Raw genomic sequence first — 60,948 nt, forward strand, 5'->3', positions numbered from 1 at the left:
TTATTAACTGTAAAATTATAAAAAATTTAGTCAGACTATTTTGCCAGTAGAAAGAGGTGATCAAGAGCCTCTACATTTACATTTACAGCATATATCAGACGCCCTTATCCAGGGCGACTTACAATCAGTAGTTACAGGGACAGTCTCCCCCCTGGAGCAACTCAGGGTTAAGTGTCTTGCTCAGGGACACAATGGTAGTTAGTGGGATTTCAACCTGGGTCTTCTGGTTCATAGGTGAGTGTGTTACCCACTAGGCTACTACCACCCCACGCAATGTAACCACCTGTCATATTGTAACAGCCAATCAAGATTATCATCTAACCCACTAGCACCTAACTCCATTTAAAGCTTCATACTTGATGAAAAAGGTGTAAATGAAAGGTAAGTATTATGTATGATAAACAACATTCATCTAGTTATTTAGTTAATTTAACTAATATTTTAACTAATAATGTACAGCTAATTGAAAACGAACAGTTAAGGTTGGCTAAAAAGTGATAAACGACTATAATAGACTAATTATGTTTTTTTTATGTATTATGTACAGGTATTTCCAAGCCACTACCTCCAAACAGTAACAAATTTACTTCACGCAGTTCACAGTCATTCTTTAAATGTGCTCCAGCTATCGCTGAATCACACTACAGTGACAAAATTTGTTCCCAGGATGTTTGTGTGTGCGGCTGACCCGCGGCTCAACAGCACTCCGACAGAACACTTCTTGTGACCAAGCAGTCACTGAGGGAGAAACTCCTCTCTGTTGTATGACTTTTTTTTATTTTCTGAGGATTTATCATGTTTGAGTTGTGTGGTGAAACCTCTGGAGGGGTATCGCTTACTGCAGTCTGGCAGGCCGGTCCAGATTACTTCACTGTATGACGCGCTTTGGGGTTGGCTCCTAACATTGTCATCGGAAGAGTATGGGTCGTGGGGAGAACCGATGACATGAGCCCCCTAGCTCACCAAAACCATGGCGGGGTCTCCGCCTGTAAAGGGGAAAGAGATGGAGTAGATGGCAGGGGAGGCAGTGAGAAACAATTTGAATGGTTCCTTGATTTTTACGTAAGTGGAGAGAATAAAACATAAACAGAAGTATTGACTCCAACTTCCTGAGGTTCATACATTACAAATGCCCCTTTGTGAGACACTCAGGGTTAAGTGTCTTGCTCAGGGACACAATTGTAATAAGTAGTAACAAATAACACGTTTCCAACCAGGCAAACAGGAAATTTAACAGTGTCCATAGCAAAGAGCAGTGAAAACTAGACGTGATTGTCGTTATGATGCATAGCTAGCACAGCACACGGTGACACAACTAAATGTGTCCTCTGCTTTTAACCATCACACCTTGGTGAGCAGTGGGCAGCCATGACAGGCGCCTGGGGAGCAGTTTGTGGGGACGGTGCTTCGCTCAGTGGCACCTCAGTGGTACCTTGGCGGATCGGGATTCGAACCAGCAACCATCTGATTACGGGGCCATTCCTTACCTGCTAGGCCCGTACTGTCCCTAGTGGTTAGGATGTAACACTGCATTGATTAAACACCTACAATTTTGTATAAAAAAAAACATGGTATAAAGATGGGTCAGGCCTGTACAGTTTGTGTTGGGTTTGGGTGCTAGTAGCCTAGCGGGTAACACACTATGGACCAAAAGACCCAGGTTCAAATCCCACTTACTACCATTGTGTCCCTGAGCAAGACACTTAACCCTAATTTGCTCCATAAATGTAGATGAATGTCAATGCGTTAATGAATCCACAGGATCTAGAGCACCTAGAGCTAAACGCTCATAGCTTGTGAGCTGACTCCATCAGGACTTATTCAGAACTGAGGCCGTTTGAAAAAAATGCTCCCAGTTCCTGCAGGTCGCTCAGCAGCAGGCTCAGCTTCCAAGAAAAGCACGGAACCTAGTGGAGATAGCTGCTAATCTGAGCATGGCAGCAAAAAACCCCGAACGACCAAACAGACCACTGGAGCACGGCGGCCAAGCACATCGGACACCTTCGGGTGACACCTGACCGCAGGAGGGCAAGAATCTGCGGGTCCACGCAGCTCGCACAGCACCAGCGCGAAGCGGCTGTGAACCGATCTCCAAAATAGCTCAGGCCGCGCCGTGGCACACTACGCTGCACGTCTCTCCCCGGGAGGGCGCAGCGGGGTGCAATGCGGGCGCAGAGCTCCATACATCGGCCTGTAAACACAGCAGCCGCTGCGCAAGAGTTACACAATGCACCAGCGCGCGGGCCATCATTCAACATCAACACGGGCATTAAAATACCCACTGCCTTCAACTGCGAGATTATTAAGGGTTACCCTGCCAAACGGAAAGCGGAGCAGGGAGGAAATGGAAAGCCGCACTGTATTGTGTAAGTTTTGCTGGTGCACATCTAGAACCTTCCACTCACTCCTTCATGGCTTGTATAACACTTGATATGTAATGCATGGGGAGAGCGGCCGTGAAATATGCAGAAAAACGGCATGATGTCCGTTTTTCGAGATCTGAAGAACAGAAACACAGCCGCCTATATAAAAGCAACATCTTTATGGATGTAGGAAGACATTATGTGTCTGCAATATTATTTACAGGGGACTATGTACAATATCAAACATTTCATGCATAGTTTTTTTTTTTATAAATTTGTAACCCTTTTGTAAGCCCTTTGGGATAGACTGAAATAAGGCCTTACAAGAAATAATAAATCAAATATTTTAACATGCTGATCTGAATTCCTTCACATTTTACAAAAAAAGGAAATATAACCCAGAAGTTCTCTTTTTCATGAAATTGTCTTCCGTGATGGTTGACTGATGTGCAGACGCGTGCCCCAGAGTGTCTCTTGGAACTTTATCTCGACTTTATCCACTCAGTTCAGCTTGCCCCAGTAAACCGAATCCTCTGCTCTCACCTCTTCCCTCACATTGACAGTAGGCCTTCACAGGCTCAGGGCAAGGGCAGAAGGAGGCCTGGTTTCTCCACCCAGTGGGGGAAAAAAAGACATGGCCTGGGTAAATGGCAGCAGGACAACGCGCGGTGCCAGGGCAGCGCCCAGAATATACACCTGTCAGGCCGCACACCTGTGAGCCAGCCGCCGCACGAGTTTTTTTTCCCAAACTGCAGACAAAGCGTAAAATGAGTCAGTGATGAAGGGCTTGTTGTTCACAGTGATTATTCTGAATAATCTCTATATTCATGGGGGAATTTCTTCATTAGCTTTATTTGTTTTTACAGTGTAAGAATTGTCAGAAAACAAAAAACATAAATGAGTAGATGTTTCTGGTAAAATATACACATATAATGCAAGGACTGAGAAACATATGTCACATTTTTTTGCATGTTCTACAATGTCTGTTTGTATTTTCTTTTTTTTTATGCACAAATGACAGTCTAAATAGAACAATATTTAATATTGTATGTTTTTTCTAAATACTCACTAATGCTGATCCAGCCTGTGTCCTTTCCAACATGCCATTACCATTCATGGACTCTACCGGCTAAAATAACTCCAACTACCAACTATCGCTGCTTAACCGCTACAGGCTAGATCAGCGTTAGTCCGTCCCACTTACTTTGATGGGATAGTTCCTGATGTGCTGAATGGGGCCGAATGAAATAAATTTGACACATTTCATTAATAAATAATTTTTTTATTTTCAGTGTTCAAAGTTTGTGTCAAATTGAATTAAATATGTTTTAATTTTCCTTTTTTTAAAGTAATTCCCAACACATTTTATTATTTAATTACTGATTAATTTATCCGTTTTATTTTGGAACTCTGTGACGCCCGGCTCCGCCCCTTTTGTAGCATGCTCCACGCATACACACGCACCCGAGCATCGACACTACTGGACCGATCACTCAATAATCAACAGCCACACCCACTTCACACACCGCGCCTGTGCACACCCCGGTCACTCCAGTGCCCCCACCAGTGGGTGTGCCATCTTCACTGTGTCAACCCGAGAACCAGGCTTGTGTTGCTGCTCATGTGAGTACTTGTGCTAAACTGCCTTGTTTTGTCCCTCTGCCTTTCAGCCCACACCTTGAAAAGCTGCCGTTCCTCATCCTGTTGTGTTTTTTTCTGTGTGTGTGTGTGTGTGTGTGGACTCCACAACATGCTACATGTGGCAGTTTATCTGGAATTGTGATATTGCAAATGTAAATGTAAAGATCTGTTTATAATGATATTCCAAGAATTTTATTCAGAGCCACTGTGTTCATGGGGGAAACAAAAAAGAAAGGCAAGCGCTTGAAAGAAACACTGCAGTGATTTATATCGACAGAAACCAATTATGGCGCAACCGCTTCATAAACAAAGTACAAAACAAGTGCGGGGCCTTCCCACAGTCTCCGCGAGTGGAGACGCTGGAGTCCCAAGCACGGAGTCACTCCTGTCCTCTCGCTGGCCCTGCACACCGCACAGCCTTGACCTGCTACTGTGGTTTTCCTCTCAGGAGTGAGCGTGCACATGGTTCACATTTCCACTGCTTATTGTGTGTTTTACAAGAGCATCAGTCAGTGGGTTCATCATCTAGGCGCGCTTCCTTCAAAAACAAACACCCCGGGAGAACAGAGGCTCGCGCTGACTTTGAGTCTAAGCAGTAGTGTCGGAGTCCGTGCACCAGAGAGAGGGAATTCTCATGAAAAAAATAAAATAAAAAATGACGGATGATAAAGTAATAGTACAAGGAGGGAGGAAACAAACGAGCTGTGGGGGAATCGGGAGATGAGGGCTGTTAATTGCGCCTTTTGTCTGACGCTGCACGGTTTAGGGGTGTGGGCTTGGAGCCGCCTGCCAGATTCTGGTTCCCCCTCGTTATTTATGCTTTGTCCCCGTGATGGCTGCATGCAAACAATGAATAGGCAACCCCCCCCCCCCCCCTGCTCTTCATTAAAATAAAACCGCCATCATGCAGGCTCATGCCAGGCCCTCCCGGCTCACCGCCAACCCGTGTTATTCACATCATGACAGCCCGACAGGATCCGCGCCAAAGGGTGGAATTTTAATTCTTACTTGGGAATCAACTAGTTGGGAATCAAATTGGCCAGCTAAGGACCTGTTCCTGAAGGGGTGGGAGGGGACAATTGGGGAGAGGGGTCAAAGGGGCACACAGGGTGGTGGTGAAGTTGGTACAAAATTAATCCATTTTATCCAAACAGACAGAAGAAATTTCCCCAGCAAGTGGTGGAGATTATGCATTTATCCCGACAGCGCCTTCTTGTCCTGCAGGATTGACCTTTGACACTTGGCCTGGCAGTGCTGCGCCCCCCCCTCCCTTTGTGTGACACTTGACGTGGGTCTTTTAAGTCTAACTAATGACCTGGCATGCCTCTGTGAGGAAAGTTTAATTGGAGACACGGCACCTCTGGTAATCCGTTCAGGAAAATAATTTTCAAAAATTCACAATCGGAACGTGGAGGGAGAGATGAGATGTCGTGAACAAGAGGTCAGATCGAAATCCCAAGATAAGTCCATTCCATTGTTTTCAGGAACTGGGCTCCCACCAGTGAGAAAAGGAAAAAGGGACCTGGAGGGTGCAGGAACTGACAAGCCCTGGAACGACTAAATCAGGGAAGGGATGACGGGAGTGGCATACAGATGACTCCCAGATTCAAACGGATTCTAAAAAAGCATGAGAAACTCAAATGAACCATTATTATTGTTTGCGTTATTGCTAAACTGGTCAAAAACTATATATAACCATATATTTGCAATATCAAGTCATATAATTTGATCTCTAAACAATAAGGCATTTCAGCTTCAAGCTTCAAATAATGTCAGTCACTGTCCGTCATTGCTCTACAAAAGAACCATATTAAATCTAGTAACTAAAACCCGGTTAGTGATTTAATTATTTAGACATTTACAGTGTAAGGTCATAGTATATTTTACTTAATATATTTATTTAATGTGATTTTGTTCATCAAACAGCTACTTTCTTGTAAAATCACAATGGTTACTGGGCCAGTGCAGCAGAAAATAAAAGGTGTGGTGATGATAAACATTACATAAAACCAGTGACTCAAAGAACAGATGTGGATGGATCCTGTATGAGTATTTCTGGGTTTCATATAGAATGTATTGATCATTACAATTAGAATCCTGACTAGTCCAAATCCTGATAGATTCAATTTGAAGATCTGGTGGAATCTCTAACATAGGGAGAGTGTGCAAACTCCGCAAACGCAAAACCAAAGGAAATTAGAAATTAGAAATGAGATGGTTGCCTCTGCATTGGTCACTGCAGCACAGGGTTTTCATGCAGTGCAGCGGTGGCCTCTCTTGATCGTCCCCTCATCTGAATTCACATTAAAAGGAAAAAGATGACAGCACGGTGGCAGCCAGCGACAGGGTTTTACTTCAACGCCCCAACTCTGACCTGGATCCTGCAGCTCACAAAGTGGCCTTCTTTCAATGGCCTGGTGATGGGGACATGGAAGAGAAAACAGATTAGACATACAGTGAAGTACGAGGCACACAAAAGGCCAATGATTTATTACGCCTTTCAGCGCAGCCGGTCGGAGCCAGAGCGTGGCCCTCCAGCATGCCGGAGGCTGGGACAAGAGTGTCGGCGATGAGAGATGGTTTTGGACGACTGTGGCTGAATGCCCATGGCAGTGGTGCGTTCACTGCCGGTGGGGTGTGGTTCATTGAGTGAAGAAGTGTGTAAGTGGAAGCTTCTGTGTCTGCAAATTCTAACAAGATTTATTTATTGTATTATTTCATATTCTCCATGAAAATGACATTTAACAACAAGCATTTGTTGTTAAATGTAAACAAATACTCTATAAAGAACAACGTGCACAAAGTTTAGGATATTTTATTGAGTTGAAAAAAGAAAAGGCAAAAATGAGACATCCAAAATGATTGGCCCCCTGGCCATTAGTATACCATTTCTGAGCCACAACTAACACAATCTCTTGGGGTAGTTCTTTACTAGGATTTCCATTGATTTCCAGTAACGTCTCGGGGCTCAAGGTGGAAGAAGGCACAGAAGCAGAACATCTGGGATCAGAAGCCAGGAGCAGAAACATAAACCGGGCCATGCAGCAGCCAAGTCTCACTGCCCACCTCTTCCTTTTTCAGGGTTCTAATCACAGATTAGTTGCAGCGGTCCGTGATTAGAGCCCTGTTGTCAGGCTGTTTGGTGCAGGCTGTGAGCTCAGCCGCACCCAGCCATGACACTTGCATTGAAAATTGTTCTAGCTGGTCCAAATTGTATGGTTTTCGATGTTGGACATTCACTTTGAGCTCCTGCCACAGGTTCTCAATAGGATTGAGGTCTGGGCTCTGTGCAGGCCACTCCAGGATCTTGGTTTCTTTGAGGAACGGTTGGACTGATTTCGATGCATTGAGTCCTTGTCTTGTTGGAAGACCCATTGATGACCTAAGACTAGACTATGATCAGATTTTTGCATATTCTCCCTCAAAATGTCAACATAACTCTCTTTTTTTATAATGCCGTGCACCCGAACAAAACAGCTCCACTCTTGGCACTCTTCCTCTGGGACAATGGCCCGGTAGTCCACCATGATGAAGAGCCCTTACAACTGTGTTCCTTGAAACATTGACTCCAGAAGAGGTCAGGTCAGCAACAATCCTCTTGACAAATGTCTGTGGTGTCTTGCTAGCGTCTGACACAATTTCCTCTACAGAATTCTCAATATCTTGCACTCTCTCTGTACTATGCAACCTGCAGCACTTCTAGACACTGTGAATCGTTTGGAGATGGCAGTGTAGCCTCCCCTCTTATCACGAGCCTCTACTATCTTCTTACTGAGCTCAAGACTGATTTCCTTTGTCTTTGGCATGGTTCAAGTTCTCATGTGTTCAAGTTCCCTGTTTTTTGTTTATGCTGCTGTAATGTTGTTAGGAAGGTTATTGACTGTGGTTATTAAAAAAAAAAAAATTATTTAATATTACAAAATATTATATAACCAATAGCTACTAAATAGAACTGGTAAATGTTTGATTATCAAGTTTCATCAATGCTGCAAACACTGGAAGATTGCAATGCTGCAAGCAATAGTAGAAGTTTAGGAAAATCCGCCAAGGTGCCACTGAGGTGCCACTGAGCAAAGCACTGCTCCCCCGGGCGCCTGTCATGGCTGCCCACTGTTCACTCAGGGTGATGGGTTGCAGAGGACAAAATTCACTGTGTGCACCGTGTGCTGTGCTGCTGTGTATCACATGTGACAATCACTTCACTATTATTAGAAAGTCAGCTGACAGCATAGGAAATACTGTAAGTGTGTTTTGAAAGCAAACATTCACAGAGGGCAAAACACACAATTTTTTACTATATTTGATCCAAAGCAAGCCTAAAAATTTATTTTATATTACAAAATATTTATATTACCAAAAGCTACTAAATAGAACTGGTAAATGTTTGATTATCAAGTTTCATCAATGCTGCAAACCCTGGAAGATTGCAATGCTGCAAGCAATAGTAGAAGTTTAGGAAAATGTTCCATAATTCCTGCTGGGGTTAATCATTTCGCCTTAACTGTATATTAGTTAATATTTCCTTCTGTGTATCTAGTTGAAATATTTTTTCCATATGTTGGATTTTTTTTTGTGGTCTGTGTGACGATCACTTAAAAATCACCTTAGTCAAACATAAATTTTGTATAAAGGGAATGGAATACCTACATGTGATCCCTTAATTCCTGATTACAAAGGTACATTTCTTATTTGTTGCCTCCCACTCAGCTCCTCAGTAGTAACACTGATGATTGATATGATTGAGAAAGATCTCCTGAGAAAGAAAGAGCACAGTAAATGACAATAAGTACAGAGGACTTGCTCCAACGAAATAAGCATGCAGACAGGTTGTCAGTACTAAAAATTGTCAAACTAGTGAATACAGCTTATATTAGCCCAGGAGAATATCCCCAATTGTGTTAACAGGAATGGTATAAACAGACAGACAAATCATTTTCAAATTTTGTCATTTAATACAGGTATCCAGGTGTATCAACACAAATGCTAATGGCAACCGTAACTGGTTATTTAAAAAACCAGGGTTGTGGATGCCAGAGAAAATTGGTGCTCATCCACGGCACACGCATACCATTCACACACTCGTGGGCACACTGTTTGCATGTGTTTGGGCAGAAGAAGGAAACAGGAGAACCCATGTGGAAACCCTCACCAACATGGGGAGAGCACAAGCACAAGACCGAGACTCAGGTGCAAACCCGTGACCTTGGAGGACACTATGGTTAGAGAAATTTTCTATCACACCATCCATCACTCATTCACTCAGTGGGGCAGTGGTGGCCTAGCAGTTAAGGAAGCGGCCCCATAATCAGAAGGTTGCTGGTTTGAATCCCGATCCGCCAAGGTGCAACTGAGCAAAGCACTGTCCCCACACACTGCTCCCCGGGCGCCTGTCATGGCTGCCCACTGCTCACTCAGGGTGATGGGTTAAATGCATAGGACAAATTTCACTGTGTGCACCGTGTTCTGTGCTGCTGTGTATCACAAGTGAAAATCACTTCACTTTCACTTTTCTTGATCCTTCAAGGATTAAATGTCTTTAAAGCATGAGTTAACACATTCTTTTTGGATTATGTTGTTTTACAAGTTCACTCACTCGCTACCCTTAGTTGCTTAGTCCTGGGACTCAGGATCGAGGGTGCCAGCTGCCATCCCGGGACACCACAGGGCACACACACACACACCATTCACTCACACACTCATAAGAGCGGTCAACGTGCAAGAACTCATCACACTCAAGGTCCAAGCCGGGACTGGAACCCACAACCGTTGGAGGTGTGAGGCCATGTCACCAACTGCCACCATACAAGTTGTTTAAGTGAAAAAGGCCTTCAGTCCTGTTCAGTGGAAGGGTGGGTGTTTCTGTGTGTGGAGTTCGATTCTACTGATTTAATTCTGCTGTCAGCCACCTATCTGGAGGCCACACCAATCGGGAACGCTTCTCTCTTTCTCTCCTCCAAGACACGCCCCTTGCAGGCCAGGAAGAGGAGGATAACCTGGCCTGGGTGCTCCAGCCAGCATGCTTGCTTTTGAAGAAGCGTGGCGTCCTAAACAGAAAAATAAACAGGCTGTGGAAAGTAAAGTGTGGCGAGCGGGTCTACTAAACAGACCGCGGATTTGTTTGGGTTTGGCCCGGACACCGTAACGCTAATTTGTTTTGTCTGACACTGGGTCTGTGGAGCTAGTTAGACTATTTGCTGGCGATGACTAAACCACTCCCTGGGTTTACTTTATGGTTCCACACACCACAAATATGCTAACTTGTACACAACACTCACGGATGAATCAGAGGATTGCCTGCTCCAAAAAGGAGCAGAATATTATAACATAAATCAGGCATTCAGCAAAAAAAAAATGTGCATGATGCTGTTTCTGAGTAAATGCTAACTGGTGGTTCTACAGTTAAAACGTGGCGAGGAGCCTGGAGGCGCCATCATGCTTCCATGCCATGATGATCCTCGTCCCCAAACACCATTGAAAATCTGTAGAGGTCACGGCCCTAAAGGTACAAGTATTGCTCTACCTGGACGTTGGGTAGCCTCTTCAGCCAATCAGAATCAGTTGTTACCTGGGAGAACAGAAAACAAGGCCCGGATTTTGGTTTGAGGTCTGGAGTGGAAGAATTCTGCCGTACAGGAGCTTGGAAAGATTCTCAAACGCACTGCTCAGAATCGTCCGAACGGGTTGTACATTATTTGAACAGATAAGTGAACGGAAGTTGTAGCTCTTTTTCTGTAGCCGCCTAATACAGTCACACGAGCAAGCGCAGTGTTTAATGTTGGCGATGGTGATTTTATTTCTGCAAGGACTGGCTTTTTCAAATGTGATATTAAATCTTCCATCGCCCCGTCTATTAAAAAAAGGCCGGATGATTTCTGCAGACATTTTCTGACCAACATGGTCAGGGAACTATGACAAGGGCCTGGCTAAAAATGTAGGTTTATGTTGTACACTACCTACAGTGAGCTAAGAGGCTGCCAAAGCCAAGAAAGAAAGAAAGAAAGAAAGAAAGAAAGACACATTGGGACCTAAATTTAGGTAATCAGTTTTTAGGGCACTCTCTGTTATTTATGTCTTTTGTACACAAACTTATTTCGCCTGGAAAACCTCAGTAGTGGAGCAGCAGTGGAGACATGCTGGGCCATGCTGAGTAGATTCCCTAATAAAGGCCTTAATAAAACATGACAAGATTAGACTTGCCAGTGGTCTGAAAACACTTACACAGAGAGATGTGGAAAACTGGGCTCCCAGATGTCATCTTTGCGAACCTGGTTTCCAACAGCAAGGTTTCCACGGAGCCAGAGCCCACAGCGGCAGTCGGGGAGAGTGAGGGAAAACAAAAACAGGCCGGGAAAAAAGTGATTTAGTCTGTGGCGTTTCTGTCAAGCAGCAGATAAAATCTGTGCGTTGTCTGATGGGGAGGTAAGCTAAGCCCCCATGAGGTAAACCTTGTTGAACAGTAACCCACGACAATCAATGATTAAAACTTGATACCAAGGGCTGATGACAATCTGATTTGTGAATAATGTAAATGGTCACGGCATCAATTTAAAAAGCGGCCCAATAAGGAAACATGCAAACGTGAATCCATGTGCAAACTACTTGCAGTGTTAAGGTTTGCCATGAATGTGGCAAATGAATTTGTCATGAACTGACTCCGGAGGGGGCTAATTATAAATTCTAATTTCGATATCAGAATGACAAAAACATTAATTTCTTAACATTCCAAAATATGTTTATTGATATTAAACTCAAAATTACAAAATAAAATTCAAGTAATGTTAGAATAACCTCTTTCTACTTTGCCGGGACCAAGAAAAAACTCGCCATCGGCATCTTTGGTTTGGATCCAATGCATCGGTGCACATAGTTTGGTTCGACATATGTCGACGACAATCAATGCCAGGACTGCTCTAGACAGAAGTTGGGGCAGTGGTTGCCCTAGCAGGTAAGGAAGCTGCCCCATAACTAGAAGGTTCCTGAAACTTCTGATTACGAACTATTGAGCTGCCACTGAGCAAAAGCACCATCAGCACACACTGCTCCCCGGGTGCCTGTCATGGCTGCCCACTGATCGCCACTGAGCAATAGCACCTTCCCCACACACTGCTCCCCGGGTGCCTGTCATGGCTGCCCACTGATCGCCAAGGGTGATGGTTAAAAACAAAGGACACATTTCATTGTGTCACGGCGTGCTGTGTTGCAGTGTATCACAATGACAATCACTTCACTTTAACTTAAGTACATCACTGGACAGTGTCACCTAAAACGTCATGGCAGAACCTATCTGTCCCATGTATTTTATTTTGGGGACCAGTGGTCTAGGTTTATTTCCTCCTGTCACTGGCTGGTTGATGTCTAATGCAAGTTTGAGCATCGATCCAGCTGCCCTCTGCCACATGTCATCAAGGTTTTCATAGGACTTCCTGTTTTATGTTTTATTTTAGATCTGTTTATTATCTGTTAATTCATGGTGGTGACACTAGGATTTGGTGGCATGTCAAAAAATATCATATGTCTTTGTGCCATGTAGTAACAGGAGTGATGACTTGCAGTTAGTGTCCAACAAATCTATTTAACCATAGGCAATGTAACCATCATATGGCAATTTCAGCAAGCCCAAGTCTAGAGTGTTTGAGGCCAAGCACATAATTTGATTTCACAAATATTTATGGCATATTTACAAGGTCTGTTTTATTTTGAAGTGAATAGATATTTTTCCAGGAAATGGTGTAAATCTTGCTCTCGCACAAACTTGGAGTCAAAGAACTGGGATGGTGTTCTTTATTACTAATGGCAAGCTAATAGAGGATGGTTCTGATTAACCACTGGAGAAGAAAGGAACCATTTTTTATTCTTTGCAAACAAAGTATGGAAAGGAAATAAGAAATGTGCTGCACAAACAGCCCTTGTCTCATCGATTCATAGTTAAGAAAAATAGCCGTAAAATATTCTGTTTATAATATTTGCTCATCATGTTATTGCAGTGCACTTTGGTCACTAATAACAGGCCAGTGGTACCCCAGTGATCTGATCTGACATGACGCTGTGTAAATAAAATAATGATGTTCCAATAGTTCCTGGGTTTACAGGGTTTATGTCTGTCAGTTAATGTCTGTTTATGTCAGGGTTTATGCTGGGGTGGTTGTAGCCTAGTGGGTAACACACTCGCCTATGAACCAGAAGACCTGGGTTCAAATCCCACTTACTACCATTGTGTCCCTGAGCAAGACACTTAACCCTTGGGTTGCTCCAGGGGGGGGGGACTGTCCCTGTAACTACTGATTGTAAGTCGCTCTGGATAAGGGCGTCTGATAAATGCTGTAAATGTCTTCAAACGTTTCTGTAGAGGGAAGACGATCTATTGAACAGGACAATGAAATGTTGTTGATCATTTTGGAGTAGACCAGAAAATTACAGGTTCAAACCACACTTACTACCATTGTGGCCCCAGAGCAAGACACTTAACCCCAAGTGTCTCCAGGAAGACTGTCCCTGTAACTACTGATTGTAAGGCGCTCTGGATAAGGGCTTCTGGAAAAACGCTGTACAACCCTTCAGCCGAGAGTTCAGGTCTGACTGATCACTGAAGACAAGGGATGGTGATCAGAATGTGAGTAGGACTGTTCCTTCCTTTCCTTCCTCGGTTGCATTTGCATCAACACACAGTGGAGTAGATGCTGGTCTACCTTGTGTGAAAGGTCCTGCCCTTATATCCATGCTTAAAAGTGTGGTGGAATTGGGAATGCAAAAGATACATAGGAAACAGAGCAAATCCCAGGACACGAGACTTGGTAGGAAATGAAGGACCCTAAACACTGAGCCCAGCACCTCACTCAGACAGGACGCTTTTATTTGGGCATTTGATTTGTCACTCATCTGCACAGGCCTCCAGTGGAGTATGTCTGGGTAGAAAGATCCGGAGTTTGTGTTGGCCCACCCCACCGGACACTGCATTCCTGTTCTCATACGGTCGTATGCTTCCTCGCGGTGTTGAAGCCGCCTCTCCTCTCACTCTCTCGTTTTTCTTTCTCCATTCACACTGACCTCCTCAGCTCCGTCTGCATCTTTATATTTGAGGCGCTGAGGCTGCATCTGAAACAAAAGCAAAATTATGGGTCTGGTTTGGCTCCTTGGGAGTGGAGTGACCCCGGCATGTGGTTCCCCTGTGCCAAACCAGGAAGAGGTGAGGTGGGGAGAGGAATCCATGTGAATGCGCTGGGTATTTGAAGAAAGGACGACCGCAGCTAATTTCAATGTGTCATTAGTAGCAGGGGGGAGATCTAAACTTGGGGCTGGTGGACGAGGCAACACAAGCCACATATTCCTGAAGACATCACTTGCTTTCCCTGCGTTTGTCGAGAGGCACTGAGGGCTGCAGCGAGGGGCCTTCCAGCCTCGTGGGTAAAAACTGTACTTATCACTTCATAAATTTTCACTTCCCCTCCCAAACCATGAAGCACGGAGCAGTTGTGTCTGGACCATGCCTCTGCTTTTGAAAGGTTCAGCACAAAGCAAACAAAGCGCTCCCAATTATGCACGTGTGATTTCTCCAAGATCTCAAGAATTTCTGCGCGAGGACGTGTCACCACAGAAGGGCAATGGAACAATATTTGTTCTTTTGGAATTTGGTGGAATATTGAGACACTAACTTCACTGCAAATTGGGAGGTTTGGGGTGGGCTACTTAGCTTAGGCTGCACCAGGCCTGGTTTCAGTTGAAATCTTGGTGGAAGAGGGCAAGTGGATTATGTGTTTGATTCTCTTCCAGTTCCACTACCCCCTTATATTTATCAGAGTTGTTCCAGTTGGTCACTACTGATGAAGTGGTTTTATAAAAATGATCACCTTTACTCTGTTATTAAATGCCAATACCCCTTTGGACAAAAGACACACTTTTGAAAGCACTAATTAAAAAAATAAAGGCCATCACAGCACTGTATTAACATTATTGGCTTCAGGTGATTTAGAACTCACTTAATGTCATGCCTAAAAAGGATGCCCAAAAATGTATTAATTTTTATTTATTAATATTTCTACAATCATCTTATCAAACTGCAATAATTCCACCATCCACTCTTCTACATTGCATATAATTATAAACAATATACCCTTCGTTCAATGGCAGAATGGCAGAATGGTTTTTTTTCATTTGTAAAAATTGCACACGACAACAAGAGACAAAAACACAGAGAGGAAAAAGTGGGAGCGCTCTGACTCAGTGAGAGTTCCCTCCTGTGGCTTGGTGTCAGACTATGTGGTCTCCCGGACCTATTTATACCCAGCGGGTGACCGCCAAACAATTAAATGCTCTATGTATCACAATGGAGGCAGCAAGCGGAGTTCCTGTGCATAGGGTGGCCCTAATCGCGTTCACCCCACTTACTGTCCCCTGTCCAGGAGCGGCGTGCCACCCGTCAATGAGTGAAATGATTGGCAATGGGATCCTACTTTTTAGCCTACTTGCATGGGGTGTCTTGTATTGTGCACAAACCGACCGTTTGAGATCATGTCTGAGAATTGTAAAAGATGAACTCAGTGCGCTGTAGTGATGGGTACTTCAGGTGTCTTTTTAACACGTACATGAGTGTATCCACAGTTTCCACTGTACAATGGCCACTGAAGCCAGGCTGATGAAGAGGAAACTTGCTATAGCTTTCTAAACGTTTAAACGAGTTCTGGTCGTTTCGTACTAGACTTGCAAAAGATGAAACGACAGATGAAGACCATATAATATATGGGGTTTTTGGCCCTACAGTGACCTACCCAGTGTGTTTATCAGACTCATATATAAATCAGTACAAATGGAGAACTTATTACACACTCATACACACATTACACATAACACATTTTCCTTAATAATGCCGACTGATCGCTTTAAGGAGATTTGCACAAATGCAGACGTCCTCAGCACCAGGCCACATCCAGTGGAGTGAGCTGCCCAAATATCCCAGTCACCACAGTCGCTTCACACGTGCCAACCAAAAGCATCGCTTTTGCAAAAAAAATGTTTTAAATCCACAGCGTTCTTAAACCTCCCCCCCTGCAATTACAGTACCACACACAGTCCATTTAGATAAACAACTCTCACCCAGAGTCCGTAAAACCATTCTCCTGGCATCGGGTTCCCTAATTAGAGGGTTTAATGAAGCTAATTGAATAACCGTCAGTGTTTGTCTATATGAAGGCAGGAGAAGTTTGGGGCCTCAGCAGAATTAAAAAATTCATAGTCAACAAGAAAAAGCATAGAAACCACTTTGGGACGGTGTTTTATTTTTATATATGTATATAACTTTACTGTAATATCCCATTAGAGCTGGCTGACTGGCACCAGTGTGACATTGTGTGACATTGTCGTGTGGGGACCTGCAGCTCTGGATTACGTAGTGGTCAGTCTGAGGGTGACCGGCGCGGACTGATGGCCTCCCGCCATCCCTTGCCCAGAGCTCTGGCGAGCGAACACTGGCCAGGACGTGCCTGGGGCAAGGTGATGTGTGTGGTCTCCGCTCCTCCAAGGACAGTCGGGGCCCCGGGCCAAATCCGCAGAAGAGTGCGAGGAGTAATGACACATTCTCAAGTTCAGAAATCATAATTTGGGAAATATGGATGTACCATGTAAAATACATCACCAGTTTTGTGCTGATTTTTTGAAAGATGAGACTCACCACTGCAGTCCCTCATGTGAAATCCTCCGACGGGCAGTTAAACTACATGAACGTCCTTCAATAATTCAGTAAACTTTAATCAGACATGGCGTGCATAATCGTTAGTGCAATCTTTTTGGCTCATAGCACATGCTTTTAAGACAAATGGGTAACAAATTAATGGATCTCTACTGAATGGATCAACACTACATCAATTTTGCCATGCGCCTGCATTCTTAAAATAGTTTTTTTTTGCATTTTGCCATTGTTGGCGTGGTGTTTTTCTTAAATAAGGTGTGGGTTGGTGTTATCTCGGGGTGCTGCTATTTTAGGGCACCAAAATGATATGATCATGGTGCTCTGCAAAGCAGCAGGTGCATTCAGCGGAGGAAAAGATTCTGCTATCTCGGCCTGGCCTGCTTATACTTTCCTTCAGTACAGCTTGCGTTTAGTGATGAGGCCCCAAGGTCGTGAGTTGAAATCCTGGCTTTGTCTTTTTTCTGTGTGTGAAGTTGCATGCCCTCCCCGTGTTGGTGCGGGTTTTCCCTGGGTTCTCCGGTTCCCTCCAGCTTTCAAGAGGCATGCACCCTAGGTGAACTGGCAACTATATATTGTCCAAAGGTCTGAGTGTGTGAGTGAATGGTGTGTTTGTGAGCCCTGCAGTGGGCTGACACCCCGCCCTGTACCCAGTGTCCCCGGATGGGCTAAGAGCAAGAGAGTGAGTGTGTGAGTGAGGGTTTATACACCGTTTATAAATTGTAAATTAAAACCATAACAGCTGTGGTGGATTGCATGCGTTCTTCTGATGCCGGTTAATTGTATGTGTGGGGGTTATTGCATGTTGATACCCTGACACCAACAGATCAGCAATATAGCTGATTTTACGGCGAGAGCGTTGCGAATAGGTTGGTGGTGTTGTTGGATTTGTTTTGCAAGTGGGTGGGCTGACGGCTGTAGTCGTACTGTCAAGAATGTATTTTCACCACTGGCTATACACATGTAAGGAGCACCAGCACTTTAACTTAATTAAAATTTTAATAATTTAATTAAATTTAATTGGTTAATCAGAGAATTGCCTGACATGCAACGTTGGGATAATGTTGGAACAATACGTCCCATGATAATTTTTTTTTTTTTTATTAAATTTAAACTTTTCACCCATCTGGGTGAATAGCAAAAACAATGACAAACTAACATGAACACCTAATGCAAACGTAGTTACTGAGTAGACTGAAAAAAAAAGAAAATCACAACTTGACACAAAGTCCGTCTGCACTTAATTGTGGCGACGGCAAAATATCGAAAGCCATTTGATTTTTTTCTTCTCGTCCCAAGAACCAGGAAGGGTACAGTAGTTTGGGCAGACGGCATTTTCCATGGTAATCAACCACAAAATAAAAGCCCGATGGCAGGCGAATCATCGGCCTGGAATTTTGAGGAATACCATAACGTCTGATTTTTATTTAAGAGGAAAAAGAAAGAAAAAACTTGTCCCTGTGAATAAACAAATGCAGAAAACAAACATGCACTTTAATTGAAACGACAGATGGGTCCAACAGAGTCATGAGTTTAGTGACTGGGGCCCTCCTGGAACCCAGAGAGTCTGGGGAAACCACCGTCCTCCCGCGCTATTGCTCACATTGGAGATTGGCCCTGGGGTTGGAACCCACAAGACTTAAACAAAAATCCCCATTGTAGCTTCGGCGGGCCAGCCAGACATCTCAGCTTATGGGACAAGCACCGTTTTTTTTTTTTTTTTTTTTTGCTTGTTGTTTTCCATTTTTGTCATCACTTTTGTTTATTTCCAGCTGCCTCTGGAGTAGACGCTTGTGGGGTATATAAATGTTGTTGGACGCAGGCCTGCAACAAGCCTGGGAAGTCACAACCTGTCCACCAGACTGCACTTCTGAGTCGGCATGTTAAATCACACAGACTCTCATTTGTTACACATTAAACACAAACAATAGAAAGCCCATATGGTCCATGTGATTCGGTAGGAGCACGACAGGGACACGATGACATCTTGCAAATGGAAATTAGGATGGGGATTGAAAGGGGACAGGGATTCCCGTCCCTGAGGATGCCTGGGGCTGATGGTCTGCTGGGTACCGGAAAAGTCCATCACGCCCCCACCCCTCCCAACGTGACCCTGACTGCCAGGCTAATCCCCACTGATGGTATGAGCCATGAAAAGGACAGTAAATAACACCCAGATGTGAGCTAACCCTTTCTCGGTGAAAGCAAAACCGTCTGTGAATCAGGCAGCAGAAATGTCATACATAATTTGCAATAAACAGAGTGGAAGTTATGCTATATCGATGATTATCTAAAACCACAAATTAACTAACCAGTAATTTTATACATAAAAATAACCAATAAAAAATATGTAATATCATTCACAGTATGTATTAAAAAGTAATAAAATGTTTGGTGTATATGTAAACTAAAAAAAAAATTAATGTTAATATTAATGTTGATGTGCTCTGAGTATCTCACTGTCACTTGTTTTCAACCCGGAAGTTCTTTCGAATTCTGAATGGTTTCCGCATTCCGAATTTTGGTTGATTTCCTCAACCTTTCACAAAGGTTAGAAAATCAGTTTGCTTTATAATGTGAGCAAACAGCTCCGCACACTGTGGCGTGTTCTTCATCCGTTGGAAGGTCAGGACCTGGAGGTGAGGGCCGAGGCACGCTTGAGGTGGAGGACTTTGTTCTTTTGTTCACGGCCCGGCCCAAAGGAATGCGGACACTCCGAAAGAGCTCTGAATCAAAAGGGTCAATGGTCAGAGTGCCCTACCTACTCAAACCCACCCCCCCGACCAGACACACACGCACGTGACACACTCCTCCGCCCGGTGATGAAAAAAAGAATGCAACGGTGATGGAGCGGCAAAACTCACGCTGCTGTTCCACAACACTTCGACATTAACTGCCGGCTGGTACCAAAACACAAACACATTGATGGGTTTTTCACCCCCCTGCTCCCAAACAAAGGTTGCCAGACCCGGCTTTTCACGCGCAAACGTGGCACATTAATAATCATGGCAATGGCGTTTTCAGGCAGCAATTTTTCATGCCTGTTTGCAAAGTTCAAAGGGCCCCGGCTTCATTAACATCAGAAGGACTGCCTCTCCATCTCCCTCTCACCTTTTCCTCTTTTTTACCCCTCCTCTCGGAGGTGGTTTGGAAGGCCGAATAGAGACGTGCCGATGCAGTGCCGATGCATGGCATGACATCTGCTGAGCTCCCCTGGCTGCCCTCGCCGGGGTGCCGCTCCTGCCGCTCCGGCAGAGTCTGACAGCTCTGTGGATCATCTCGTGACAGTGGCATAAAACAGATGCTCGGCCTTTCGGTGCTTTTCACAGTACTCGCGAAGGACCGTTGTCAGCTGAACAGCATAAACGTCCACAGCACGGCCTTAAAACAGGGATCAACACTCAAAGTCAAGTGCAAAGAGAAACCTTCATAAATGTCAGCAGCTCCTCAGCCGAAGTGTGATCTGCATCGCATCACAGTTTACAAAGATAATTGCCGTTTCTTAAAGTCAAGGACGTTCTTCAAGGATTCCCCGTCATCCTCGAATCCTGATGAAGGATTGTTCCAGGCTTTAAGATCCTTCATCCAGAGCAACATCTGTGCATCCTCTGCAAAGTCGGGGGCCCTGGAGAGCCTTACATTGAACCAAACCATAGCTGTCTGCAGGTCTGGATGTTTGAGGGATATTTTGCGGAGGTTTGACACCTCCTGATTACATATTTGACAAAGCAGTCATGGCCTAGCGTGGCCTAATGACAAAAACAACTCACTTTTAATGTGATTTTTGAAATTTGATATTCTATTTCAGTAAAAAGAAAAGAAAACAAAATCAATATTTATAGAAAAAGTTAGTGATAGTTATTAGTTAGTGATAGTGATAGTAACCAAGCACAGGCTTGGTTATTGAGACTTGGTTTGACACAACCATGTAACAGACTTTTTTTTGCAGTAAACAAAACAAAATCAATCAGTTGCAGTCTATCACTACGGATTTCTGTCTTTCTATGATGCTGTTAATTTATCCTGCCTCAAGAATGCATGTGCATATTTTTAGCAGTTTTCAGACGGTCCCTTACTCTGATGGCGGGTACATTCATCCTTAATCTTTTCCCACATATAATATATAACTGCGGATTAATGGTTGTACAGTAACAATATAATCAGTTCTGCTTTGGGCATTAGGGCTTTGCCTGCTTTGCCTACCCAATTGCAACGGCCATGAATCCTAAAGTAGCTTACATTTTTTTTTGCACTGCATCAGTTAGTGACTTATAAATGACTTGTCATCACATATGAAAAATCTTAAACTAAAAGGGTTTTGTGTATTGGGCTTCTTTCCTTTTTTTTTTTTTGGAACCATTTTCCCTTATTGGTGGTTGCCAGTGTCTCACGCAAGGTCTGACTGTTCCCATGTGTGTCTTGTTGTGTCTCTGAATGGACCCACCCTAACAAGGAAGGATCCTTGACTTTGGGAAACGCCCAGTGACTTGACTCCTCGTAAGGGTTGATTGCGAGTGTCAAGTTCTCGGCAGGTACAATGTCAGTTCAGTCCAACATCACAAATGGAAACATGGTGGGTCATCTGAAAACCGACTCCCCGAATCCATGAATTCTAAGCGATGTTGAGGCAAAGGTTTCTCGTCCCTCTTCGCCTCCACCGAGAATCGAGGAGGACTGACACGTGAGACATTATTCTCGGCCCTCAAGGGGACGATGGTAGGGTGTGTGTTCGAATGTAAAGACTAAACAAGGCACTGACAGGCACAGAGACAAAAGGGTCGTTCTTTGGAATGAGAAAGCTAAATCGTGAAGGTCAGAGGGTCTGGTGATGTCAGTCCTGTTGAGGCAGAGTATTTTGGGGACCCCGGCCAACTTTGGGTCTCTGCAATTGCAGCCGGCCTAAGGACAAGCAGTGGGGTGACAAACGCAAGCATGCACAACAGAGCCTGGAAAAGTTCAGATCTGTTTCGCAAATGCGGTTCCCATGTACGACATCATTTCAAGAAACGACTCCCAAAAAACTGGGTTTTGGAACGAGGGCGGCTCCCGGTTCAGCTATCGGCGCACCGTACACAAAATCAATAGTGACTTCCACTGCAGACGGCTTCTTAAAATCTGCCTGTCATTAATACATTTTCCCCTCCAAAATAATAGCGCTTCTGTTCTTAAGAAGTCTGGCATTGGAGGGGAAAAGAAAAGTCGCTTTGGAGAGTCTAATAATTTTCAACAGACAAGTGTTTTATCTTTTGAAGTGGCATTTTCCGTTCATTCAGCATGTGTGCACTTACTTTAATAAACAATACGCTTTTCATGCTTATGAAGAACACATTTGCTTTAAATGTCACCCTGGGCCATAAAACGTGGCGTAAATATGCGTCTGTTACAAATAAAGCTATGCTAAACTCATCAATTGCATCCCGGATAAAAAAAAAAAACCTGATGTCACTACCTATTTTAGGTTCGTCATCTTCGGTTTGGGCCACGCGATGCCCGTCTGCCCAGCTTTTTGGCGCTTTGCTGTTCTCCACAGGAGCAGCAGCAGCAACAACAGAAAACCTCCGCTTTGAATTTTCATGAGCGTCAGGCTGCTTTTCCGTCCCCGGCACTCTGTTCCCGGCCCGCTCAATCCGCTGTGTGTACTCTGGCATGGGCCGGAGGGGCTCTGGTGGAAGGTGGTTAGCTCTGGAGCAGTAAGTTATGGAGAGTCACATGGCGCCATTGAGCGTGTTGCTTATGGTCAAGGTGGAGCCCCCCTGACCAATCGCTTCTGTCTCTGGCCCTGAAACCTCAAAGAACTTTCATTGATTTCAAGGCGAGCTGTAGTTGACCAATCTGAGAAGCGAAAGGTGTGTTAAGGCTGGATTCTCTGAGTTCTGGTGAACAGACCGCGTGATGAAAAGCACTGTAGTCCTGTATATGTCTGCCACCTATTGGACTGCAGTGAAACACCACTGCAGAAGGTCAATGAGAAGCATGAGATAGTTAGAAAACCTGGACATTTTTTGAACCGTTTGGTGAATGTTACTCCTTTGCTCAGATGGTTTGTTTGATGAAGTGCTGAAATATAGAGGGTATCATTTTATAAATTGCATTTTAATGTCCAGTCATATGTGTGTAATAATTGTTCTAATAAAGAATTTTTTTCCACTTAAAAAACAGAAAAGTGCAACCCTTTTTATGTGTTCATATTATTCATTGGGGCATGTCACGACCACCACGCCATGGGGGTGTGTAGGGTGATAGCAGCCTAGTGGGCAATACACTCTCCTACGAACCAGAAGACTATAAAGTTACAGGTGCAAGTTCCAAACCGCCATTGTGCCACTGAGATGCCCTTGATCAAGTGCAACTTCCTCCACACACACTGCTCTCCGGGCGCCTGTCTTGGCTGCCCACTGTTTCCTCAGAGGACTGGTCAAATGCAGAGGTCACCATTTCACTGTGTGCACTGGGTGCTGTGCTGTGTCACATCAGAATTCTAAAAATGATCATTTTCATGGGTTACCTTATTATTCATTTTCCACACTGGGATTTTGGGTAAATATGTTGGAAATCCCAGTAGCATGAAGGCGTCTAGTTGGAACCTGGAAGCCGCATTTTCGCATATGCTATAAATGAGAAATGGTGGTTTGTGAAACAAATAAGTAGTACCCTGATTTTATGAAAAGAACTCACTTATGCCGTATAACATGCGTTGTGGTGGAGAGCAGGAGAGGCCGCCAGGAAAAAAGTGGGAGCCGGAGTCGGTGGAGCACGTGCAGCGGGGGCGGCCTCGGCCATCCACACTCGCCGGGCCCCTGGTAGTCCAGCATCCAGCGGATACCTTCCATACCCCACCGTCCCGCAGGAGCTCGGAGCCTAACATTCCCTCACGGCAGCGAACACAAAAACATATAGCCATTTTTGTAAAAAAAATATTTATATATATTAAATACTTATGGGTCCTGCAATTACTCACTCATGGTTCCTGGAGCGAACGGCGCTGGCACGGGGGGGGGGCACAGCTGAGGCCCCTGGCAGTCGTGCGGTTTCCAGCAGTACCGGCGCGCGCTGCACACTGCTCCCGCTGGCCCTGTGATGTTTCTGCTGGCTGATGTCATCTGCTTTTGTGGGTTATTGTTCGCTAAAAGCCAGTGTCAATTTACCGTTTTTTAAGAGTGCCGGGCACACCAGCGGCTTCTAATGAGGACGGGCGGGGGGTGGGGGCAGCCTTTCCTCTACACAGGATATAATGTTACTGGGTGACAGTGAACCACAGGTCCCAGACACACACACACACACACACACACATACGTGCCGTCCACGTAACCAGATTTTCGTGAGGCTGCTTTCATGTCTTACCACAAATCTGGTCCCTTGGCCCCCTTCCCGAGCCGATCGCTGCGCCATTGTCTTTGAAGCGTTGGTCAGCGGCAGTTTGGCCTGACCACAGTGATGATTAGAGATCCATGGTGGGGCCATTAGAGGCATCTGGTCAAGTGAGTTTGAGTTTGCCTCATGTCCTCTGACGGAAAAGGCAGTTTCGGTTCAGTGACATGTGCTGGATGGGTTTTAGTTGTGATGGTTCTGCTTTCTGCACAGTTTTGCCCCCTTCCAGATGCTTCCACGACCCTGTGTGAAAGTCAACAGCGTGGGCTGGGAGGGCTTCATCAACAGCTCTATATTAGACGCAACACATGCGGAGCGCTTGTTACCGTCACGTCCACACACGTCACAAGTGATGATGATCTGAATGTTTGTCTTAATAAGGCTATAGTAGAGACGCCTGCATGCACAAGGGGCACTGCGAGTGTAGAGAACGGAGGAAAAAAGGCGAAGAGAAAGGACTTGCAAGGAAAGAGGGGATGGTGCCCCCTCCAGGGCCAGGGTCAGAGGGCATCTTTTTGGGTTTCAGTTAGTAGATAGATACCAACCAGTCCTTTCTTGTTGACATTTCTGTAAATCCAAAGAGACCTTTACGCTGCAGCATTAGCAAAATCTCACGTGTTACATTCACAGGTTTTACTGTTAATTCTTAAGAATTTGAGAGGCAAGCGTGAAAAAAGGGTTTAAAATAATCAAACAGAACTTTAATATTAGCTTACAAGAGTGTATGGATTACTGGTACATTCAACAGTTCATTCATTCAGTGGTCTTGTATCCCACGTATGTCATACGTGGGCTTCCGTTAATTCAACACACCATCGGGTCGCTCCAGAGACTAATGCAGCAAGGGCATGCACGTAAGCACTAGCATGTCATACAGAGTTGAGAAGATGTGTTTTGAATAAATACAATCAAACTAAAGCGAACAAAGCAGCATGTGATCTGTCACCAAGGCTCACCAAACACCTGCGTCCAATTCATCAAATGGAACGTTCTCAGAACACCTTCAGCATGCAAACTGGAACGTTACTGGCATCCATGGCACTGCCTGTGTGTTTGCATGCGCACGAATATGTGTGTGTAATTCATGGGCCGTTCTATGGCAGATCTGGCAACCCAGAGAGGCTGGGCGTGTTCCGCTCAGAACCAGAACTCAGAGACGAAGATGTGCACGTTGACAATGTTCCGGTGCGAGACGACCCCGTTTGTGACGTAGTTCATGGCGAGCTTCAACACGATGTCCTGTGGTCCGATAAGGCGCTTCACCTGCCGCACGACCCCTGTAGAAGGGAAAACGCAAAGCAGCTGTTACACACGGCTGGTGTCAGAGGTCATCAACAGCTCACACCTCAACACTGCGCACGGGGTGGGGGTCTGGTCGGGGACTGCACTATGACACCCTCGGTTAGACGTGATGAGAGGACCTCTCAGGCCCCCTTCATGTCAGTCTGGCTTTTGTTTCTGCATCCTTCGCTGCGTCCCGCTCCCGCCGCTCCGCCCTCTCCCTGCGGATGCAAGAGAGTGCAACGCGGCAGAGACCCTACCAAGAATTACCCCATGCATGAGGAATTCACTGGGAGATCTTTTTAAGCGAATGTACGTACGATTACACAGGGGGAGCTGGAGGAGAAAAAGAGAAGAACCGATGTTTATACAAGCTGTCAGTGCCTCTTTTCTGTGCAGCGAGTTGGTGACATTTCAACTAGCACTAGATAGACAGATAGATGGATGGAAAAGTACTAATATACCAAAAAATACAAATATAAGAAACTAGAGGCATGTTTTCTAGTTTGCACATTTGAATTGTGGTTCTGAGATATCTAAAATCATGCTTGTCATGTCTTTGTCATGTCATGTGGACAAAATCTATAATGAGGAAATGGAGGAGGAGATTTTGAATTTGAAGGGTACGGGTTTAAATCATCCAGAATGAGTGTGTGAGAGCTGCCAGTCATCACTGTGGGCTCCTCTGATTTCATAATTTGTTAAAAAGAAAACATCATTAAGATTATTTTCCTCGAGTTCCCCACATACCACAACTATTAGTTGGACCAATAATATAAAATATTGCAAACATTTTACAGCTACAGTAAAAGCGTGAAAAACGGTTTAAGAACAATGTAGTGAATAAACATGAGGATTAACACCCAGCATCATCACTCTCCTCCACGATTAATAAAGGGTTGTACTAAGACAGCAGGCTACTGTCTAAATTTAATTTATAAATAACCAGCTATCGATGGGACACGGTGATTATTCCAGCAGTGCAACGCAGGAAAACCAATCAGAAATCCAAATGGCAACGCGGCTGCGGCATGGAGGAGACCCTCCGAGCTTGTGGGCCACTCATTCTCTGGGAGGGATCCACTCCACTCCCTCATCCCCGTCATCCCGGCTGTTTCTGGCACAGGAGGGTAAATGAGTCCCATCTGTTAGAGTCACGCGATCCGGTGCCGTCAACATTCCTCCGGGCCTCCATCTCCGATTGCACCATGGAGAGAACGGCAGCGAGGCTCCCCATCTAGATCAATGCGGTGGGCCCGAAGATTCCAGCGATAAGCGTCTGTCGTCGGAGAGAGGGGCCCTGCTACCCGGCCTTTGCCACACTTGTTTTTGTGTTTTGGACGCCTGTTGCATAGTGACAATGTGCAGCAGGGAGCGAGATGGGGGTTTTTATTGTTTCCAAACCATGAGCGCCATTAGGGGAAAAGCCTCTGCTTGAACTTGCGTTGAGCTGCAATAATGTCGAGAGCACTGGAGAACATGAGAAAAAGTGATTTGTCCGTAAATTTGAACAAAACAGCACTTGGGCTCCTTCCGACAAGAAACTGTAGTTGTTTTGTTTCAGCTCCTGTGCTGAACACCCCAAGAACTAACTGGTTAGAAAAAAGCCAAACGTATTATATTCCATAGATTTTAATAAAAAAAAACTACAGCAGGCAAAATTTGACGGTAATATTTTTACATTTAGGTTATCTGTAATGTAATGTATTGTTTGATGTTACAATAATCAAATTAGATTTTGTATGAAATTTCAGGAACATTTTAACCAATGTTCACAATATTCAAAAATATTTTTTTTAAATAATATATCAAAAACAGTTCTGAATTCAATGCAAAAGCATGCAAAGCTCAAGAAGAAGAGCTCTTGGCCTGACTTATTCATGCACATTTTTCCAAGAGCCAATTGGACAAATCTACAAAACAAAACAAACTCTTTTTTTTCCTTCATTTTTCTAGTGGTTTCATGTGTAAATAAGATGTGTGGACTGTTCTTCATTTAAATTCTGCACTCTTGCTGCAAAAATAGAATAGGTTTTGTTGGGCACAGCATTTTGGACCTTATTTAAATGTCATGTGTGTGTCTGTCCACCACAACTGACCTTACAAATGGTCAGTGATAAGGACAAATGCGACAGAAATGTTAGAACAAGCCTCTCAGGCAGTAGATGTTTTTTTTTATATCATCCCTTAAATAGCAGATCAAAATAAAAATGGACAATGGACCACCATAACAAGGATCAAATAGGTGCGTGGATAAGATTGCTGTTGTCTCTGAGCGGTTTGGGATCGTCGCTGTTGTCCCCCACTACGTATTTCCAGAAGCCTGCTGTTCTCCGGAAAATAGCCTTAAGTACACGGCAGCCTCAAAACAAAGTCAAGCGGATGCCAGGAGGCATTTGTCATCGTCAATCGGCAACACGGGCCGCGCTATTGAAGGGCTACACGTAAACAGTACAATTTCAGGCTTTTATGGTTTTTACAACCCCAGGGAGGAAGTGTATAACAAAATCCAAAATGAGCGGGTTTAACACCAGGGACAAACGAAGAGCTGGAGCTGGCCTTACCGCAGCGTAGTTTAATGACACGCTGACTGTTGTGTCATGAAGGGTTGGGGCAGTAAAGCCGCTGGACCGGCCCCAAGCGGCGCGCTCCACGGCCCAGAGCACTGTGGGAAAGGCCAGTGCACCCGTCTCTAAGGGACATGACGGTGGAGCCCAGATGGCCGCCTTTTTTCTTGTGGTTTTGCCAACGCCTGTTCACCGCCTTCTGGTCGTCCTATCTAAACAGCCCCCGTAAAACCACTCCAAAGCCCGACACGAGCTCTGCTCTGCCGTTTGGAAAAGGCCAGGAGTGCGGTTTGGTATCTTAAGGTCAATTAGCGATGAATCATCACTGCTGATTTCCATAATGGCATAGTGTAGTTTTTGGAAATGTATGTGTCCTCTGAGTGTTTTCAAGAAGAAGGACTACAGAATGCAGCTTTATGTGGTTTTCCACACAGTGTTCGAGTGGCCAGCATGATAGTATTACATGGTGTGGGATGTGCATAAAGGTTCTTACATACAAAATAGAACAATTCTACAATGAAATATAAAGAAAATGCACAGAGTGGGGGGTTATTAAATAAAACTGGACCTTGAGCAGGAGACTTGTCTCCAAAAATTAATGCTCATATGGTTTTCGATTCACTCATTTTCTTCTTCATTTGTGACCTTCAGCCTTCATAAGGAGCTTCAAGCATGAGCATGAATCACACACGAGGCTGTGATGAATTACTTTGTAGTAAACGAATGGGCTCAGTTGATGAATAGGCCCGAGCCAGGCCCATCTCCCTAGGCTTGTTTTTCAGCGCTATCTGGGCGGACCACCCTGCCAACACAGGCGCTGTTTTGATTACCTCCGGTAATCCTTCTTTTGACAGGCCGGGATTCCTCTTGGGCTTGGCTCCACTGTGTGTCTAATGATGCCATTTCATGCTCTGACATCTTGTCACACGAGGAGTAGTCACTTTAGAAACGCGATTTCTTCTGCCTGCACGTTATCGCCCAACATGTTTAAGATGTCCAAGATTAATAAGGACTTTTTTGTTTTGACTGCACTTGACCTAAAATATTATATAGTGCATTATGCATACAATTCTTTAGGAAAAGCAATTTTCCAAACATTCTTTAAAATAAAAGCTAAATCTAATTTTACTGTGAATCATTAAAAAAAAATTACTTTATGTGATTAATCATAACTAAGCTTGCAATCATGAGCATTTAAAATGATCAGATATTTTGAATTGAAATACAATTCATTTAAGGGCATGATGAGACAGTCCAGGTAATGATGAGCCCAGGTGGGTGTGGCTTGTGATCAGTAGACTGGTGATGGGGTAATGGTGCTCGAGGCATGAAACCTGGAATTACTGCTTTTGCTGAAATTGTGCCATAGTTGAGTGTCTTATCAGGAGCAAAATGTAAAGTACTTAATTAACTAACAAATGACTTAATACCACCATGATAAACTCTCTTATCTTATCTACAGGTAGACAGTATGTTCCCATTCATGCATTCAAATCCACGTTTGAAGGACATGGACATTACAACAAGCCATTATATTGTTGTGAAAGAGCTTGTAGCTGTGTTTGGACGCTCTACCTCAAAACGTGGAAAAATTTGCACCATCCTCGTCTCCAGTAAGTCAGTCAACACATTACTGTGTAGCTCCCATTCAATGGTCTTGATACCGCCTCGGCAAATTCCTCATATTCATCGCGGTCGGCAGCCCTGGGAGTTAGTAGCTCATTTTTGCGGCTGCTATGTGACCCGCAGCCCCAGCCAAAGCAGGAGTCTGTCTGCTCACCGGAGCGTGGTCTTCACTGAGAAAGTGAATGGACGAGGAGTGGCTGCAGATAAGATCATGGGAGAAGGTAAGCGCTCAGCTATTTGGCACCTTGGCTGGAAACGTCTCCACCTGCCCCCTACACACAAGCCACATCATAAAGCAATAGCCTGAAACCAAGCAGCTGGGATCATTTTTACAAACCTTAAACTAAATTTAAACCAATGTTACAAGATAAAAGACGCAGGTGAAACCAACCGTAACAACAAAGAGTGTTCACTGTACATGAATTATGTGAATTACCACGATTATGGGATCCAGCAGGGAGCGCTGAGGTTCCAAGTCGGCTTGTTTTATTCCTCTGTGTTGGCAACAGCCATGGCTTGACCATAACATTTTTGTAAATATCTGAAGAACAGCCTACATTTCTTCACATTTGGTACAATGGAACTGAACTGGTTAGACTTTCAAGGTCCAGGGAACATTGGCCTTACTTACATGCCAACTTTTAGATGAAAAAACTGGGTAAAATGGTCAAAGATCACAGATCCAAGTCATTGATACCAACATTGGTGCAAGGTCAGTGCAACATTTTATTTTTTATGCATGTACCTGCATGATATAAGGAGGTCTTAATGTTGTGATGCATTTTGAGACACATTAAAAAGTGAAAGTGAAGTGATTGTAATTGTGATACACAGCAGCACAGCACGCGGTGCACAGAGTGAAATGTGTCCTCTGCATTTAACCCATCACCCTTAATTAGCAGTGGGCAGCCATGACAGGCGCCCGGGGAGCAGTGTGTGGGGATGGTGCTTTGCTCAGTGGCACCTCAGTGGCACCTTGGCGGATCGGGATTCGTACCGGCAACCTTCTGATTACAGGGCCACTTCCTTAACTGCTAGGCCCCTATTACAAAATGTGTTGATTTTGTAATTGACACAAAGAAATTTTGATATTCCTAATAATGTGAAAAAAATGGAAAGATACAGAGGCGGCTTTATTATTACATTATGTTATGGGTGCATCGTGGCATATGTCCAAGCAGCTGTAAATACCTCCAAACTGTTGTTGCTAGCAATTTTGCGACAATCTGAGCCAGCGTATGCAAGCACAGTTGAGAATGGAGAGCTGTCACGGGTGGGCTGGACATGGTGTTGAAGGAGGACGCATTCGCACGATTTCAAAGGACAGGGGTTTAATACAAAATACACGAGACAAGGGAACATAAACACGCACAATGACCCGACGGCGAACGGACATGAACAGGATAGTTTTATACAATTATATAAATATACACCAGGTGAACACGATCAAGGAACATTACACGAGACTAACATGAAACTCCGGTCCGAACTCCAGATCCGGAGTAACCCCTGCCGGTCCGGATCATGACAAGAGCCTTATTTGTATCTCTCATCACTGACCAGACACAATTTGGGTGCAAAACATTCTCCTACACAAGCAGATGTGCACACTTCCCGGAGTAAATATCACTCGCGGTATCTTGAATTATTGTGCATTTCAGCCAAGAAGCGGCCACCATGGTGCCCTACTCCATGGCACATTTTCACAAGCAAACTTTCTGCTGCTGCCTTAAGAACACAAAACAAAGCAGAGGCATATTTTTTGGTTACCTCCCCGAAGACCAAGGCTGTAAATAGATTGAATGCATATTATCTGGGTTGTATTCAAGCCTGTTCTTTAATCATGGAGCACTTTGAAAACAAAGTTGTGGCAACCGCATAAAGGGACATTAATCATTTAAACGAAGTGTTAAAATACGTGTTGGTACATGGAAATTGTAAATTAAGTGCGCAGACAATAGATACAGGAAAATCCAATGCACCGCATAGTCATTTGTTGTGATTCAAATCTGTCATGAACAAAACGGAGAAGCCAGACTCTGAAGCATGGAGAATAGGGTGTCCCAAGACACAAGCTCATAATGTGATTTATGTGCATCCGTTCTTCAGTAACTGACATACCTCCACCACAGCAAGAACCCGCGGACCTCCACTGAGTTTAATGAACGGGGTCTTCATCATGAAACCGAAGGCCCAATTAGAGCCAGCTGAGCATCGCGAGGGTGATCTTTGGCCAGGAAGCAACGACGAGAGACCCACATGTACCAAAATGCACAAGAGCTGCATCCAATAAGGCGATGGGCTCATGTGAGAACACATTCTTCACAACAAGGGCAGGGCGCCCTTTTCATGTGGTCCATACTTTAACGGTTCTAATGCCATGCCAGACATAAAGAGGACTGGTCGGGAAATGTAACAATACAACAAACCACATGAAACAAAAGCTGTCCGGAATATGTCTGAATGCATGCACATTAATGGCCTCACGTGCCAAACACGAGTGACATCACCTCAGTACTCCACCGTGGCGCAATTCATCTACCAGAAATGAGTAATTAAATATGTTCTTTAGGATTTGGAAAATCCCAATTAGAAGACACATATGAGCTCACATATTTAAAATGTGTGATTTAGAAGCATTTAAACTTAAAATAAGTGAACTTCTTTTTAATATTCACACATAATAGGTCACCGTGGTTGGCCTAGTGGCTAAGGAATTGCAATTGGAAGGTTTGACATTTGAATCTCAAACAGTCAAGATACCACTGAGGTATCCTAGAACCAGGTACCATCCCCACACACTCTTCCACTAAGTACAAAATTTCATATTGAAGAATTAAGTAACATGGCTTCACTAAAAAAGGAATTACACCTGATCAGCCCATGAGTCTAAACATCATTTTATGGATTATAGGCACATTCACAGAAATACCATCTGCATATGCGGCCTGTTAGTGGCTATTCTATAGATATCTATAGCAGATGTCACATTTCTGATGTCCACTAACATACCCTTTGGCCAAGAGTTTTTTGGAGCAGAGGAAACCAAGTGGGAACGGAACAGATGTGGCTTGCGCTTCTGACACAGTTTAAGTCACACTGTCATGGCTGCCATTCCACCACCGGGCACCACCCGGAAGCAGATGAGGCATTGTGTATAAACATTGCGAATAAACATTCGTTGTTCTCATTCTTTATCTTGACTGACCCTGCTACGCATCGACCGCTTTGCCCTGATTCCAACCCTCGCGACCCGATCAATCTACTGCCTGCCTTTCACCACAAGTATGCCACGGTAACCATTGACTGTACTCCTGTACTGTGTGCTACTCCTCCCACTGCAGAGCGAACCCCTGAACTGTACCAGTCCAACGAGCGTGCCCACTCTCACTCCCTGTCCCTCGCTGAAATTAGATTTCGCTTGGATTTCTTTTTTCAGTCAAAAATTTCTTAGAATTCAGAAGAAATGTTTGATGCGACATAACCAAACACTCCAAACCCTGTGCTACGTCTCACAAAGCTCTGGGAAAATATGACCCATGATGTTCAAAGACACCAATTGGTGCAGGCAACTGCCTCACAATGGAAATTACATGACCAAATCAATGCACTTCTTGTGAGGAGAACCAGCACTTCTCCTTTTTTGCCTTTCGGCCTTCCTGCTGCAACCACTTCAATATAACTCCCATGTGCTCTAAGTGGTCTGCAATGGTACAAGAAAATATAATATCTTCCAGATTCAGTGGAAGGGAGTTGCCATGTTGGGCAGTGAGCGTGCACTCCATCAACTGCTGAAGTGTTGTTGGGGCATTTCAGAGGCCAGACAGCATATGGTTCCGTTTGTGAAGACCAAAAGCAGTACAAAAGAGTTTTCATTCAATGTTTAATTCCTGAAAAAAAGAGACCCAAGTATAGTAACTGGCAAGATCTGTGGTTGTAATCTAATGGGCCGCAGAGAACATGTCCAATGACACTCCATACTTCCCATTAGGTTGTCAGAGCTGATGCACAGGGCACACTTCCCTTTGCTGTGTGACTAGAGAGATATGGTGGCAACTAGTTTATATGGGCACACAATATTCAATCAACTTTGAAGATTAATTTTTACTGACTGTAGTGGACCAGCCACCAACAGCTACGCTGTGATTACAGGATGCCGTGAATATAAGAAATATACTGCTCTTTTTAGTGCTGCTGAAATGCCTGTTCAGATCGGTTAATAGGTAAGAACCATGGTGAAACGCATACACGTGCTGTGATTTGGCACACATGATAAAGTCTATTTTGGAGGATGATGCGGAAACACAGTACAGGCCAAAAGTATGGACAAACCTTCTCATTCATTGTGTTTTCTTGATTTTCATGACCATTTACATGGTGGATTCTCACTGAAGGCATCAAAACTATGAATGAACACATGTGGAGTTATGTACTTAACAAAAAGTGGAGACCTGGACTCCACAGTCACCGGACCTGAACACAATCAAGATGGTTTGGAATGAGCTGGACTGCAGAGTGAAGGAAAGGAACCAACAAATGATAAACACCTCTGGTAACTCCTTCAATGGAAAACCATTTCAGGTGAAGCTCTTGAAGCTCATCAAGAAAATGCCAAGAGTGTTCAAAGCAGTAATCAGAGCAAAGGGTGGCTATTTTGAAGAAACTAGAATATAAAACATGTGTCAGTTATTTTTTTGTTAAGTACATAACTCTACATGTGTTCATTCATAGTTGTGATGCCTTTGGTGAGAACCTACCAAAGTAAATGGTCATGAAAAAAAAATAAAAATATTGAATGAGAAAGTGTGGCTTGTACTGTATCTGTGGCCCATTTCTTAGCATTACATTGTTATGAGTTGAAACAAAGGATGTAAATATATGCTGATGCTCAAAAACTTGGATAATATCTCACATTAATTTGATGCATCATCAGCACATAACCACATAAGAGTTCAATACTTGCAATAGAACTTAAATAGGGCCTCACACAGGCCCTCATTCAGTGTTTTGTAAGGAAGATTTAAAACATATAACCACGTTCCTGTGTTTAAATTTAATTTGGACTGTATCAGGATTCTGGATTTGTAACGGGTCTTTTGGTTTTATATGCTGGCTGAGTGGAAGCCAGAGTGCCACTCACCCACGATCATGTCGTGTTCGTAGCGTTTGACGATGTCGAAGGAGCTCTGAATGTTCCCTTCCAGGATGTCAAAGACTATGTTGGAGGAGCCCAGCTGAGACGAGGAGTGCGCTGGCGACATGGTTCTCAGGAAAATGATTTCTGTTGGAGATTAGCAGATATTAAAAACAGTTATGCTCCCACAGCACACAATTCCACTTATTTAAATCACTCAGATTTATGGTTTAAGACAGACCAATTCTAAGAGAAATATAATGAAATGGAGGAGAGCAGACACCCTGTTCTTTGTAAATTGTGGGGATTTTCAGAGTTTGTGCCACTGAGCTCTTTGAGTTCTAGGAAGATTCTGACTGTACAGCCGGAAGGCTAAAATATGCAAATGTATAACATAAGTGTTTCTGCTACACTTAAATGCTCTTAATGATCCTACATGTACCTTACAATTGTAAAGAAGAACAAATGCATTGTATGTACAGTAGTTGTACCCATCCTTAACCCTATTATCATTACCCTGTAACGAAGAGTGCTCTAGAAAAAGTGTCCGGTAACGCATTTGGTGCTTCTAGTAAGCGATGCCAAAGAGACAAATAATAGAAAACTGTGGTCTACCTTCTGGTTTGGTGAATTCTCTGTAGGTAGGCATGGAGATGAAGGTGTGGGAGATGGAATGCACTGGGTCCAGCACACAGCTGATGTCATTTGGCTGGCAGGATTTCACACAGCGGATGGTGTCAGAGCGGTCGACCCTCGCCCTGCTGATAGAGAGGAAACACGACCTCCTGACCTTCAGCTGGGTCTATAAAAAGCCCTCGCAGGCCAACCACTTCCCTCCTTCGCAATGACAGGGCATCTTAAAAGAGTGTACCACATAATCAGGAGCTCAGCAGGACAGCGAAACGTGGACTACACAAATATTATTCGCACAAATCCAGAGGGCACGCTGGATATAGTACTCTAAATCAAACAATCGAACAACAAATGGCCAAAAACCACACAGACAGACCTTGGTGGTCAGCTTTCTTTTTGCCATTCATGGTTTTGATCTGCTCCTACTGCAGAATAAAACAATACATTCAAGTCTGACAGGGATCCTCCACAGCCTACATGCGATGAAATTTAGGTTTGAAGCATTCCTGCAATTTCACACAAAATAATTTATGGGCCGGGGAGTGCTAAATTCTGGGGGAAAAAATGACCAGACAACTCCCTTGTCTCTTAGGCAGTTCACTCTTCTTATTTACAGCAAGGTCTACTTCAAAGTGCCCTGAAAAAAAGAAATCTCTATCGATGTGGGCACTAGAACTACACTACATGCTAAGCATGGGGCTTGTTCATTAGTGCAAGGTCAAAGAAAGTCCTCAGGACTTTCTGACATCTTGATGAACGGAAGTTTAAAACATCCAGAATGAGAAAGTAATAGCTGTCAATCATCAGGCTCTTCCCAGTCTAAACTCTCTTTATAGAAGCCCAATTAATACCAAGTGTCCTTCTTGTTTTATCTATTTATGCAAATCCTGAGCGCTATGTTACACTAGCTGCCCGCTGCACATTTAGCATGTAGCACGTAGCTTACCATCCGTTTATTGCATTGCATTGCAAGGCTCAGGACCCATTCGCAGTCCAACAGAGATCGACACGAGATGTGTATTATATAAAGCACATTAGAGCAGAATGGACCATGGAGAACCCTTCTCCCCTGGGCTCGTGCACTCCAGTGAAACCCCTGATCCCATATTGGGTTGCAGGCCTCCTTTCATGAAGACTGGGGAGAAGCCCCTGACAAAAAGTCAAGCCACTGCTGGGTACTGGCTTGTAATTAGCAATTAGCGGGTGGGTCTACGTTTTGCTTTGGGCCAGGCCAAAGCCGCAAAATGTTCTCCTAGTTTATAATACCTCGACTCGAGCGTAGCACACAGCACAGAGCGCAAACCCCCAGGGACTCGGGCGAAGCGCTACGACAGGCGATCGGGTGAATTTACGAGAAAATAACGACCCTGGGTGAACTGCCACACGGCACAGAGCACTAACATCAAAGCGGAGAAGCAAGTGGAAGGCTTATTATGCCCTGCGTGTCTCTACTATAGTAGGGGTTCGCAGCATCGTTCTCACGTGGCCAGACACAAAATCCTAATATTTCAGAAAGAAAAACAGCTCTTTGGAGGGAAGTCCCTTTGGTCAAACTTCGCTCTTTCTTCCCTTTTTTTTTGTAATTATTATTATTTATAGCCAGTACATTGATAACGGCCCAACATAAACACTGTAGGCCATAATTCATGTTCAGAGCGGTGATGTTGCCCCACCACAAATTGTTCAGACCACCGGCCAGAACCCAGATCCCCATAAGTCAATGTCAGAAAGTCAGGCGGAATGTGGGCCGCCATCTATTTTTTAAGGGCATCCCCAGCGATGGAGAAGGAGAAGTGCATCTTTCCTTACACTATTGGGCAACAGAGAGTGAACCTTGATGGGTGTTTAGGTTATTTATGTTGGCAAATGCAAACAAACCCCTGGCACTGCCATATCCCTATTCACTTTAAAATTCAGATTTAAAATTTTATACAAGTATAAATCACACAGACGGTTGGAAACTGTTTCAGCAAATTCATAGTGACCAGATCAACAATTTGCCAAATCATTTAATGTGAATAGATATAAAAAGAGATCTCAGAATAAGGTGTCATTGATATTTTGTTTTAATAGAAAATATTTCAATAATATAATGGGACAAAAGAGACACAAAAGAAATTCAGATGACTGTACAGATGTCTTAAAGACATGGGTTAATATTTATTAACTCTACTTCCAAACAGTGCTTTGCCCTAAAGCACCACCTAGAGGCTGTCCAAATGCCAAGTAAAACATGGATTTTCAAGGAATTTCTCAAAGTAAAGGCTTAAATCACAAAGTAACTTAATATAACAAAGGGACTGAAATGTATGTATGTATGTATGTATGTATGTGTGTGTGTGTGTGCGTGTAATTTTGTGTATTGCTGGTCATTTCTGCTGCTGATAACCCTGGTCACAGTGTTCAGTTTGGGGGATGCTGGTCACGGGGCTGATCTTCGGTGACAAACACTGACACTTTGGCCAGGTAGCTGCTGACAGTGCCATAGCGAAGCAACTTCATCATCACAGAGAGATCAAAGTCCTGAGGCTGGTCGATAGGCCGCTGTACTGCCATCACACCACCGGAGGGCAGTGTCTGTGCGCTGAAGTAGCCACTCTCATTGCCCTCCTCGATGGTGATGTCAATTTCATCACCGGGTACCATGTTGGAGGGCCCCATCCGGAAGATGTTGGTGGGAACAGGGATATTGGTGGGGAAAGTGAGGTGGTAGTAGGTTATTCTCAAAGGCAAGGCCAGGCACTCGCTATGTTCATTGCAAGGCAAGCGTTCACAACGACTGCAAAAAGAGACAGCAGACATATCAGGAGAACAGGAGGGGAGCAAACGAGAGAAAAACAAGAGTTCAACTGATGCAGTGCATGGCATGCAGGCAGATTAAAGGGGCTGGGACAGAACCAGTAACATCAAGTAACATCAAAGCTGTGCTTTCAGAGCAATCAGACATGAAGCATACATCCAGAGGTGGGTAGAGTAGCCAAAAATTGTACTCAAGTATGAGTAGCATTACTCAAAGATAATAATACAATTTAATAGTAGTCATCCAAGGAGTTACTCAAGAAAGATAAAAAGTATCTGTATGAAAGGCCGGGATTCGTTGTTCTTTGATTTAGTACTGGAGACAGTCGCATCTGTCATTTTCCATTCCGTGTCTGTGCTGCGTGACAATTTTTGTGCCACTATGCCACCACGGTTTGTGTGTGGTCATGTGATTGCGTGAAAAAATACTCGTGTTTTAGATCTACTGGTGGCATTTGTCCAGCCAAAATAAATGTTTTTAAAAATGTACTCAAGTAAAAGTAAAAAGTATGGCATTGTAAACCTACTCTTACAAGTATATGTAACTCATTACTACCCACCTCTGCATACATAATAATCACCATCTCAGAACAGTTCTCTGTTCCTCCAATCATATCATCCTGATTTGTACTGGGCATCTGTGCTTGTTCATGCTTACGATATGCATATAATCTCTTTCTTATACAAATGCATCAGCATTGCACATGCAGAGACTAGCATCCAGGTGGGGCACACTGTGAAAGGGAGGAGCTCTCCAGATCAGGTAAAGACTAGAAGAGTCTGACCAACTAGTGTATCTGCTTTAAAGGTCCCCTATTATGAAAATTTCACTCAGTGAGGTTATTTAACATTAATACGAGTTCCCCTAGCCTGTCTATGGTCCTGCAGCGGCTTGAAATGGCGATAGTTGTATAGAGAGCTTTGGTCATTCTGCTTTGTTGTTCAGAGAGCAGCAGCTCAGACAGTAGGATCTGGAATTTGTCCCCTTATGACGTCATAAGGGGAAAGGTTACCTCCCATTTCTCATGCTTTGTCTGCCCAGAGAAAAAAAGTAACTCCACCAACCGTCACAGTGGAGTCATGGCTTGAAAATATGCAAAGCATTGCAGTGAGTGGATGTAAAATTTTATTTTTTTCTGGAAAAACACCGACACGACTTCCTGTTTCCACCAGGAAGTGTTGATGACGTCATTTCCATGAATGCCCACTTACTTCTATAGGCCACTCCCCTCTTCGTCCCGCCTATATCCTCATTTGCATATAAAGCTACAGACACCGAAACAGCATGTCCTGAACAAATCTTAAAGTGGCTCTAATTCTGTACCAAGGCTGAATTTTGTAAAGAGACTTCAGACACAATAAATAATAAGGGACCTTTAACTAGTACACATCTTTAACAGTTATTTTTTCCATTCAGTACACAGGTACTTTCTCTGCTCACCTTCATCGATAATCTGATAAAGGTAAAGACATGTCACGACTGCTCCAGATGTTCCTAGAACCTTTGTTATGTCCCATAAGGGCAGAGTGATGTGGAGTTTTTTTGGAGTTAAATGTACTCACGTCTCTCCGGAACGCCGATAGTTGTCTGGACACTCAAATGACAGACATTTGAATCCTCCCTGGATGTTGAAGCAGCTCTGAGTTTCTGAGCAAGTATGTGTTCCTGTCACACACTCATCCACATCTGCAAACACGTTACAGATGTATTACATACTCTGCATCATTATAATGTCTACACATATGTAGTTAGGTTATAATGTAAAAGGCTGTCCTGGAATAAATAATCAGAAAGTTTCCTGATGATTATCAAAATATATTAAGATTTTGAATATACTGATATTCAGTGTAATGTAAGATAGCATGACTAGATGGAGCTTTGAGGCTTATATATTATCACCTTTCTCGTGGTCTAACAAGCAAACGTGAAGAATTAGATTTTAATGTAAAATATTGACTAATGACAACTATTTAGAGTATATCTGTATTTTTGAGATCCCGTCCTCCAAGTATGTAGTTTTTAGGCGGAAGGTACCCAATACACAAGGTGTGTATTAGAGAGTCTACCTGGGCGGGAGAACTGTGAAACCCCCAGAAGGAACCGGGGGGCGGCAGAGGACTTACCCTGGCAGCTGCGGCCGTTGGGGGCCAGGGTGTATCCTGAAGCCGGACACGTGCAGTGGAAGCTCCCCGGAGTATTGTGGCAGCGGTATGAGCAGATATGGCCACCGGTGGGAAGAGCGCATTCGTCAATGTCTGCAAAATTAATGACACCCAAATTAATGACGCCCGTTCCATGACTGGTACAGATCGCTGTTGGACCAGTGCGTACGTCGCAGTCTTGTTAAATTACAGAATCTACACGTACACAGTGTGAACAACGCAAAACAGCATGAACCTTGAAGATTCCAGACAGACTATACTATATGTTGCCGCTCCAAATACACCTGACCCAGAAACACAGATCTGTTCTGATGAATGGTCGTGGAACTTCAACGCAAGCTTAAACCTATTTATTACATTTAAACTGGACCAAGGAGTATTTAAAAAAAAGCTCACCTTCACAAGTGGTGCCGTCCACATCGCTAAGCTGATAGCCACGGCGGCAGTAGCACTGGTAGGAGCCGTAAACGTTGGCACACTCCTGGCTGCAGGGGCTGCTCTCACACTCATTGACGTCTACATTTGATGCAAACGATGAAGGAGGTAAATTATCAATAATTATATCAATAATTATTTTATTGTAATAATCATGTAATTTTTTTTTTGAAAGCATAACCCTGGCCAACTACAAATTTGCGATTTATCGCACAGTGGTATGCCAACCCTGGCAGCTTTTGGCCAGCAGAGGTCACTTAAAATACACAACTGTAGAGCAACATGCATTTTTGGGGTCTTTGTGCTATGAAGGTTTGGAAATGCTGTATTGGCCGAGCATTACCTGCTGCCTAAATTAAAATGACTAAAATTCCATGGCTAGTAGTTTGTTCAAGACTGGTGCAATTTATAGACAGGAGTGCCCCAAACCATGTTCACTAATGTAATGCTCAGGATTTACATGAATCTGCATGGAGGACGGTGAAAAAGAATAAAGTTCACGTGAAGGCTCAGCAGCAGAAAATAATCAGTTTTGGCATATCCAACCAAAACAATCCAATAAAGCATCACTTGCTACTTTCTTTTCTCAGCAGAATAAATACATCTTCCTTACCATCACAATTTCTCCCATCACTGGCCAGTTTAAAGCCCATGGTGCAGCTGCACTTGTACGATCCCAATACATTGTCACACTTGTGCGCACAAAGGCGGCCTGGGTAGTGCCTGCATTCATTTATGTCTGAGCCACAGAAATAATACAAACAAATCCATCATCAGACCAACATAAAATCCAACAAGGAGGTAATAAAAAAAAAATTGAAAACCGCCTTCCTACCTTCACAGACTCGAGTGAGGCTATTGAAGATGTAGCCTGATCGACACTCACATCGGAACGAGCCCACCAGATTGATGCAGCCATGGCCAGCACAAGCTCCATCGGGACCCTTACACTCGTCAATATCTATGACGATTATGAAGAACATTAAAGTGAGCTGCTCATTATAACTGGTCATTATAACTCTCATTATAACACTGTGAGGGCTATTTTCGAACTGGCTCCAAGTGCAGCGCTATGCGTAGGGTTCATTAGTGCAATGTAGTGCTCAGGATTTACATGAACTGACGAAACAAGAAAAAGCACTCAGAAGAACAGAAAATAAGTCCCTTTTCCGTTACACAGCAGAAAGTGAAGTGACACATGGTGACACAACGAAATGTGTCCTCTGCATTTAACCCATCACCCTTAGTGAGTGGTGGGCAGCTGCAGGTGTGCTGCATCGTTTCACAATGACAATTTCAACATTGTCTGGTAATGTATATTACAGTACCGGTGTCTGTAGCACACGGGACTGAACTCACCCACACAGCGGGTGCCATCTTCACTGAGGTGGTATCCGCGGCCGCAGTTGACAGAGTTCCTCTGGCAGTTGAAGGATCCCACCGTATTGATACATATCTGCCCCGGCTGACACGGCCCAGTCATGCTCAGACACTCATTAATATCTGCCACACACAGTGTAAATTTACAAATATGAATTATTTCATACATTTCCAGCAAAATACCATTAGTTTGGGGTTCTTATTGAAATAAAATACTCTATACTGGAATCGTGTGAAAGACGAAAGATGTCTTTGCCTTACCGATGCAGTTGCCCTGGGCATCCTGGATATATCCATCACCACACTGCGTCTTGGGCTTGCAGCGGAAAGACCCGCGAGTGTTGATGCATTCGAACCCTGTGTGGCAGTTGTGAGTGCCTAACTCACACTCATCAATGTCTGCACGCCAACCAAAGACAGGGAGCCGGTCAGCGCGTTTTCATCTGGCCCACCGGTAATATGTGTGCTGTGACAAACCTTTGCAGACGTTGCTGTCAGTCAGCTCATAGCCGGTGCCACAGCTGACTTCGCGCTGGCAGCGGAAAGAGCCTACGGTGTTAATGCAGCGCTCTCCGGGCTGACAGTCATGGCCGCCCAACAAGCATTCATTGATATCTGAAAAATAAAAACGATCCGAGTGGTTCAGTGCCTTGCATTTCACTCTCACTGCTGATGTACAGGCCCATCTGCCCGATTTATCACTGGTTCGTATCCAAAGGACAAGTCCAGATGGTGGTGTGGGGCACAGCAGTGACACCAATGTGGCGGTGGGACACCGGTGACACGTTGGTACGAATGGATCAGGATTTTTACACACATCAGTGTCACTGCTGGATAAATTCCACCCAGCAAAAATATCCAGCCAGCTGCCCTGTGGTCAGAAACTGACCACTGAACTTTTCATGGCTACAGTGGAACTACAATCTCTAACTCTGTACAGCCTGTGTAATAGTAAAACTACAGAAAATCTGAAAAAACATCAAGAGAAAAAAACAATAACAACAACAATAATATTAAAAGTTATTCTAATTTATTATTAAAAGCAGTATTAAGATTACCATAATATTACTGTTTGTCCTTCATCTTAATTATTCATTTTAAAATTTGTTACAAATATTATGATTATCATACTTTTCCTTAGGAGCGACCATGGTTAAGTTTCACTTTACTTTTAGCTTTTTTCTACACTGTCTTATTGTGCTATGACCGGTTTGCTAGCACATATTTTGTGTTGTCGTGTATCCATGGTAAGAATGAGTGGAAAAGGGACATGCCGGTTTGCTCACCCTCGCAACTTTTCCCATCTGGTTTGAGTTTGTAGCCCTTAAAGCAGGAGCAGGTGCCACTGCTTTCACATTTATGGACACAATTCGCTTCTGGAGAGAGTGAGAGAAGAAATGTAATCCACAGTCATGGCCAAACCTTTTCACAACGTCTGCTGCTTCCGTTTTTATTATGGCAATTTGCATATACCCCAGAATGTTTTGAAGAGTGGTCAGATGAATTGCAAAGTCCCTCTGTGCCACGAAAATGAACTTAATTCCCCCCAAAATGTTTCCCTGCATTTCAGCCCTGCCACAAAAGGACCTGCTGAGATCATTCTAGTGATCCTCTCATTAACACAGGTGAGAGTTTAGACAAGCACAAGGCTGGAGATCATTCTGTAATGCTGATTGAGATAGAATAGCAGACTGGAGGCATTAAAAGGAGGGTGATGTCATGATCCGGTCCGGAAGGGGTTACTCCGGGATCCGGACCGGAGTTTCATGTTCGTCCTGTGTAATGTTTCCTGATCGTGTTCACCTGTGTCTGATCGTATAAAGCTGCCCTGTTCGTGTCTGTTCACTGTCAGGTCATTGTTACATGTTCACTTGTTACTGGATGTCTCCCCTGTCCTGTTCATCACGGATTTAACCCGTTTCGTGACTGCATGTGAATGCGTCCTTCTTCCTCGTCATATCTTGTCATCGTTCCAGATCACCTGCCTCGCCATGCCAAACGGCCATGACAGGTGATGCCTGAAATCATTGTTCTTCCTCTGTTAACCATGGTTACCTGCAAGTAAACACTGCAAATAGTACAGGGATTAGACTGCTGAGGAATCTGGTAAAGTCGTTTTCTCTGATGAAGCCCCTTTCAGTGGAGAGGGACCACTCCCCACTGAACATCAACGGATCTGGTGTTGAGATTGTCAAGAACACAAAGTTCCTCTGTGTTTATCTAGAGGAGAACCTTTCCTGAATACCAGCTTAACAGCCAGGAAAGCCCACCAGCATCTTTACTTCCTGCGGAGGCTGAGGAAAGCCCCTCTCCCACCATCCATCTTCACCACCTTCTATAGAGGAACTATTGAGACTAGCTGCATGTCTGTCTGGGAACTACACTGCATCGGACCGCAAGAACCTAGTTTAGCGCTGTCTGTCTCATTGTTGTCTACATGTTTTTCTGTTAAATGTTACTCTTGCACTTTATGTGGCCCAGTTTGTCTCTGTTGCACACGTGCACTTTGTCAATATGTAACATTGTTTAATTGTTTAAATGTCCCCTGGAACTTAATCAAGTTCCAGGGAACTTGGGTGGGTGGACAAACAAAAACCCACAAATTCTGACAAACCCAGAAATTGATTGACACCATGCCAGGGCGAATTGCAGAGGTCTTTAAAACACTGCAAATATTGACTGTTTGCATAAACTTGATGTAATTGTCAAAAAAAGCCTTTGCAACTTATAAAATGTAATTATACTTCAATACACCACAGAAATGCACCTGACAAAAAGATCTAAAACACTGAAGCAGCAAACCTTGTGAAAACAAGTAATTGTGTCATTCTCAAAACCTTTGGCTTTGACTGTATATGTTCTGTAAAGTCCAAAATTCTAACATGCTGCATGCACAACCAACTAAGGACAAAGCAACCAACCAGCCATGAGGTATAACCTGAGGTGACTTACCTTTACAAAGATCACTTTTTTCAGTCTCTTGATCATTTGGTGTCTTGTTTTCTGTAGACAGAATTAAGAGGAACTGTTGTTTAAGTCATGTGTTACCACTCACATGTACTAGAGCTAATTCTGCTGGCCTAATGTGGGCTGTATCATGTCTCTTTAGGCCTATTTGATCCCAAGGCCCATTGAAAATATTGTAATTATCATACTGTTTTTAAATACTATTTTAAAGTGCAGACATGCACTTAACAAATAGAAGCAATTAAAATTAAAAATTTCATCGTCATATCATAATTTAATTGAAATTATGTACTGGCTGTTTAAGCTGCTATATGTAAATTGTGGGCAATAAGACCCTTGGTGAAAGCTACAGGTCGCTGCTTCTAAGTTAGTAGCTACATTGATCTACGAAGTAACCTGAGAATTTCATTGTGAGTAGGTGTCAATAATTGTTCATTGCTATACTTTTCTTATGTTTCCTTAACTGAAAGGAAATTGACATTGTTGGGTATTTTAAAAGTCATTTAAAGACTAAGGACACCAAAGGCATGGGATCCTCCAGAGAAGCCTGTGAAATAAAGTGAAAGAAGCCTGGAAAAGAAGCCCCCCTTGTCGTTCAATACTAGTGACGTCCCTGGGTCGAACCTTGAGTGCCATTGAACTCTTGCTCAGGAGCGCCATCCACGCAGCAGGCCCGGGACACCAGGCCACACTGGTAGCTCACAGACAGGCTGAGGTCACAGGGCTGCCCAAGGGTCTGTGCAGCTTTTCCCAGAAGGCAGCAGTCGCAGCACATCTGAAGAGGCACAGCGCAAACAGGCGGTTACATTACTCGGTATAATTAAATATGCTCTGCATAGGTCCACTATCATGAAATTGAGATTATTGAGATTATTTAACATAAATACGAGTTCCCCTAGCCTGCCTGTGGTCCTGCAGTGGCTAGAAATGGTAATAGGTGTAAAGAGTGCTTCGGCTATTCTGCTTCACCACTCAGAGAGCAGCAGCTTGAACGATCGCATCTGGAATTTCTCCTCTTATATTGCCTTATATTGCCCATTTCTCATGCTTTTCCTGCCATGAGACTTTCCCCTAAAACGTTATCTGCACCGAACGTCATGGCATGAAAATGTGTGAAGCATTGCAATTGCTCTGTGATTGGATGTAAAAATTAGCACAAATGTATTTTTGTGAAGAATCAGCGTGTTCATTTTTTTTTTTTTGGAAAAATACAGACACGACTTCCTGTCTGCGCCAAACATTGTTTGGTGAATGGTGTTGATGACGTCATTTCCGTGAATGCCCACTCACTTTTATAGGCCACTCTTTACATTGGTAGATTCATTGGTATATTCTCACTGAAGGCATCAAAACTATGAATGAACACATGGAAACATGTTTTATATTCTAGCTTCTTCAAAAGTTTTGCTTTCTTCCACCCTTTGCTCTGATTCCTGCTTTGCACACTCTTGGCATTCTCTTGATGAGCTTCAAGAGGTCGTCACCTGAAATGGTTTTCCAACAGTCTTGAAGGAGTTCCCAGAGGTGTTTAGCACTTGTTGGTCCAGCTCACCCCAAACCATCTAGATTGGGTTCAGGTCCGGTGACTGTGGAGGTCAGGTCTCCACTTTTTGTTGCGTACATAACTCCACATGTGTTCATTCATAGTTTTGATGCCTTCAGTGAGAATCTACCAATGTAAATTGTCATGAAAAAAACACATTGAATGAGAAGGTGTTTCCAAACTTTTGGCCTGTCCTGTATATAAAAGTAAAAAAAATGTCAAGGGACCTTTAAAATAAAGAGCCAGACAAACAATGAAATGATACTGCTGCTTTACCCATTAGGTGGATTGAACTATGCAACCACATTTTCTTTAGCAGTCACTTCTTAGTTGATTGTTTGGTGAGCTGATCATGTAATCAGCAGCTTCTCACATTGCTTAAATTCAGCCACTAATGGACATGGACATTTTTGAATACCGTATACGCCTGACGTTCCTTTACCTAAACACACTAGCAGTCTAGAGTAGTAGATGATTAACCTATACTGAAGATATTTATACACTGCCCTCAGCTTTGAGTTACAGCTCAGATTTTTGTACCTATGACTCTACACGATCCACTCCTATTTTCCTGCTAAGTGCAAAGAGCTTCTAACAAAATGCTAATCTAATCAGAATGTCATATTGAAAAGCATTCAGGTCTTCAAGAGGTCTTCTACACATAGGCACACGCTGGTAATAGCCAGGGACAAGAGGTAGCACCTTCGAGGTCTTGGTTTCACATGTGCTCCCAGAGAACAGAGATTCGCAGGCCCCCAGGTCTTTGGCCATATTGATGCCCTTGGTGCAGCCAGCATCTTCGATCGCCGAGGCACAACACTGCTCCTGCACGATTCTGTGAGAAATAAACGTGGAAAACCAATATCAAGCATGATTGTAGGGTTGCTTGGCATAGAACCCCCTAAAAGAAGGTATAGGGATGAACACAGTGCTACCGTGATGGAGACGGAGACACTGGTGATTGGTCCAAAACCTCCAATATGTTTTAAGTTGGTTTGGGGTGGGCAACGCTTCATCACAGGATCATGCGGCTAAGGGAGGGTTCTTCAACTTATGTTCCTCCATTTTTTTGTTTTCCTTTACTTATGAGCAGTGCTGGGAAGTAACCCTGCTCACAGCAATGAGTGTGTTATTATGGTGCGCTCATGCAGCTGACCAGGCGGTTCTAACTTCAATAATGATGCAGGATGTGACATAGAAGTATTTGCCATTCATCTCAGTCGAAAATGCATAGAACGTTGCTGTTTCTTGCAAACTTTCAACAGTGAAAACACTTTCGACTGTGATGAAAATTCAATGAAAAGAAAATGAAGAATTTAACAATGCATCTGAAACAGCAACAATGTCAAACTTGAGGGGGGAAATGATAACTCTTACAGTACTTTAATTCATAGGTTCATTGACTTTCAGTCCATGCCTCAACATTTGTGGTATCACTTTGACTGCGGAGGGGAGGATAAATGGAATACAGAAATACAATAAGTGATGTAACCAATTACTTCTAGACCTAAGTAATGAGCAAAGCAGCAACAGTACGTTAGTACGCAGTGCTGCCAGCTATGTCAACAGAATTTCCGTTTTGCAGTCACACAGCGGAATACTATAGCCAATACAGATATAGTTTTCTATATCTTAATGCAGCTCAAGATATTAAGTTCATCAGGCCATATTATTAATATCTATATAAAATAATTTACCACTGTACAGTGTACACATTTTGTAAAGCATATTTATGCTAGATTTGGAAAGAAAGATACTAAAGGTCTCTGAAAAGTCAACCGTTCTCAATAATGTTTGAATGGCTGATAAAAACGGCAGACGCAGGGCCTAGAAATACCATTATTTCTTCACGTTTCATCACGGACAACCGCAGGTCTCCTTCTCGAGAGCGAACACCCCCGCCTCTCCTCCTCCTGGTCCCTGCTTTTTTTTTCGGAGTGTACGCTGGACCCGAGGCCAGACTGTGGTCTGTATTTACTGTAAGCCTCGCGCTCTCTCCCGACAGCACAGAGGGCTCTCAGCTGCTCTTGCCCAATCTGGCAGGCCCCTTTATCAAGCCTTACAGGAAATCTGGCCACAAAAAAAAAGGGATTGCTGCATACGCCACGGGACCACCTTTTAAGGGAGCGGACGTGCCAGTGTTTTTCCTCACTCGTTTTGTCTTCTGTTTTTTTTATCTTGCAAATCAGCCTCAGATTTCCTGTTATCCTTGCTTTCAGCCCGCTCCCGCTCTGAGTATAGTTTCACCTCCTAGGTATTTCCTGGATTTGGAAATACGTCCCCACCAAATCCCCCTTGACCCCAAAACCACCTCCCAAGTACTTTAAATTGAACAAATTCTGGATCAAGGGCACTGCCAAAGGAAACACATTTGGAAATGACGGGCGGATTTAGTAACTGATTTGGTTTGCAATGGTCTCAAACGTTGGGCAACACACCTCCTACGGTTGAAAATAACAGCGCTGCTGCTGCTGCTGCTGTTTTTCATGGGACTACTGTTTAGTCTGGTGGAGTTGCACGGCGCAGGAACGTTTCCACACTGACCTGCAGGTGGTGGACGCCGAGATGAGCGGGAGGCCTGTGCAGTCCTGGTTGTCCTGGCCTCGTTCCCGTCCATCCTTGCAGCAGTTCTCCAAGGACACGGGATCACGACTCTCTAGAAGGGAAACAGTGGCGTGGATATATGAATATGCGCACCCAGTGATAGTAATACCCTCTAGTAGCACCGTAGCACTAAACTTTATTCAACATGATAAACTGTTGATTAGGTGTGGACGCAACTCTCTTATTAGTAAATAAAACATACAATCCCATCAATTAAGAAATAAGTGAACAGATTGTCATTGGGATCCACTGCAGCACAGCACACAGTGACACAAGAAAGGTGTCCTCTGCTTTTAACCATCACCCTTAAGAAGCAGTGTGTGGGGACAGTGATTTGCTCAGTGGCACCTAAGTGACACCTCGGCGGATCGGGATTTGAACCGGCAACCTTCTGATTACAGGGCCGCTTTCTTAACCACTAGGCCACCACTGCCCATTAGGATCCGAACATGGCGTCAGAGCTGTTTTGGGGTGCTACGTCAGACGCAAGGTATTTGGCTGCTAGTTGACCAGGTACCGGATGCCTTGATCAACATTTGCAGTACGTCCCCTTCATTCCGATTGGCAGTACCACACCACTTAAAGTCAGTAGGCATCCTAAATTTCCTTAGTTACTAGTGTAGCAGCCTTCTGTGCATCTGCGCTTTGAGCAGGTAGTTTCAATGTTATGGCTGACTGACGCATTTGCTATGAGTTGTCCAACATGGAGTGACACCAACACTCAACACATCAAGACTCAACACTTGGCAATTACTTTGGTGAAACTAAGGGGCCAGTTGTCCTCATTACACCCCTATCAATTTTTGCTCGGGGCTCAGGTTGAAGGAATTTTCCTGGCGGCAGAAATAAAAATGCACAAATGTTCAATTCAGTGCCGTTATTTGCAATAACTCGGACACCAGATGGCCGCCGTCACAAATATGGAGTAGTCTCTAGAGTGTTATAACGTATAATTGAAAGAGGTACGTGTGCAATTCAAACAGGCCAAACTGTACAAAAAAACCTATTGGAGTTGTGTCCTAAACCCAACAGGAAGCTTTGAATCAAAGGTGCGATTTAGGTCCATCTTTGTCATTTCCACCCATCAGAATTTAATGAACTCCTCCTAGAGAATTTATCAGATTCAGATCATTTTTGGTGAGTCATAAGGCCATGATGACATTAAATTGCGAGGTGGACTTTGCAACATTTACATTTACATTTACAGCATTTAGAGTTCCGCTCTTATCCAGAGCGACTTACAATCAGTAGTTACAGGGACAGTCCCCCCCTGGAGCAACGTAGGGTTAAGTGTCTTGCTCAGGGACACAATGGTAGTAAGTTGGATTAGAACCTGGGTCTTCTGATTCATGGGCGAGTGTGTTACCCACTAGGCTACTACCACCCTACCCCACAAATCCCATGAATAATCACCATTCCTCACCAGTGTATCGTTCATACCTGAAATTTGTTCTGCAGAGCCTTAAGGCCTTAGGGATGATGATGCATATGGCTTGACCATGGTTGGTACCGAGGTTGGTAGTAGCCTAGTGGGTAACACACTCGCCTATGAACCAGAGGACCCAGGTTCAAATCCCACTTACTACCATTGTGTCCCTGAGCAATACACTTAACCCTGAGTGTCTCCAGGGGGGGGACTGTCCCTGTAACTACTGATTGTAAGTCGCTCTGGATAAGGGCGTCTGATGAAATGCTCGAAACGTAAATGTAAATGAATGGTGGCGAATTTCGATGATTCGCCATAGAAGAAGAAGTTGTTGACATTTGCTCATAAAACACCCAATCTGCACCATACTTAACAGGACAAAGTGCAAAGTTTCCCAGAATACTGAAACAACACCTACTGGTAACAGGAAATTACTTATTTTACATTTGGAAAAAACTTGAGGTGGTTTTATATACCTCATATTTGATCTGGAGAGCCTTAAGACCTAGAAGAGGATGGTTTTAAGCTTTTGTTGTACAGCTCACCAATGGCATCGTGGCAAATTTCGATGATTCGTCATGTAAGAGCAGGACGTTGTCATTCGCACATACAACATTTTATCTGAACGAAACCTCATTTGAACTTCAATCAGGGCTGGCCTGATTAACTAAATGATTTATGTTCTTGATGTAGTTGCAACACCACCTATTGGAAGCAGGAAATAGATTACAACATCAACCGGTCTGCCTCAATTTTTGGACGATTGATGAGAACCTAATGCATGAAGATCATAGAATAGTCACAGTGCCACCAAGTGGAAACAGGAAATAATCTACTACATCAACTGATCTGCACCAAACTTAGTACGAATGAAAAGAACATGGGGTTACACAAAACAATTTGAAACAAGGATCCTTGTCACGTCCGTGCCGGATCCGCCCCCCCCAACACGCTCACCCTCCCCAGAGTATTAGACTGTGTGTCCGTGTCTGCGTGTCATGTCGTGTAGCCGCGGGTGCCCGGGTAAGTCCCAATTCCCTAGTGTGCACGGGGCGTGTCCCTTATCACAGTCCTGGTTCGTGGGTTCCTCAACACATTCCCTCTCCAGGCTCCTTCGGCACGGCTAGTGATCCTCACGGGCTAACGAGCGTCAGGTGCGGCTGGTTTAGTCTAATCCGCCTCATTCTAAAAGACCCGTGTGATCCAGAGTCTACAGAGCGATTCTCCAATGCGACTACCGGAGTCTGAGCCCCCTTTGTGTCTGTCAAGTGTGGTCGTGTGTACGAACGCCCCAGACCCCTGCGGAGTCTCACGAACCTGCCTGGCCGTTTGTGCAGGAGCGCTCGTGAGGAGGACCCCGCCGACGCGCGCCGCACCAGCCCGAGGGTCGAGTGGGACTCCGCCCCTTCCCTCGGTTCAGCGCAAGGCGCCGTGGTTTTGTTCTTTGGATTTTTGACCTTTTTTCCCTGACGTACTTTTGTTTTTGTAAATAAACTGTTTTCCCCTTGTCACCCCGCCATCCGTCATTTTTCCCAAGCAAGACTCCGGCGTGACAGAAGAATCGCTCTCTCTCTCATGATGGATGGCTCATCAGTGCCCCTGCCGCCGGATTACCCCCCCCCCACCACCCTGGAGGAAGTGGTGGCCGCACATCACCACCAGTTGGGTAGGCTAACCCACTCCCTGGCAGAAGTGGTGGCACAGCGGGATCAGATCGCGGCGCTCACCACAGCAGTCCAGCAGCTGCTGGCCCAGCCCCCCAGTGGAGCGCCCCCCCCCCTTAGCTCCCACCCCCCACCTTCCAGGAGAAGGCCCTCGGGTTCCAGAGCCCCCCCTTCGCCGGGTCGCTAGTCTTCCAGAGCGATATTCCGGTGACCCCGCAGAGTGTAAGAACTTTTTACTGGGGTGTGACTTATACTTTGCGGACGTCACCGGGCTCACGGACCATCAAAAGATTAGTACCATGCTGCAAAGACTATCCGGGCCGGCTCTGGATTGGGGCGGGGCCCTCTGGAGAAAGGGGGGCGAAGAGGTGAGGACTTATGCGAATTTTATACACCACTTTAAGGTGGTGTTTGATCAGTCGGAGCAGGGGCGGTCCGTGGGACAGCGCCTCCACACCATCCAGCAGGGCAGGTCTACCGCGAGAGAATATGCTCTCCGATTCCGGGTCCTGGCAGCAGAGAGTGGTTGGGGGGAGGACGCGCTGCTGACCATGTTCCGGGCCGGCCTGGCGCCCGAGATTCAGCTAGAGATGGCGTGTCGGGACGCTGGCCGGGGCCTGGATGAAGTTATAGACCTTGCCATCAACCTGGACGCCCACCTTCGTGAGAGGCGCCCAAGGCGCTCCCCCCAGCGTGCTCCAAGGTCTGCAGTGGTCCGGGAGGAGGGCACAGTCAGGCCCCGGTTTGGAGCGACGAGAGGTGACAGGCGTTCACCATCCCCGGAGGCGATGCAGGTCGCCACGGCCAGTGTGGAGCGGGAGGAGAGGAGGCGGCGTCTCTGGACAGGGGCGTGTCTTCGCTGTGGGAGTCCAGCTCACTGGAGGGACAGCTGCCCACAGCGCCCCCAATCAGAGGGGCAAGCAAGAAAGGTTCTCTCCCCCAATGACAATGGACAATTTCTTATACAAGTGTCTGTGTGTGTTCCTGACCATCCTTGTGTTTCTCTCCCTGCTCTTGTAGACTCCGGATCAGCGGGTAATTTCATCGCACGGTCTGTTGTGTCTACTTGTCATATCCCTACCCATCCTCTGCAGTCCCCTGTTTCGGTACAAGCCCTGGACGGGCGACCGTTAGGGGACGAACCCTTATCCATAGCAACCGACCCCCTTTTTGTTTCCATTCCCCCGTTTCATGTAGAGAAAATGTCATTTATGGTTCTACCCCAGTCCCCCCACCAACTAATATTAGGTCTGCCCTGGTTACGTACACACAACCCTCACATAAACTGGAACACTCACACCATTTTGTCATGGTCCCCTACATGTACGTCCCGGTGTTTTGTTCCACCCACCCCTGTGCACGCGACGACGGTCGAAAGCCCGCGGGCACAGGAAGCGCACGCCATTCCCCCCGAATTTCAGGATTTGCACGAGGCCTTCTCTGTTGATAAGGCGATGTGTCTACCGCCGCACCGTCCATGGGATTGCGCGATCGACCTCCTGCCAGGGAAAACCCCTCCTCGGTCTCGTATTTACTCATTGTCTGAACCTGAACAGCGGGCAATGGAGGAATATGTTGCCGAGGCCCTGCGTCAGGGTTATATTAGGCGTTCACGCAGTCCCGCCTCCGCCAGTTTCTTTTTTGTGAAGAAGAAGGACGGGGGTGATGCCCTACGGACTTGCGAATGCTCCGGCCGTTTTCCAGGGGTTCGTGAACGACGTCCTCCGAGACATGCTGGATAGGTTTGTAGTAGTGTATATTGATGACATCTTGGTGTTCTCCAAAACCCGTAAGGAACACCTCCAGCATGTGAGGGCGGTCCTCTCCCGCTTGCTTACGCATCAGTTGTATGTGAAGGCTGAGAAGTGCTCCTTCTTCATGAAGGAGGTGACATTTCTGGGGTATCACATAAGCTCAGCGGGAATCGCTATGGAGGAACCTAAGGTAACGGCGGTGACTGAGTGGTCGGAGCCCACGTCTATCAAAGGGCTGCAGCGCTTTCTGGGGTTTGCCAATTACTATCGTCGATTCATCAGAAATTACAGTACTGTGGCAGCGCCGCTCACATCCCTCCTCCGGGGGCATCCAAAGACGTTACAGTGGACCGGTGCTGCAAAAGAGGCGTTCTGCGCCCTGAAGGAGCGGTTCGTCACAGCACCGGTTCTACAAATTCCCGACCCGACGAAGCCGTTCGTTGTGGAGGTGGATGCCTCGGAGGTGGGATTGGGGGCGGTACTGTCACAGTATCATGGTAACCCCGGGAAGCTTCACCCGTGCGCCTTCTATTCGCGAAGATTGACGGAGGCCGAAATTAATTATGATGTGGGAAACCGGGAACTGTTGGCCGTACGGGCAGCGTTGGGGGAGTGGCGCCACCTGCTTGAGGGAGCGCAACATCCCTTCGAAGTTATTACTGATCACCGGAACCTGGAATACATCCGGCAGGCGAAACGCATGAACTCTCGTCAGGCTCGGTGGACTTTGTTTTTCTCCCGTTTCTCATTTAAAATTACCTACCGGCCCGGGAAGCTAAACGGGAGAGCGGACGCACTCTCCCGGCAGTATTCTGCAGGCGAGGTCCCTAAAGAACCTGCCCCCATTCTACCCCCTTCCATGATTGTTGCCCCGGTCATGTGGGACCTTGACGAGGAGATCATTCAGGAGACCCGGAATCACCCGGCTCCTCCTGGATGTCCTCCAGAGCGAACATATGTACCGGAGCGCTTTCGTGGGAGGGTGATAGAATGGGCCCATACGACACCAGCTACTGGCCATCCGGGCATTCGCAGAACGGGAGAAGTGGTGGCCAGGAAGTATTGGTGGCCCTCGTTACAGAAAGATGTGCAGACCAGTGTCTCCTCCTGTACTGTTTGTGCCACCACAAAGAGTCCACGTAGCCTACCCGCCGGGAAATTAGTGCCTCTTCCCATACCAGAAAGACCGTGGTCCCACATAGCAGTGGATTTCGTGACTGATCTGCCGGTTTCGAAAGGCTACACTACGGTTCTGGTGGTCGTGGATCGATTCTCGAAGGGGTGTAAATTTATACCATTTCGCTCCCTCCCTTCTGCCCTCCAGGTGGCCGAGGCCCTTTTCCAACATCTCTTTCGGGTCTATGGCATCCCGGAGGATATCCTCTCTGACCGAGGCCCCCAATTCACCTCCCGGGTGTGGAAGGCATTTTTTAGGAGGCTGGGGGTTGCGGTGAGTCTCACCTCGGGGTATCACCCACAGTCCAACGGACAGGCAGAGAGGATGGTGCAGGAGTTAAGCAGGTTCTTAAGGGCGTACTGCCAGTACACCCAACACGATTGGGCAGAGTACCTCGTGTGGGCAGAATACGCCCAGAACTCCCTGCGTCACTCTGCCACGGGTCTGACTCCTTTCCAGTGCCTGCTTGGACGCCAGCCTCCTCTGTGTCCCTGGGATGGGGAACAGTCTGGGGTGGCTCGAGTGGATGAGTGGATGAGTGGTTTCGGCGGGCTGAGCAGGTCTGGGAAGGAGCTCATACTGCCTTGCAGTCAGCGGTTCATCGCTTCAAAGTCCAAGCTGACCGTCGGCGGCGGACTGCGCCTGTTATCAGAGAAGGTGACCGGGTCTGGCTCTCCACGAGGGACCTGCGCCTCAAACTCCCCTGCACCAAACTCACCTCGCGATTTATCGGCCCCTTCCTTGTTGTGTCCCAAGTAAACCCAGTAACATTTAAACTGAAACTCCCCTCAGATCTTCGCATTCATCCTGTGTTCCATGTTTCCCTACTTAGGCCAGTCACGAGGGGACCCTTGCACTCGGACGACGCGGACGTGACTCCCCCAGTGGCAGTAGAGGTGGATGGTGCCCCTGCCTACAAGGTCCGGAGGCTCCTAAATTCTCGGAGGCGGGGAGGGGTCTTGCAGTACTTGGTGGACTGGGAAGGTTATGGTCCGGAGGAGCGGAGTTGGGTACCAGCCGGGGATGTGCTGGATCCGGGATTGGTGGAAGAATTCCATCGAGCCCGGCCCGGCCGCCCAGCCCCGCGGCCGAGGGGCCGACCTCCCGGTTCATCACAGTCCTCGCGCCCACGCCCAGGATCAGTGAGAGGGCGTCGCTTCCGGGTCGGAAGCGTGCCTGGAGAGGGGGGTACTGTCACGTCCGTGCCGGATCCGCCCCCCCCAACACGCTCACCCTCCCCAGAGTATTAGACTGTGTGTCCGTGTCTGCGTGTCATGTCGTGTAGCCGCGGGTGCCCGGGTAAGTCCCAATTCCCTAGTGTGCATGGGGCGTGTCCCTTATCACAGTCCTGGGTCGTGGGTTCCTCAACACATTCCCTCTCCAGGCTCCTTCGGCACGGCTAGTGATCCTCACGGGCTAACGAGCGTCAGGTGCGGCTGGTTTAGTCTAATCCGCCTCATTATAAAAGACCCGTGTGATCCAGAGTCTACAGAGCGATTCTCCAATGCGACTACCGGAGTCTGAGCCCCCTTTGTGTCTGTCAAGTGTGGTCGTGTGTACGAACGCCCCAGACCCCTGCGGAGTCTCACGAACCTGCCTGGCCGTTTGTGCAGGAGCGCTCGTGAGGAGGACCCCGCCGACGCGCGCCGCACCAGCCCGAGGGTCGAGTGGGACTCCGCCCCTTCCCTCGGTTCAGCGCAAGGCGCCGTGGTTTTGTTCTTTGGATTTTTGACCTTTTTTCCCTGACGTACTTTTGTTTTTGTAAATAAACTGTTTTCCCCTTGTCACCCCGCCATCCGTCATTTTTCCCAAGCAAGACTCCGGCGTGACAATCCTAGACCCTTTGTCCAATTCACTCCAAACTTATCTTGAATGTAGAACACGGAACAACATGCCATGCTAAATTGCAAAGCTTTTGTTGATAACTCAAATGATCCTGAAATGGCCAGCAGACATACTTTCATACTCATTAACCCAACACCCACTTCACACCAAAACTGCTGAGCATCAAGACAACAATCAAAAATCTTTTTCGATGTTGCTGGGTGGTGGTGTTAAATTGCTAAATGGGCGGGGCTTATCTTGCTCTCTGTGTGTGCTGGAGAGAAGGGGGTGGGATTTCTCCCACAGGAGCACAGGAATCGGATGGCTGACAGTTTCAATGAATATTCATTTTGGTAAAAATCATTCTGCACACATCCATTGTTTTACAATAACATCAAAGTGCATTGCACCGTGTTTGCGAGGGCCCGTTAATCACCGCTTGCAGTTACATTTTCACTTTGTTTTGCAAGCATGGTGCCGTGTACTCGCCGATCGGCCTGTTGCCTGTTTCTCCAATGAGAAAAAAAAAAAAACACCGAAAGCCTCACGTCGCTCTAAATAATCAGTCTGCTCAATCTACCGAAGTCCATTCAGCTCGGCCAGACGTGACGTCTCCTTGGCGGGATTCTGTCCCTTGTCCCTGCCTCAGGCCCTGACTGCCAATCCCAGTCATCCCCTGCTGTTAACAGGGGACCGGCCCATGTGATCTTTGCTGCTGGTCAAAATCCCACCACTTAAAAAAAAAAAGATCATGTGACCTTGGCCAAACACGGTTGTTCTAATAAATAAGCGCTTCGTTATCAAGAATCACACAAAGTATAAACAGTGGGAACGTCTTCCGAGTTCAGGCCCCGCTGTTGTACTGGACTTTAACTCCGGCCTGTGATCTCATCATCAGTGATCTGTTGCCATCCAATGGCAGCTCGTTTCCCAGTTACCCTCTGGTGGGCTTTGACTTGAAAGCCTGTTTCAAATCACTTTAATGTTGGTTTCCTTGTTTTCGCCAACACTCTTCATTTATTTAAGTTACCAATAAACATGATTTAAGTGCAGCTTTAGGCATCCAGCATTGTGCGTCGAAAATAACACCAGACAATAATATTTGTTCTGGGATTTTTGAATCGCCTTGCAGCAAATAAATATTCATCCCTAATAACTACAGGACTGAACTGTTGGAAAACCGACTGAAAAACAATGGGCCCTGTGTTTTTATTTCAGCAACAGCGTATTATTTGGCGGCTGCCAAGTCTTAAGCTCGCAAAAGAAGGCAGCGACCCCAGTTAATATCAAATGAATGTCAGGGGTGATTTAAAGCTGCAAAAGCCACCAATAAAGAAGCAGTAAAGTTCAAGCACGTGAACACTGTGCAGCCTTGTTAAATTATTTAATTAAGAATTGCGATTAACTTTATTCATGTGGTTACGATAATAAAAAAATTGCACAAAACATCAGCAAGCTGTTGGGACCTGAGCCAGCTTCTCTATGGATTGGAGATGATTGGAAACGAATAACATATGATTATCATTTAAACCATACAGTGTTTTTTTTTTTTAAATGCTCTGTGATTACAGCAGTTCACAGACACGGTCAGCTGCACACAATAAGTCGCGTCCATCTTGCCTCCTTAGCCGTGTTTATACTCAGAGACGCCACAGTGGAGAGCTCGCTGTGGGCCTAATGGCCAATAAAAGCAGAAAATGACAAAAAAAAGGAAATGAGCAGCTCTTCTAACGGACGCCCTGACCAGCTTTCACGCAGAATTCCTCCTAGAGGTCCCCAATAACCTGAGATAAGGACATGATGCATTTGTGGTGTGAACGATCAAAACGTTTTAAGAACAGTTACATCACCAAAGGTGAGAAGAAAGGCAGAAACAAAAAAAAGAAAGAAGGAAAGCTGTTAGACATTATTCAGTTGGCGCCTTCCGCTTACTCCCCATTATCATTAGGTGACATGGCCTTGCCAAACCACATAGGCAGGGTGCTAATTAAGAGTCAAGCAGGCAAGCCTCTGAAGTCAAAGAATTCCGGGACCACATCTTCAGATTAAACTTAATCTGAGATTTTTTTTAAAAAGTGCCTTTTTAAAGGAGTAGCTGGGCAAATTACCTGGCTTGCCTGTCTGGTATGTTCACTCTTACCAGGCTCATACAACAGGCTACACTTCTCACAGCAATCAGTCACCTCACATTTATCAATTTCATCTCCATTCAGAGCACTTTATTTATACTGTCTGTCCTATATTTCATCTGAATCTTATTCATATAATCCGCATACTGTATAAGATCTAAATTATCTGTGTATTTAGTTGTATTGCAGGGAACTAAAGAACTAAATTCTTGGTATGTTTCACCTACAAATCTGATGACTACATCTCTATATAAAATAAATAGTGGGTGACCTACTGTCTGTAACTATTACATATAATCTTGTTATAATTTAGGTATAGTTTGTATCAAGTCACTCATACCCCCTTATTTGCCTTCTCGCAGCCTGTAATCATGTCTGTTTGAGATTGTCTGCAGGTACTAAAGCATCTCTACGAAGATGCAGTTCATCAAGCCAGAACGCTTCACTCCAGATCAGATGATTTCACCAACTTCCTCATCTGAAGCGCATCGTCTGTGAAAACATGCGTGAAACGTGCCTGAGGCCACCAGGGCTGGCCTCATCTGACCAGTGCCCGTGTTAACATGTCCTGTTAAGTAGGGACTCTCCCCACCTCTCATTACTAACGAATGACTCTGGTCAATCGGTCACTTTACTGGGCTTGAGCGGGCACGTTCCAGGTCTCATATGAATGGAGACGAAAAAAGACACGACCTGGAGCCGTCATCGCTTTTACCTTTACAACATTTATCAGATGCCATTATATTATCTACAGGGACAGTTACCCTGGAGACACTCAGGGTTAAATTTCTTGCTCAGGGACACAATGGTAGTGAGTCGGGTTTTAATTGGTGACTCTGTGGTCTTCTGGTTCATAGGCGGAAGTAAAACCCACTTGGCTACTACCAGCCCTATCTCATTTTATTTCATCTCGAGATGCCTTCAAGCTACGAGTGTACTCATCCACAGCTTCTGTTTCTCTTTCTCTCTAACAGCTTTGCCCTCGAGAGGAAAACCCAGATCATCAACAGCGGACAGAGACCAGAGCCGCCCCGGCCCGGAAGACCGGCATTCCCATGCCTCTGTCACCTTTGATGTCACACTAGGATGTTAAATCAACCCAACATGCTGATGATCACTATCAGCCACCCATCCCCACCCCCTCCAGTCACTTTTAACTCCCTGAGAGGATCTCAGCATAAATTCGAAATGACCTAAATTACTTGCTTGACTAAATGATTTCTGTTATAAAAACTTTTGCATTATATTCATTTATATTTTTAAATAAAAATATTTAGCAGCTTTTGTTTTACAACTGTCTGAAATAAGGTCGGGCAATTCAAATAATCTATTAATAATGGTTTTGCAAATGCTCAAAAGCGCTTACCTTGGCCGTGCAGCACGTAGTAAAAAGAAAAAAGCACAACTACAACTACCCAGGGCCTCATTTCCTCCCTTCCTTCGTTTTTTTTTTTTTTTTTTTTTTTTGAAATTCCAAGATCCCAAGCGGGAAAACGGTCCGCAGGTCTGGAGTGTTTCCACCGCGCCGGACGCGCTCGCAGCTTCTGCCTGCCGCGGGGGGCGGGGCTTTTAAAGCGGGGGCGGGGCCACGTGTCCGGGGGGGGGGTTAATATAAGTGCCCGTAATAATTTGCTTCTTTTCCTTTTTCCCCGTCTGGAGAGGTCAGTGCGGTTTTCTCTCCAGACGACACCGCAATAAACATTTCGACGTCGCCTGGTTCGTCTGCGATGCGAAATACGCAGCGCGGGTATAATTGCGCAGGAAATGCCCCTGATTGGTTTTATTGAACGGGCC

The 60,948-nt window shown here is 45.1% G+C and overlaps 1 protein-coding gene across 3 annotated transcripts; it reads right to left on the reverse strand.

Annotated features, from left to right (window-relative positions):
* Window positions 1-24,727: 24,727 nt before the first annotated feature.
* On the reverse strand, window positions 24,728-60,628 carry fbln1 (fibulin 1). Of its 3 annotated transcripts, none has more exons than XM_028959186.1 (17): window positions 60,521-60,628; window positions 49,121-49,232; window positions 47,279-47,411; window positions 45,658-45,808; window positions 45,019-45,069; window positions 43,353-43,442; window positions 42,544-42,681; window positions 42,328-42,465; window positions 42,046-42,189; window positions 41,522-41,647; window positions 41,300-41,425; window positions 40,648-40,767; window positions 40,213-40,344; window positions 39,652-39,775; window positions 35,272-35,414; window positions 34,663-34,803; window positions 24,728-25,325 (listed from the first exon to the last, which is right to left on the reverse strand). In XM_028959186.1, exons 1-17 carry the CDS (start codon window positions 60,579-60,581, stop codon window positions 25,186-25,188), a joined length of 2,070 nt encoding a protein of 689 aa, XP_028815019.1. In that variant the 5' UTR covers window positions 60,582-60,628; the 3' UTR covers window positions 24,728-25,185. The 3 variants fall into 3 exon arrangements, with proteins under 3 accessions (XP_028815019.1, XP_028815018.1, XP_028815020.1); XM_028959185.1 differs by having other exon boundaries at window positions 35,272-35,417; XM_028959187.1 differs by lacking the exons at window positions 24,728-25,325; window positions 34,663-34,803; window positions 35,272-35,414 and adding an exon at window positions 37,340-38,068.
* Between the last annotated feature and the right edge of the window lie 320 nt (window positions 60,629-60,948).

Source organism: Denticeps clupeoides, chromosome 17 (assembly GCF_900700375.1).
Source record: "Denticeps clupeoides chromosome 17, fDenClu1.1, whole genome shotgun sequence".
NCBI lineage: Eukaryota > Metazoa > Chordata > Actinopteri > Clupeiformes > Denticipitidae > Denticeps > Denticeps clupeoides.

Excerpts from the sequence above, each read along its gene's own strand:
- fbln1 (XM_028959185.1), bottom strand. The coding sequence starts at position 60,581 with ATGAGGCCCTGGGTAGTTGTAGTTGTGCTTTTTTCTTTTTACTACGTG. Across the intron at positions 49,233-60,520 it reads CTACGTGCTGCACGGCCAAG|AGAGTCGTGATCCCGTGTCC; the intron begins GTAAGCGCTTTT and ends TTTCCCTTCTAG. Across the intron at positions 25,326-34,662 it reads CGAACACGACATGATCGTGG|GGGTCGTGCGGCAGGTGAAG; the intron begins GTGAGTGGCACT and ends TCCCTTCTACAG.